A 60,948-nucleotide genomic window follows, 5' to 3' on the forward strand; every position below is an offset into this window, starting at 1 on the left:
TTCATTCTACAAAAACATGTCCTTTGTCTTTTTAAAATTAATAATCCTCTAAGTTGTATTACCTTGACATATAAACAATATTACCTTACTTTGTTGCTTCAGCAAACTTATACAATCTATCAACCCTATCTTTAAAGTTGTTATCAGTTCATTAAAGTTATTCCTTCTCTTAGAGGAAAAAACCGTGAAACCACTCAGAAAAACTTATTCCCCAACCAACCATTAACAAATGGCATCCCAATCATGCCAATTTCTTGCTAATCTCCGTTACAGGTACATACAAAGTGGGAAGTTAAAGTTAAGCGTAACAAGAATGTGGGAGTCAATTTCTTTGGAATAACAACGGCGTTTTAAGCCGAGACTTTTACTATTAGATGCACGGGTAATCAATCACATTAAATTTCAGATAATCTTTTAAAGAAATATTTTTTTTTTTCTTTATCCATAGGGAACTCACGTACATGCAAAATTGGCATTGGAAAACTTTAAAGCCTTTGATAAATTTGCAAAAGGAAAAGTGATAGAAGAAGGCAAAATCTACCTCATTCAACGCTTTGATGTGATGTTAGCAACAACCTATCGTCCGGTAGTTCATCCATTTGTGATTCATTTTAAGCCAGAAACATTAATAGAAGCAGTTGATGAAGAAGACACTGAAATTGCAAGGCACAAGTTCAATTTCACTGACTTCAAAAACCTTCAAGAAAGGTCTAAGCGAAAAACTCTTTTATCAGGTTATATATTACACCTTTAAACTTAAATATTTCTTCTAATTTATATTTTCACATTAAATTAAACATTCTTTTCACAAGAGAAATTAAATGCCAGAAGTTCTAATGTTCCTTTGACGTCAACACGTAGATGTTATTGGTGTATTAAAAAAAGTTGGCAAGCAAAAAGACAAATCAGGAACAAATTTACAAGAGATCGTGATCATGGATAAGAAGTGAGTTAAACATTGATATATTTAGTTAACAAATCAAATGTATTATTGTAACTTAATGAATTCTTCCAATTTTTTAGTGCCACCGAAATAACAATTGCTTTGTGGGGTGATATCGGCAAATCAATTCCAGAAGACATTATTACAAAACATAATGTAATCATTATAGCCACTTCGCTAAATGCAAAAGATTATCAAGGTAAATATACATTTATATTGTTGACAATTTATTCTGGTATCAAATATCAGTTAATATCAAATTTATTTTACAGCTGGAATTCCATCCAATAAAAAGGTGTTTTACTACATTTTTTTGTAGGCAAAATTACACTTTCATCTCTTAGCGGGACAAAAATCTATATCAACCTGGAAATTGACGTTGTTACGGAATACAAGCACAGGTGAATTATATATATATAAATAATTGGGTGCAATTTTTTTAACTTCAATTACTATGCATATTTATGCAAATGCAATTCATTTACATTTTTTTTCATTCCCATTATGATGTGCACTTTTCTTTGTTGGGTACAAACTAGCTTCCGAGATACATATATTTCCGTTGAAGTTGAGAGTCCCCCTGAAAATCTATCTAAAGAAGAACTACTTAGAAATAGAAGAGTTACCATAGCTAAATTAAAGGAGCTTGGAAGAGATGAATCACAAAATGGATCAAGCTATACTTGTGCTGCCATAGTAGACAAGGTATACAGTGTTAGTTGGTTCTACAATTGCTACAAACGTTGTAAGATAACTATCTCACAAAGTGACTCTGATAAACCCTGTTCCAAATGTAAGATGGAGACAGAAAAAAGATTGGTTAAATTAAACTAACGTCTTTGCACTGTTTGTCCTTTAAGTATCCAACAACATCCTTCAACACATTCTTATTTCAAAGTAGGTATAAACTTCGAATGTGTGTGAATGATTTCTCCGATATCACCACTTTTGTAAACTTTCAACAAGCATCTTTGAAACCTTGCTAATGAAGTCGGTTGAAGAGTTGGACATAATACAAAAGGCAAGTTAATTCACAATTTATCAATACATCTTTTGACTATAAGTTGAAACATGTCTTATACAAAATACTGACAAAATGGTCCCGATCAGACTTCAAAGAACTCCAAAAATTGAAGGAAAATCTTTCATATTCCAAGTTAAAATCAATGGTTTTGATTGCTAAGGACACTTTTGAATCATTTACCATCGACAAAGTTTACCACGAAGAAGCCGACTTAGATAGTCACGTAATTGAGGCGGTGAGGTTATGCTTTTATTTATTTATTATTTCTTTTCTTAAAGCAGTAATTGTTGTAAACACTTTAACCATGCTACATTTTTAACAAACATAGGGTTATAAGCTCTAACTGAAATGGTTGAAAAGATGCTTCCACCCGACAAGGACAACCACGAAATCCAAGTAGCAAAAAAAATTGAAAAGCACATAATACTTTCGGTAAATAAACAACAAACACATTTGTATGACATTATTTGAATATTCATTTCGTCTATTTGTTACCAAGAAGCTTTAACTACATCTACTTTTTGGTATCCTTTTGCAGCCTCTGACCATGTATCACTTCAAAAGTCACGTGTTATGTCTTTATCTTTAATTCCTCACAACTTCGCTTTGTCAAATGGAGAGCGAAATACTACTACGCGTACCTCCATCCGCCGCTAGGTCCATCTAATAAATGCTACTTGATTTTACTCTGTTCAAGTCATGTAGCTTTCGTGTGTAATAATAATATTTATGTACATATGTTTATTTTTTTTACTTGCTTTTCTTTGTGATCAACTCTAGCAACCTTTGTACATGACCTTCCTATCAATAAAATATACTAATTTAAATATTATTAAACATATAGGTTATCTACATTATGCCGCCATCTGAACTTTTTTTGTTCCAAATTCTTCGCAAACCATACTCAAAGATTTCAATTCATTTTTGCAGTTTTGGTTTGCTTTTTACCACCATTTCAATACAGTTTGGCGTCGATTTGAACTACCCAAATTTAATTCATCAACTATGAAAACCATTTAGATAAGTAACACTCCGACAACATGGGTTCCAAAATCCGACCATTCATCGTCGACCCACTAAACTAACGGTCGATCGATTACGTTTTTTCTAAATATTCTTGATCTTGGCGATGCGACATCATCAAGCAGCAATTGAACCTATACAAAATATTTTACTTTTATAAATCTAACAAGAAAGTCAATAAAAAAAAAAAAAAACTTCTGAGAGGTCAATCCATTTTGAGCATTAGTAATTCACCAACTGACATCATCATTGTTCCCATCCCAAACAACCCCATCTATAAAACTAAGTGACCGACGTTCCTAACTTCTGTTTAGTTCCAAGACACTTGAAATGCTTAGACAATCCCGCCCGATTAGAATGTACACGTTTCTTGGCGTGTTGAAGACTCTTCCATAGCCTTGCACTTCATGTGCTCCTCGGCAGCTTCACCCTTGCCTTTTTTCATAACAGGGGAAAAAAAATCCATCAAACCATTATATAGTTGTTTTACATCTCTCTCTCTGTCTCTTACTACTTTTTTTTTTTTAAACGCGTTTTTCTACTTTCGGGGTTATTTCAAAGCGTATTTTGAAAAAAATCATATTTATACAAAGCCTTGCATAACTCTTACACGAGACAATTACCATGACTAACTTAAAATAGCCCAATATAGCATAGTTAATAAAAAAATCATAATTAAAAAAAAAACAATTTAAACTATAGTTTTGCCATACCTCCTGCTCCTAGCCTTTTACACCTCCTTCAACTCAACCCCTTTCTCTCTTTGTGATATTATGATCACAAACAAAACTCTTTAACAACTTATTTTTTCTTATATATCCTTCCATTACCTTGAAGTTAAAATCGGGCCCATAATAATTTATCCTTTGACCCTTCTTTTTTAGCTCCTCCTTACTCATCATTGCGAAATAGTATTTGATCATATAAAATTTTACGGACTATTCAGACAAAAAAAAATTTATATATATTAGGAAAAAAAATTAAAACTATGACAAACTATTAAAGAACAAGAAGCGGATTTATGTATGTCTAAGGAAATTCGGACGTTTATTAAAGAATATATGTTTTTTTAAACTAACAAAAAGACAAAGCAAACCATAATGTTTTAAATAAATTAAATAAAAATCTACAAATCAACTTTATATACTAAAACGCCTATGATTGAGTTAAGTAGTTCGCCTTTACAAACCAAGTGACTAAATCCAATGAGTACAATAAACGAACAACAGTAACTTTGAATGTTGAATAAGTCCCAACTACCAAAACATTTAATGATATAAGACCCACCTCTGTTAGCTAAATTATCATCTAACACATTTTCAAACCCGCATTCCAATGTTGTCTGCTACATTTAAAAAAAAAAAAAAAAAAACCCATACAAAAGTCATGGCGATGGGCTCAAGAATTACATCATTGGTAAAGGGATCACTGTTTACGAAATAGTAAATAAAATCTACTTTAATTATAAGTGAAAACATTACGCATGTGCCCCTCAATAACAATTCATTCTAACATGCGTACTACTGTACTGTACTTTTAAAAAATATCAAACATGTATAGATACATACAAGTATGGACATGTGATAACTTTTAAAATACTATAAAAACTAAACTATAAAATTTGCCATATATCATTTCATTATCATACGAGCTTCTCGCTGTACTATAACAAGTTTTTTTCCCTTTATAAAAGATGCAGGAAGGATTTGATAAGTTTAAGGTTCTTTCATTTATGCAAACAAAAACCGAGTCCGGCAAAAAAAACAATTCCATAAATCCAAAGCATACTGCTGTGAGTTATAAAGAGTGTATGAAAAACCATGCTGCTTCAATTGGTGGATATGCTAATGATGGTTGTTGCCAATATATGCATATACCTTCACTTAGTACCACTGTTGTCAATGGAGATTTATCACTTAAATGTGCAGCCTGTGGGTGTCATCGGAATTTTCATCGAGAAGTTCTTGATCGGGTGAGGTTGATAAAAAGCGATTGTTAGATGAACTTTGGTAATCATATGAGCAAAGAAGTTTTCATCGATTGGTGGTTCTAGGAGTGTTAAGAGTAAGAGATTTAGAACAAAATTTACACAAGTTCAGTGAAAGCGGATGGCGTGTTTGCTAACAGATTAGGTTGGAAAACAAACAAAGCGTGATCTTTGTTGCCATTAGCCGAGGTTTTGTTTGAAAATTGGCATTGAGATAAATGTTTTCAAAGTGTGGCTTTATAATAACAAAAGCAAAAAGGTGAAGCAACACTAACACCTACCCCTCCACCTCTTATTGCAGTTGCAACATTAATATTTAACCTACTATGTTGATCTCTACTACTCTAAAAAATAAACGAAAACTTTTTGATTTTGTCTATTTGTTTTATATATTTTTTAAAGACTTCTCAATACTAAATATTGCAAATCGATCAAAAAGTTATATGATATGTATTTTTTTCCAACAAAAAAAATCCTACCCTAACCATTAACTCCATAAGTTTTCTTTTTTTTTTAAATAGTTTACCGATTAAGAAAACATTTACTACTGAGTTGTTCGAAAATCATATATTATTAGATGTTAACAACCGTCTTAATTGTACTTAGCTTGATGTAAACACTTTATACTTAAATTTTCTTTTAGTATTGTCAAACTTATCATGATTTAACTCCTTCTTCTATGTTTTATTGCTTTTTTTTTAATAAACACCCTTTTTCTCCTTATTCAATAACAGTTTTAAACCCGGTTGTTTTTTTTTTTTTTTTTTTTTTTTTTTTTTTTTTAAATTTAACATTTTTAAAATTTGATATTGTGTGCATTACACTTTAGCTAAAGTTAGTTTACTCTCATAATGGATTGTTTACTACTTCAAAATAAGCTATTTTTTGTATAGCATTATCAATAGCATTATAATACGTTGTGTTTGTTTTAATGCAGAAATGAAAACAAACAAATCAACCTCAATGAGCCTATTGCAAGCGCTTCTTCTATAACAATACCGTGCTTTAAAAAGAAGGTCAGTCAATAGACCCTTGCCTTTGTTTTCTTGCGTCTTCAAACATGTAACTCATTGTGCTCTCAAATTGCTTGATACATCTCACATGCATTATATTTACATAAAACGAAAAATGCAATTACAGTTAGTTCTATTTTTTTTAAAATTACATTTTGTTTTTTTTTTTTAATGAACTTACTGCCAGGAACTGCTACACAATATATAGTTCCAACATTGTCAATGAGAGACACTTAGCAAGATTTTTTAACTGTCCGTACGCCTCTACTTAACGTTGATGGCTTCCAAAGGCTGCAAAACCTTTGCCTTATTGTCAAGTTTGCAGAGTAAGTTTTGTTAACGATTCGATTCTGCGGCTTTGACAGCCAATTGCTCAAATCGATAGTAGCCAAACTTTTTTATCCATCTGTAAATTTGTTTTGTAATTTAAGAAAAATACGTGGCGTCGTTCTATTAAGTTTTTAAAGCTTTCTATAATGTTATTTTTTTATTTATGGTCAGACATCTACATGTTATTTCCTCAATCTGGAACATGCAAATACGTGCATTAGAATTAAATTAAAAAAAAAATGTACACATTGCTTGATTGAGATAACTGACAGTTACTGCAGAAATTAGTTTCTGTTCTGCACATTTGACGTGGCTTAAAACTAGATTATGAAAGTAACCTACTCTACCTACTTGACCCTTCAACTTTTCCTTTAGAGCCCACCTACGCTTCTACATATCAACTTAAAATTATTACAGAGTCCCCACATTTTTAATTATGTTTTAATATTTAATTATTTTTTTGCCACTATAAAGCACGCACGCTTATATTTTGATTCATACAATAATTATATTCCTCATCCAATCTCATTAGTCCTCCTCATCATAAACCTAACTTCTCAATGACTCCAAACCGTCGAGGAGAATCCCTCCCTCACCTCAATCCAAATAGATTTCTTCCCTGAAAATGCCTGCGAGAACCACGGTTGATCCCATGGAAGGGATCCATATCCTTCCGCGGGTGTATCAAGGCAATGTATGAGCGGCAAGGATTTATGCATGAACAGTTAACAGATTTACTGACAGCGTATTATAGTCTTTGATGAGCGGGGAACAATTTCTGGAAAACTACTCGCAATTTTTAGAAAACCACTCACAAATTTTGGAGAGTCAAAGACAAATTTTGAGCACCAAGGAGAGCTTCAACAACAAATTCTCCAACATATAGAACAACTTCACACTATTGTCACAACTTTTCTTCGACATCCTCCCCGTTATAATCGTCCGCCTGGGCCAGCATAATCTAATTATGCTTCAAATTAAAGGTCCTCAACTGTCTTCTCTAAGATTCGTATCAGTTGTGTAATATTGAAGTTATGGCGTTTTTTCGTTGTGTAAATTTATGTCTTTGAATCTTTTGTGTGTAATATCTATTATTATATCATAAGCAAATAAACACTTTTAATAAAGCGTTTCGTTGCCCTTAAAAAATACATATAATACTAACATTACACCTGACACGCAAAAAAACTTAAATAGTATAATCAATCTGACAACAGCACTCATTACCACAAACATCACAATTCACAACATGGGTAATTTTCTTTTTATTTGGTAACATTGGTTGGTTTGAAGCAGTAAATTGCAGCTCCTTACTAAAACATCCAACCAGTCATATTTAAGCCACATTTCAAAAACTTTACGACCCGATCCCAACACTTAACCAAATACATAATACCTCTGTAGCTTGCTTCCCTACATCTTCGATTAAGGTAAGGACAGATTTGAGCGTGTGGCCTTCTTGCTCACAAAATTGACAAATCTAGAAAAAAATTACCAAAAACAAATTTGGGTAAATTTATTTATACTTCATAATTGTTAAGTTTAACTATTGCGTAAAACAATATATATTCTTTTCAACACTATTGTGTTTTTTTAAATTTACTATTTCGCTATACTTCATAATTGTTTGGGTAAATTTGGGTAAAACAATATATATCATTTTTAAATATATATTTAACTAAGTTTGATTTTCTATATATTCTTTTCAATACTATGCATTTTTTTTTGTAAAGATACTATTTAGTTATACTTCATAATTGTTGGAATTGGCATCAAACTAACATATGATTAATTTATTTAACTTTTTTTTTTTTCTTAAACAACAATGTGACAACCATGTCCAACAGATTGGATGTTAAGGAAAATGAGATTGGAGATTCAATAAAAGTTATCTTTGTGAGCAGTAATTATTTGTGTTTTACTCCTTTTATGGAAAGTTGTTTTAGGTGGCTAGACCTAAACAAATGTATGTTTACTGTTTACCATATTACTGTTTTAAATTCAGTAAAGATATTAAACCATGTCATTACATTTTTTACCCAATATGTTTTGTTATTGAAATACTTACTTCTTCTGTGAGACACCTGTTCGCAATTTCCATTTTAATTACATTAATGCAACACATCGCAGTAATTATAACTACTATCAGTAAATCCAAAAAATTAATCCTCATTTAAAAAAGGTCTTCTTAACTTTTAAATAATGAACGTTTTATATAATCACATTCCCTTTAGAAAACGGATTGTGGTGGGAAGAAAACTTGAGACTCATTTGACGTCATTGGGTAAATGGATTGTTGTTAGTAATAATACAAAGGTACTATTTGAGGTAGTGATAGTACCCATATCTATATATTATTCTATACTATTTGAACACATCACTACTACTCTACTACTAAATACTCTGGCACCTTCAAAGTAATCAACCTTTTCAGTACTGCATGATGCCCTTACAAAGTGTTGGGAAAAAATTAGATGAGTGGGCGAATAAATCGACCACATAGTAATTTGCTTTTTTCTTTCCATTTATAACCTTTAGTTTAATAAGAGTAAAGTGCATATACAGAGGTCCTTTATATTTTTTTGAAGATGTTATTAAATGTACGCACCATTTTTTGCTGACGCAAACAAACAGTTTTTCACGCCTCTGTATAGTACAAATTAAACATGATTATGTGTTCCACCTACTTTATATTTTTAAAATTTGTTTCTCTTCCCACAATTATTTGCCAATTTCTCAAAAAACTTGCGTGTCCCCCATATGGACGAATATGTTAGGACGAATAGGTATGCCAACTGGTTTAGAGGAGTAGACACCGTTGTCCTTTTCTTTCTAGCTCCGCCGCATAGTATTTAACACATATGCATAGTCCAAATTAATCATGATTATGCATCCTACCTGCTTTACCTTTTTAGCCTTTTTGTTTGTTCTCATAGGTAACTGCTTACGTTTCAAAATAGTTGTGTACGACCCCATTAGAACGGATAGGTATGACCAACGCTTCTGGAGATGGAAGAGAGAATTTTACTACCAGACATATTGTCTCCTCACATTATTTGCCCCTTTCTACACATATAGAGCCAGCATATTGCCCATTACCTCCCCCAAATTTGACGCTCTTGAGTCATTATAATGTGTTCAACCCCACCATACCTAAAAAACAAACCCGGATTACATTTTAAGTTTCTTTAAATATCCCAACTATTATTTTCTTTCCTCTTCAAATACTTGACTTGGGCTTACTCCAGCGCAGCGAGAGTTTAATAGGAAAGGCCTTAAACTGGTTTATAAAGAGAAGAAAAAAGGATTGATGCTATACAATATTTGTCATCGTCAAACACTCCAGGTATCTACTAATTTGCATTTATTTTTATTTTCCTCTTTTGTTACTTAAATTGTAATGAATTCATTTCTGCAGGTTTGTTCCCTTCTTCCCTCCCTTTTGATACAGGCGGACGTCTATTTGAACTATCCAAGTTTCAATAAGCAACTTTGAAACCAACTTAGAAAGGTAAAGTAAAATAGAAAATTAGTTAGTTCAATTCCTTGCAGTTTGTGTTTCAAAAAAGTTTTTTTGTTTTTTTAAAATTGCACCTGACTATTATGTTAGGAAGGAAACTTTAGGCTCCTCTGTCGGAATTGAGTTAATGGATTGTTAGTACGGGTAAAACAAAGGTATTATCAAATCCATTAACATTACTCATAACTATATACTATTATATACTATTTACACACATGTTGCTAAACAGTTTGTTTGGTTTATCTAGAAATAGCATAAAATCACATGAAAAAAACATGAAAAAAAAATGGCGTAGTTGGTTTTATTGAACTACACCAATATCTTAGTGATCTTCCATCATTTATTTTTTTGTCAAGGAGACGTTTGTTTTAAAAAACAAAATCAGCTTTGAAGTAGTCTTAGAATGTAATTGTTTATTATACTGCAAAATATAATAATTCAATAGTCTGAGCAATTTTGCTAACAAGATTTTTTTTAAAAAAAATTAATTTAAAATTTGCCTCCTTGTATATAGTATTTAATTGTTGTATTTAAACAAAAAAAAATAGATTGTTTGCATATGCTTAATGCATTTGCTTTACAAGGAGATGGTAAAATTTAATTGTTTAATTTAACCTATATAACACAAATGTAGAATGGGTACTCTTCAATTGACGATCAAAATTTGCAAATGGAAAAAGATGTTACATATTATAAGTATTTGAACATCCCGTTAAATGAATCAAACTACATCAATCTTAAATTATAACAATTTTGTTTTGTTTTGTTTTGTTTTTTTTTGTTTTGTTTTTTTTTTAATCCCCAGTTGTGATAACTATGACTATTAAGGCTCTAAATAAACAGTATAAAAGGAAAACCTCATAACGGCTCCGATTGTTGCATTAAGGTCATGGAAGAGTATATATGAAAAATAAACTGTTTAGTAGTGTTCTTAGTCAACATAATATGAATAAGAGTTAAATGGTCTGAGTCCAAGGGTGTGTGAGAGATTAATACCAGCAACTATGTAAAACACTATAGTTGAAAGAGTAGTTTTTTTGGCCCCATGGCTTTTTAATATAGGCTATATTGGGCTATTTTATGTTAGTCCTGTTAATTATAAAGTTTAAGAGTTATGGTAGAAATTTTTTTACATAATTTTTTTAAAAATATGTTTGAAATTACCCCCGTAGAAAAAAACTTTTAAAAAAAAATTACAAAAGACAAATGGTTAGAGAAACCTAAAATAGCTATATAATTCTTTGATGTCTTTGTTTGTTTTTTTGTTTTTTTGTTTTTTTTTTGTTTTTTTTTTATTTGTTATTTGTTATGGGGAAAGGCACTGGAGAGACTATTGAGAAGCACATGAAGTGCAAGGCTATGGAAGAGTTGGTAGCACATGTTAAGTGCGTCCATGCTACCGGTTGGGATTGTCATTAGGAGAGATGTCACTTGAACCAAATAACGGTCGGGGAACAACCTTCATTTAGTTATGGAGTTGGAGTGTTGGGAAGGAAACAATAAGGATGTTATTTTGAGAATTCTTTGATGTTCAAAATGGGTTAACCTCTGTTTTTTTTTTTTTTTTTTTTAAATTTGATTTTTGATTTTTAATTTATTCAAGTTAAATGTTTCATATAGGTACAATTGCTCCTTGCTGATGTAGTACGTCAGTACCAAGAATATTTAGATGTGCAGAGTAGTCGGATTGTTACTTTAGTTGCTGACGATGACAGGCTTGCTATTGGAACCCATGTTGGTTGCAGTGTAAAGGAAGAAACTGAAGAAGCAATGACACATAAGGTTGAAGATACCAGTTTAGAAGAGACAAAGCTTCATATAGTTCAGTTAGAAAAAACTCTAACTCAGTATCATCTGTGTGTTGAAGAGCTAAAGGAAGATCAGATAACTCTAAAAGGTCTTATAGAGGCCCAAGAGTTTGATCTCCGTTGGGCTGATGGAGATCGCTTGCGAAGTAAAGAACATATCTATATGTTGGAAACAAGGATATGTAGCTTAGAGTCGGAAATAGTTCAGTTGAAGTTGTACGGGAAGCATATGGAGGAGCCTCCATAAGTCTTTCCCCCACTGATCGCATATGCCAAATTCAGTTTAAAATTATGTTCGTAGTTGGTATACCAAATATTGATGTATATGTTTTGTTACATATTTTAAATATCGTATGTATAAAAGTTTTGGCATTACTCTTAAACTTTACAATCAACATTCCTAACATAAAATAGCCCAATATAGCCTACTTAAAGAAGGGAAAAAAAACGCTTTGAGCTATAGTTTTCTCTATATCTCTTGCTCATAATCTCTTACACATCCTTCTACTCAGACCCTTTCTCTCTTTCTCATATTAAGATCGCTTAAAAAACAACTTAACAGTTAATCTTTCGTATATACCCTTCCATTACCTTAACGTAACCATCGGACCCATTACATGTTTTTCTTTTGCCCTTCTTCTTTAACTCCTTCTTAGTCATCCTTGCGAAATAGTATATCATCATATATAGTTATGAGAATTGTTATAAAAAAAAAAAAAAACAACAACAATGAAAACAACCACCAACTGTGAAAAACCAAAGAAGGAATATCTATATGTTTAAGAAAACTCGCAAGGTTCTTAAAGAATCTATGTGTTTTTAAAGTAAAAGAAAAGCAAAAAAAAACATAATTTTTTAAATAAATAATAAAAGCAAAAAAATAAATAATGAAATAAAATAAAAAACTAGAAAACAAATATATATACTCCATCGCATATGATTAAGTTGAGCAGTTCACCTTTGCAAACCGATTGACCCAATTAAATGGGTTCAATAACGGCATTACAGCTACTATGACCACTTTGTAAGACCCAGCTCTGTTACCCATAATATCTTCTGACACATTTCCAAACCCGAGTTCCAATGTTGTCTGCCACATTAAAAAAAAGTCAAAAAACATACTAAAGTCATTGCGATGGACTCGAGGATTACATCATTGTTAAAGTTAACCCCATGGGCAAAATAGTTTAAAAAATTACTACATTAATCATGAATGAAAACATTATGCATGGGTCCACTTCATGACAATTACTCTTTGCGTCCATACTACTGTATTGTTATTTTAAAAACATAAAACATATATTGAAACATACAAGTATGTACATGTCATTACTTTGAAAATACTATACAAACTCCACTATAAAATTTGTAAATATCATTTCATCATCATAAGAGCTTTTTTCGTTGTGTTAAAAAAGTCTCTTTTCTTTAGAAAATATGCAAGAAGGATTTGAAAACGTAAAGCGTGCTTTCATTTATGCAAAAAAAACTGAATCAAAAACAAAATAAATCATCCACAAATCCAAAGCAAACATTTGTGAGTTATAGAGAGTGTATGAAAAATCATGCTGCTTCAATTGGTGGATATGCTAATGATGGTTGTTGCCAATATGTGCATATGACTTCACACCAAAAAAATATAAAGAGATAACTGCTAAGAAAAGTTTTTTTTAGCCTTTTATAATACATTAAATAAAAAAATGTTCTTTATTTTTGCCCCTTGGATGAATATGTAGCTTTTTGACACGTCTCATGAAATATAGTTGAATCTGAACCGTCCAATTATATTATTATACTATGTGGATATATAACATACATTAGGTCAACCACCCTTAATATCCAACATCCCATCAGATTTACTCAAGTAAAGTTAACCTAAAGTCTTTCCTTTGAAAATTTTAAATTAAGTTTTGACACGAAATATTAAAAACGTGCCAACGCACTTAGACAAAAAAAAAAAGGGCCCCTTTGTCTCCAACTCACGGACTAACTTTTATATCTTCACCTTATATCTTTCCTTTCTTATTTCTTAAGAAAACGACTCAGATCAACAACAGTTTTCACCTCTCTCGCATCTCGTGGATTCCATCAACCAACCCCCGTCAGGTAATTCTTCTCTTAAAATTTTTATGCTTATTTTAATCCTTTTTTGCTTAAATATATTACCCTTCTGTTCCATTGTCTTCTTCATACATTTTCCATTTCAGATCATCATGACCTTCAATTTTTTTTTTGACTTAATAGTTGGCTGATTTGAAGGCTATATCTACAAAAAAAAAAAATAATAATAAAAAAAAACAGATATTGTGATTTAAAAAATAATTATTTTCATAAAGACCATAATAATACTAATTATTATAACAATAACAAATCAGATGACTTATTTGTTCCAGTTGTTTAATGTAATATCTTTTATGACATTCTGAAATCATCGTAATTAATATATTGAAACATGATGTCACCAATATAGATATCTATGGTATATCTTTGCCATGTTGAGCCATTTTAACAACACAAAATATATTTGATTTTCTATACATTCTTTTGAATACTATTTGGTTCTTTTTTTTAAAAGATAACCATATATAGTTGAAATATCTACAACTTCTTCTAATATATATCATGACAAAGTTATATATATTTGTAGTGGTCAACAAAAAAAAATAGTAAATCTTCGATTAAAAAAACAATTTTAGAGTTTTTTTTTTTAAAAAAAAAAACCTTCAATATATCTACCAATTTATTATCATTGACAGGGCTCAAATTGACAAACCAATGGGAAATATATTTAATTTGTTCCAACCACTTAATGTAATTCATTTTCTTACAATTCATACTGTTTATTATACAATGTTATTTACTGATTCTTTTATTTGTTATACTTCATAATTGTTTGTATTGTCATCAGACTGACATATGATTAATTTATTTAACATTGGGAATATTTTGTTTATCTTTAACAACAGTTTCAACCATGAGCACCACATTTGCTATTGATGAAAGCGAGATTGGAGATGCAGTCAAAGTTTTACTATTAACAGTTATTATTTGTGTTTTACTACTTCTATGGAAAGCGGCTTTGGGGGTCTAGACCTAAACAAATATATGTTAATTGTTTAACATATAAATGTTTTAAATTCAATAAATATATTTAACCATGTCATTGTATTTTGTAGTCAATATGTTTTGTTATTAAAATATTTACTTCTTTCGTAAGACCTCTGTTTACAATTTCCATATTAAATGCATTAATGGGACACATGTAAGTAATAATTACTGCAATCAGGGAATCCAAAGCATTTGTTATCATAAAAAAATAGTCTTCTTAAGTTTTAAATAATAAACTATATATGATCACATTTACTTTATAAAGTATTTTTAAACATCCACGTGCAGAGCACGTGCACTAATGCTAGTAGATTTAACCATCAAAAGGTCATATGATGTGCAGTTAAGGCCAAAGCAAGCCACAAGGTGCTGAGATTCCAAAGTGGCACCTTGACTGCAACTACTTTCATAAAAAAATACTAGCCAGTCAGTCCATCCTGCATAAGTTTTTGGACGTACAGTCGTACACCAATCCTTGTATGATATACCAATGCAAAGTGAAGTATAAAATACTAGATATAAACTGGAGAGTCTTTAGTCGCACCAAACCCTAGGCTGTATTTTTCTACTCAAGTCATCCCCCTCCCCCCTCCATGACACCATAACTCTGACATAAATTACAAGAATCCTACTGAAGCTTCCTTCAGCAGCGTCCCCGCAGATTCATTAAGTAAGTGAAATAGTTTTCGTAAGGCATACAAAGCAGATTATAAAATAATTTTACAAGTATTGTTGTTGCATCAAAGTGTGGGCACAGGCTTCCAATTATTTTATTTAATTGCATAGGGCACAAGCAACAACTAGTTTATGCATGAGGTACCTCTGTCAGCAATGGCTCATATATGCGAACTTATCTACAGAACATAAAACCTTATAATCAAACTCATAGTGTTTATTTCGAAAGAGACAGTTGCTATTGACCTTGAACAACCAGACCTACAACTTTTCTTGGTTAAGATACTACTCAAATGGTTCTTGGGCTTTGGATCATAAACATCTGATGGTTTTGACTTTATAGATTCGAACATCCATTGTAGCTACAGATATTACACTAAAATTTCACTTCAAATTTTGTTGTCATACGACAACACAAGTATCACTACGTAAAGAAATAACCAAGCATCCTGATATCACGCAAAAACAACTAAGAAACTAAAGTGCTGCAATTATTCACTTCCTAAAGAGCATTGACAAGTTCATTCAAATTTTATACATTGTACAAAGTTACCAAACTGGCATCATTAAGAAAACTTGTACCTTTGATTACAGTTTCAAGGAACTCCTCGACCTTCAAAACTTCACTCTATGTGCCAGATTAAAAGAACGAGATAAGCTCACTTGAGACAAATAATATGTTCAGATTACCTGTCATGACACAATGAAACAACTTACAACTAGGAATACTGAGGTAGACGATGAAGCGAGTTGTTAAATATATTTGAGGTAGACGATGAAGTGGAGTTGTTAAATAGATTTGAGCGTAACAAACCCAACTATTCTCGACAACTAACTAATTTGCGAGAATTCCCCCAAAATCTTATTCCCATTTCTCATGCAAATGGGTGCGACTTCGAGTACCGCCGAATGTGGTAGTCCTATTCACACGGGAATTCTAATTCACGCCGTTATTTTTACCAAACAACCCATGAGAATGGTAATACCCACTAAAATCAGTTAATGTGAGAATTCCTAGGGTTGCCAAACGTACCCTAAGTTCAATATAATGTATTCGTGTGGAGAAACATTAACGTGGAAAAAAAATAAACGTTAAAAAATATCATGTATTCGTGTGCAGAAAAGATCAACGCTAAAAAAACTATTAACATGTTCTCATTGTACTCATGTGGAGAAAAGATGAACATTAAAACATCAAAATTACATTATTTCTATAGCACTATCAAGTAATATAGATTTAGTAAAAGTTCATTCCACTCTTAAACTATCAAGACTAAATAGAATTTAACTAACTAAAATAGAGTTAAAGACATAATAAAACATAAAGCAACAAATATATACATTAACATAATAAAACATACCTCATACATACAAAACCGAGTACAAACAAGACTAACTCAATAAATAAAATGGTTTTTTAGGTCTTAGTCCTAATAATAGTTGGTTTATTAGGGTTTGATCCAGAAAAACTTGGATATTAGGGTTTAGTCCTACTTTTGGTTCTTGACTGCAAGTCAACTCAGTTGATTGTGGTCAATCTACTTGTATTTTCAAAATGGCAATACTACCTCTCATGTGAAACATCATGTAATTTTACTTTTAATAAATTAAATGAACACGTGTTGGATTTGAAATGTGTGACCGTCAGATTTGAAATATCGCGTTTCTTCGTGCATCTCGAGAATGTTAGGAGAAATAAGGAGGGAAAATTCCCACCACATATTCACTGCGTTGTTCTCTCTCTCTCTCACTCCAAACCCCTAGCAGTCTAGCACTGGACTTCTCTCTCACACTCATCCTCTTTCATTCATGAAAACACTAACTTTAATGATGGCCTAACTCTTCGTCTTCTCTCATTACGAAATCCAATATAATTATATCGTTTGAGTTGGTGATCGTCGTCATTTATGAAGTTTCATGAAGTGTTGTTGTAGATCGTTGTAGAATTGAGGTTATGAACTGATCATTGTTGATTTGAGATCATCTTTAGTTGTTGTTAGCCAAAAAAGGAAGGTTGTTGATTAAAGATTAGGTTTTTATACATTTCTAGTAAAAATTTCGTTTTTCATGAGTTTGAATATTTTTCATGAAAGTAGTCGCTTGTTCTGTTGGAAATATGGTGGCTTTTTCATGAGTTTGAATATCCTTTTGGAATCTCTTTGGTAAAATTTCAAACTGAAAGTAATTTTTCATGAGTTTGTTTGGTTGCGACTTTATCATTGCATGGTTTGGTGTAGTAAAAACATAGACTAAAAATCAAAAGTGAAACATGGACTAAAAACTAATTTTTTATTTTCTAGTAGGACTATTTTTTTTTATGAAGTATTAGTGATGGATTTGCTGATATTGTTTCAATGTAATTGTTTTGTTTTTTGTTTTATTTTGTTGTATGATATTCTATTTGTTTGGAAAAATATGGTAGCTAATTGAAATTGAAATATAAATTTGATATGCTATTTGTATGAAGTTGTGCATGTGAATTTTGTGTGCATTCACCTGAAATTGGTTTGAATTTTGTTTGAATGTAATTATAATTCAAATTTGTTTTTCATTATCAGATTTACTCCATATGTTGTTTGTATGTAGGTAGCCTTGTTAGTTGAGTACTATGGTCAGTCCTTTACTAGGTGTAAAAGAATTTGTCATTCATTATGGTGGTAAGTGGGGGAGAACTACCCCTGGAAGATTATGACTAGTGAATACAAGTGGGGTAAGCAAGAGTCTGTGAAGTATGATGGGGATGAGATTTGTTGGCTAGATTTGGAAAAGGATGTGCAAAAACTGGTTGGTGAAGGAGTTGAGTTTCAGATTGCAAGTTTGATTGAAGGGAACTTATGTAGGATAACAGAAGACAAACATTTGATGGATATGTGAGGTAAGTTTAAAACCAAAAAAAAAAAAAAAAACCCTATTTGTCTTCCCACCTCCATCAACTGCAGCAGCCAACATTACTGTTGATAACTCTCCACCACCACTTAAATCCACACCTAGAACACCAAAGAAGGCTATTTAAGTCTGTGAAAGTGTTAGAAGATCACCTAGATTATGTAATAGTAATCTAGTTCCCATTGAAGTTTCCACTCAAGAACAACCTAACCAAGTTCAATCTCAAAATCCTAAACCATTTGCCACTCAAAAACAAAAACCATATTCCACTCAAGAACAACCTAACCCAGTTCAATCTCAAAAATCTAAACCATTAGGCACTCAAAAACAAAACCATATTCTAAAACAATCTAGGCAGTTAAATCTAAAAAATCTAAACCATTTGCCACTCAAAACAAAAACCAGTTTCCACTAAAAAACCAATCACACCTTTAAGAAAGTCCAACATGCTTAACATATTGAAAACTAAACCACTTTTAAGTCTTAATGGAGAGCCAATGATCTTTGATATTTCTGATGATGAAGAAACTGCTGAGCCATAAGCAAGAGATGAGTTAACTGAGAATGTGGTTGAGGAGCACATTGGTGTTCAACCATCTAAGAATGATGTGCATTTGTCTCGACTAGATCCTATTGAGCCTGATGTGCACTTGTCTCAACTGGATCCTATTGAGCCTGATTTTTGTACTCATAATATTAATGACTTTCTAGATTAATTGAATGAATCTAATAATGATCATGGTGATGCTGTAATTTAATCATGGTGGAAGTAATACTGAAAAGGCTAGGTATGAGTATGGTCAAACATTTGGACCAGTTTTTGGTACTTGGATGGATGCAGGGTATGATAGCAGTTCACAAGAGAGTGATGATGAAGACTATTGTCCTACATATAGTGAGTACTATGATAATGAGTTAGGCAATGATATTGATGCAATGGTGGTTGATGATGAAATCAAGAATTTAGAAGAAGAATTTCAAGGCACTGTGTTGGGGAACTTCATGCAGGGAACAACTAATGTTTTTTAGGCTGAGGAGATGGCTAAGATTGCTGACCCAGTTGAAGCTTCTAAAAGGTTTGGCACATGTGAGTTGAAGCCTAAAATGACATGGGCTACTGTAGAGGAATGTAGATAGTTCTTCCAGACAATGGCAATTAAGCACAAGTTTAGTACACAATGAGTGAGAAATGACAGGGAGAGATACATTTTGGTATGCAAAGATCCTAGCTGTGAGTGGACAATAACACTACCCTTACTAGAAAAGACATGCACACTTTTATTATGAGAAAGTATAATGATGCACATACATGTGAAGCTGATGAGAATAACAAGTATACTCAGGCTAGAGCTCCATGGGTGACTCAAGCACTTGAAAATAAGATGAGAGATCATCCAGAATGCAGACCAATGGATATACAGAGAGAGATGCTTTATGACTATGGAGTTGATGTAACGCCCCAAAATCAAATAAAGATTACTGCTTGTTAATAAGGCGCTAGGCTCAATATTAATAATATAAAATTAACGATAAACCATCATATACATATTTTTTGACAAAAGAGAGTTTCCTTTATATTCTCAACATTTCATATACCTAAAACACTGTCATAACTTTGAAAAACAGAATAACCTAATATTCATATATCAATCCTATCAAGTTATATATATAACTTTACATAGTTTGAAAACCAAAACCTATCTATATACAACGCGAACCAAATATATACAACTCCATTAAAACATATACACAACACCTTCCAAAATATATTGGTAACATGCTAACCGATCCCTTACCTAGATCATTATTTCACATATATGCACAACCCTCCATGACATCATATATAAATTAAAGTCATGCAATACAAGCTGCAATTATTTATGTACAACCAAAAAGGAATCAATATAATATACAAAAATAGGAAGCCACTAATTGTAACCGATATTAAGGTCCTTAACAACCCATATGATTCCAAGGCGGCTCCTTTTAAAGGTTTTGCCTTGATTCTTTAGTATGTATTCACCTTATATCGATATGGAAAATGGCGTCCCTGTCCGTTTAAACCGATCAACATTAGATACAAAGTCAATATATAATAATCAACTTGAAAAGAAATTGAATACAAAAGACAAGATTGACGCGTACCTTTAGCTGCTTACAAAACTTACGTTTGCTTATTAAAATCATCGTAAGTGCATCGATTAACATAAACCCAAGAAAAGCATTAGACTTCAAGATAAATTAATCTTTCTATGCATAACATTTACACTTATATACTTTTCATGTCCAAACTAAATAACGGTAAAAGAATATAAAACATCCGGTTATTCAAAGGGTAGGGGTTTTCCTATGGAGGCGGTGAGCCGGGTGGCTGCCTCACGTGCAGGGATCAAGCCAATCGTAGTTCTCCTCTATATTGAGATGTAAAGATCTATAGGAATGGATTAAGTCATTCCGACAAGGAAAAGCGACATGGGTTCTCTACCCTTTGTTCTATCCATGCTTCTCTGCGACAACAATCCCGCGGTTCTACCGTAACCAAAACACAAATTGAAATTATAACTATCACGATTGTGGTGCGTCATAACATAAAATGAACATGCCAATAACGTTTTCTTATAAAAACGTTACAATTGTACCAAACAGCCGGGTTTAATGCTAACTCAAAAACAACACCGTACGTTATATACGTTATACGTTATTAATATAAAATTAATTAACACTATCATAACAACCCACTATACAGAAATGAAAACATTTAATCAATTTAATTGTACATAACTAATTAATTGTATATAAATAAATCTCATTGAATCAAGAATAAAAACTATAATTAAAAGTATACATGCAATTTAATGTATGCAATATGTAGAGAAAAAAAGGGATTTTTCTGCTCAATTGGTATCTGAAGACGGATCATGAATGTTTTAGCACGACCAGCTCGAAGATAAACCGATTGCTTCGGTCATTTTATTGTGGGATAAGTATATATAACGCGATTTTGGTTTTTGGTATAAAACAAAATCAGTTTTTGGAAAACCTAACTTTTCCAAAAAGAAAGAAAGAGAGAGAGATTAAGAGAAATTCTTAGTGAGTTGAGTGTTCATTCTTTGTGAGTGAATTGAGAGCTCTTGTAATCTGTTACTCTGGACTTCTAGTAAAGCTTGGATCTCGCCAGTGTGGACGTAGGCAAATTGCCGAACCACGATATATCCTTGTCTTGTGGTTGGTTCTCTTTTGCATTATTGTTTTACTTTATATGCTTGTTATTTGATATTGAGAAGTGTTGGGATATTGCTTGGAGGGTGTTGAAGTCTTGTCTAGTGTGAAGGATCGATCTTTGTGTAGGATTGATCCGTTTGTTGTGGGTAACGTTGTTTCCGCACTTATATATTCACAACACAATATATAATATTAAACTTTACTTACCTGACGCCTTTTAAACCACCAAAGATTCAGGAAGAACTTCCAATGTTCAGCTAGCTTCCTAGCTACCATATTTGTTGTATTTAAAGGACCCGCACTTTAACTTTTTCTCCGTTCATTAATTGGAGACTTGTGTTTGTCGGAAAATGTTCGATGGATGACTTGTTCGCCAATTGCTGACATTTTTCTTGTTCTTCTTTGACAGGTAAATTATGCTTGCTTTTAAATGCTTTAAACAACTGCAGAGATAAATTTGCCATGGCATCACTAGCGGATGACTCCATGAGTCTGTCGAGAGATATGGAAATGCGAGCGAGGCATCCCCTTGGATTTGTGAGCTATCAACTTGGCTAATTTTGCACCATGATCAGCATCCGAATTCTTGGATTTTGCACTCCCCACAACAAGCTTTACATTATCAGATTTCAAAGATTCTATATCATAGTCAACAAACTCAGACCACCAACCACCGACTCCCATATCATCGCTCATGTCTTCAAACTCTCTCCCCCCTTTCTCTCTCCTGTCGACCTCTTTTCTAAGTGTCCAGGCCCAAAAACCAAATACAAAAGACAAAAGCAAGCCCAATAAAATAAAACGGCCCCACATAATAACAAGCCCAGAAAACCACAACAATAGACAAAGCCCAAAACAATATAGCAAGCACGAAATAAATGGCGGGAACAATTGAATAGGCCCACTGTAAATGATACATAATCCAAATAGTAATATAGCTTAAAGTATTTGTGTAACTAACCAAATAAATTAAACAAGTAAATACTAATAATTAAACCATAAACATTGCCTGCCATGGCGATATTACCAAAATGTCCTTGAGAAAATTCCGTATTATTACAGTTGACATATCCTATTGGACTGCTTGGAATGCTAGGACATCGATGCTTGAAGTGATCAATAGAAATTATGAGGAAGGTTATAGACTAGTCCTAGAGATGTGTAGGCAGATTATGAAGTAGTCTAACCCAGGTAGCCTTGCCAAGCATTTTGTGAGCGCTAAGTCCAAATGTTTCATTGGTGTTGTTGTTGCATTCAAACTATCACTTGATGGATGGTTGAATGGTTGTAGACCATTGATTGGTCTGGATGGTTGTTTTCTAAAAGGTAAATATAGTGGTTGTTGTTTAACAGCTATTAGACTGGATGCAATGAATGGAATATTCCCTTTTGGTTTTATATATGCAAATGGGAAAATGGAGATACATGGAGGGCAGTTCTTGTGTGAGATGAAACCATATATTGACATGCATAAAGACAAGCTTACCTTCATCAGTGACAGACAAAAGGGACTAATAAGTGTTGTTGATGAATATTTGCCATATTCAAATCACATGTATATATGTCTTTGTTCTATGTATATGTTTGTCCATATTCAAATTTAAGTAATACTGACAATATGTGTATGTTATTTGTTACAGGTATTGCTTCAGACATATGTACAAGAACTTCAAAAAGGTTTTTAGTGGTGAATTATGGGAAAATCTAGCTTGGGAGGTAGCAAAAGCTTATAAGCAATAAGAACTCACAAGGATATTGGGTGTTATCAACAAAACTGACAGTAAAACTTTGGATTGGTTATACACTTAACCAAGGAGTTGTTCGGCTAGGGCACATTTTGACTGGATATCAAAGTGTGATGAGTTTACCAATAATTTCAGTGAAAGTTTCAATTCCTGGATATTGAAGATCAGAGATAAACCATTGGTCAATTTTCTGGATAAGTATATATAACCAGGATTTGTTGCAACTAGTTTATGGTAGAAGGGAATTGTCAATGTCATTGATGACTGGTGATGTAATCCCAAATGTGTTGTTCATGATAAAAAAATAGGGAGTTGAGATACAATTGGTATAAGATTAAAGGTGTATCAGATGTTCAGTATTTAGCAATCAACAGGAAGATTGGGACTAAGTACAATGTTGATATTGCCAAACTTGAATGCTCTTGTATTAAGTGGCAAATGTTATAAGTACCTTGTGTACATGTTGTTGCAGTCCTCAGGTCAAGGAGGCCCTCGTGGGCAAGGTAATTAAGTAATTTACTTAATTTCATATTGTTTTTAATTTAATTTTAGTTTGTTATTAATTCACTCCCAACCCTGTATTGTGATAAGCGTAAAATTGAATAATTTACCTCTGAAATGAGCGATGAAACTCAAAAGCATAAGTGAAACTAAACTTAATTACAGCGTTGTTATCAAAGATTTCTATACTCTCAATTCTATCGAAATAGAGTGGAGTAAAAAGTTCATTCCACTCTTAGTTCTTTAGCATTCAAGTTTCCTAGATTGACTAATATATTCAAAGTCTAATGAGAGCAATGGTGGGAATTATACTACGATGTGAATTAAAACTAGACGTAATATAAAGATTGTAACTTTATTAAATTTAACTAAACAATAATTGAATTCTAAATTAATGACTAAGAATTGAATAACAACAACTGAAATTAGATCTAACAATTTTAAATGACAAAATCGAAATGAACAAGAAATAACTATTTTATTTATCTAATAAATGCTATGATTCAAATAATTAATCTAAAACAATATATGAAACTAATTAATTTAACTAATTCAATTCAAAAACTAGATCTACAAGCTATTTTAATGGCTACTTTCTATCCTAGAATCTATAACTATATCTTTCTTAAGAGCTAAGTCTTGTTTTTGTAAAGGAGGAGACTAGATCCACAATTTCGTGCATGGGCTGAGGAGCCATGTTTTGGGCTGGAAAATCGAACCCAAAGCCCAATTTCTTCAGTCCACAGAGCCCGTTTCAGCTGGTTTTGACTTCAGCAAACTTTTTGTCCACTTTTGCTCCTCTGATTGGGTTAAGCCTTAGACCATTGGAAAGCTCTTTCCAAGCTGGTCGTTTTGACGTAAGGTAGGCCCAAATCCGAGGCCTAAGTCCAAAGATATGGTATTTAAAGTTACGCTAACTTGTAATCAAGTCAAATGTTGACTTTTTAGCTTTTGGAAAGGGATTCATAAAGGCTTTGTCTCCTTGAATCTTGGCCTTTATCATAAACTTCTTAGAAACCAACCCTTTGCTCCTTTTAAGCCAAAGTGGCGTATTTCTGCACATAATTGAGTTCCATGCCTGAAATACATAAAAGCACGTAATTAGCATAATTGAGTTCCATGCCTGAACTAGCAAGCCCGTTTATGAAAACTCGGAATAGCGTCCTTAAGTAGGTCCTCACATAAATGTCAAGACAAAAACCACTCTGATTTTTCCGCTCAAGTTTCGTTACTCCAGTGTGCAGTGGGCACAATTTACCTTACAAACTCAATGACACACAAGGAAGCCAAAGTCGATCAAACACATCTGCCACTTACTATCACACTAACCTATTCCTAATTGAGCTAGAGGTCTTTATTAGGTGTTGCGGGGATTAGGAGATGGTTTTAAGAAGGAAGGAAATGGATATTCAAAAAAGACAAGTCTGAGATAATAGAGGCTTTGTATTATGTAACAATAAAAACCCTTGTTCTTTACTTTTGCTTCTACACTTTGTTTCTATCCTTAGCGATATTTTTCTTTTTTCTTTGGTTTTTGACTCCTTTGATTCTATTTTTTTTTTGGAGTTCTAACTCTTTATTTTCTTTTATTTATTTATTTTTTATTTGGATGGAAACTTCACTTTCTTATCTGAAGTGACTAACGAATTCTTGATTTCAAAGGTTCTTCTCTTTTCTATTATTCATCTCTATTCTCAGACTTATTCAAAGAATTGGGTAGGTTGATTTTCTATTTATTTATTTATTTTGTTTTGTTTGTAACAGGGTAAAGGATTTGTGGTTTATGAAAGGCTAAAGAAAGGCTCAGAGGGATGACTGGCGGAAAATAATTCATAGGTTTGAATTTCTGGCTATATCAATCCAAAGAGGGCCTAAATTCTCTCTTAGGATATGGTATATTAATCAAGCAAGTGGACGTGTGATTTCTCTATCCGGATTTTACTTCTCCCTTGTGTCATTTCTCAAATGTTCACTCATATAAGGCTTTTAGGCTATATTCTCACAGGATTTGTAGAATAAGTACTCTAGCCTAGATTTTGAAACTCTTCGCCAACAATCATAGATACTCATGTAACATATTTATAGATAGATGCAAGGATTATTACCTACATATTAGCCTAAGTTTCTAAAACTATTCTAATGCAAAAGCTATGTGAGACTTCTAGATTATTGAGGCATAGAGAAAAGAAAACAATACCAATATTCCTAAATGAATAACATACTTTTTATTTAAATTTTTTAAAATTTTAAATTTTTTTTTAGCTAGAAAACAAGTGCATATTATACATATCTATATCCTAACAGATGTCTTAATTACATGTGTTTCTATGCCCCCCCCCAAACAAGAAGCATGCTTTGTCCTCAAAGTATTTTAAATAAAGAGGGTAGAAAATTTCATTGAAACGCGTGAAATTCCGGAACATCTACAAAACAAGGTTATAACATACTAATATATAAAAGAAATTTGATGCACCTCTATAAGAGTTCCACCCGTTATGAGGTTAAGGAGAAAAAGATTGCTTGGGACATAAGCAGACACTAACTGAAATTAACACTTACCTGCACTCCCGTTTAAACATTTTCCTCCTCATTTCCCTCTTCATCCTTAATAAAGAAATGAGGTTCCTTCGCATCCTACCATGCCATGGTAATTTGCCAGGCTTCACGCCACTTATCGTCAACTATAGCTAACCTGTCAAGCGCCACTTGGTCGGATGGGGTGTAAGACACAACCTGATGAGGTTGTATCCTCCACCCTTGCCAAGTCATTGCATAGAACGATAGAATAATACAATTGGTAGGTCTCACAATGTCGATCCCAACCCAATCCGTGAAACGGGCACAAAATATAGGGAATAAACATAGCATTATACGACAAATTAAAACAGGCATAAGAAGGTACTCATGCCTTTTGCCATGGGATAGGGATAAACTAGACATTAAGGTCTGGGGAATATCATAGAGTGTACGTCCCCCAGCTAAAGCAAAGAAAATATCACAAGTTTCGTCATTCACAGAAGAATAATGTCATTCCCCTCTAATGTTGAGCATAATCCAAAACATAACAGTGCCCACGTTCATAGACAAGCTACCAAGGGCGACATTATAATCCCCTTGGTCCTCTATCCTAAAGATTCCTACCCCGTAATGCTAATGCAAATCATCATAGTTATACATGTACATATTATCTACGAAATAGACCCATGAGTCTTGTATTTCGGCCGGCATAACAAGTCCAAGCACAAAGGCTATCAAGAACCTGGAAATTTCCATTTGTTCATCCCCGATGGTGATGGAAATGTTCTCCATCTGGCCTACAAAAGAACTTACAATTATCATAAAAATAAGATGTAAGTGCGGGAGAATAAAGTTCATCAGGACTTACCAATAGTGGCTCCTATCCTGCTAGAATGATCACTTTTATAAAACCACGCACCATAGGCGGTGTTTGGAATAAGTCTTGAAAGATTGCTTTCGGGGATGACTTTAGGAGTTGTCATCTCAAAACTACCTTACAGGACCGCCACAATTATCCTGGAACAATCAGAGAAAACTGGAAATTTTGGTGCCCAGGTCAAATTTCAAGCTATGCCTTGGATGGGCAAAGCAATTTGTTCTAAAAAAAGCGGTAGCTATTGGGATGGGCTTAGTGCCTAGGCCTTCTAGGGCAGTGCCTAGGCGGGCTAGGCGCTTAGCGGTTTTTTCCTAATATATATAGTAATATACACATATACTACAAGAAATAAAGAAAATCATTTACCATAATTCAAAAAAATAAACACAAACAAAAATATTTATTACAAAAATGTGTAATAGTTGAAGAATATTGACTTCATATAAAAACATACTCTTTGCTTCTGATGACATAATTTACATTAGACTTAAGTATTTTAAACTCATTTAAATCTTAAGCCTACCACGCCTTTATTTTTTTAGACATTTAATCATTTAAAAAAAAACTTGGTGGACCGCCTAGACCCGCCTTAGCCGCCTAATCGGTCCGCTTAGACCGCCCTAATCGGTTCACCGATTTTTCAAGGGCCTAGGCGGGTTAGGGATTTCTCAGCGCCCTAGACCGGGCTTAGCTCGGTAAGGTCCGTGCAAAGTAAACTCTGCAGTACCAGGGTGGATTTCTCAAGAGCTTCCGGGAGTGATAGGCGAAGTCGGCGCGAAGGAAAAATAAGGTAAAATGGGAGTGAAACATGAGAGATGAATGTGAGATGTAGTTGGGGTTGTGAGTGTAGAATGAATGCAATTTTTATAGGTTTTAAATTGCTAAAACGAATCGGAAAGTTGCCTAAAAGCTTTAAGGCAATTGAAAATAATAAGATATCCAAACCCGAAAATGGAAATAACTTATATTCTTAATTCTAAGGCAACCCTAATATCTTTTAGGTTGAATTTATGATAGAAACTGCCTAACTCATCGAGATTTCATCCTACCACAATATCTATTCATAGCGATGCCCATATCGGTCATATTCTCAACCCTCACTCCAAAACAAATTCTAAAATAGACGAACATATAAACGAATTATGTTAAGCTATTTAATACCACCCCAAACAATTCAAGAAGGTGGGCTTAATGATAACAACCACGCAAAATTCGAAGATAACCAAATTATATTAAATTTTAATTCAAACAACCTAAAACAACCAAATTCATATTTAATTACTTAACTAATATCCGACTAATAAAACAATAAAAACAACTAAATAACAACGAAACATAAAATTATTCAAAACACCTAGCCATGTCTTTGAAGAAGGGCCCGATCCATTGGTCATGGGATGAAGAACGGCCGATCCATTGCCTCTCGCCATGCCTCTCGGACTCATCTGAAGCGGAACCCTCCAAGAGTGGCACGTCGTCAGAAGAATCTTTACTCGGAACAAGCGTTGGCTTCCATCTCAATCTTTATTATCAGTATCTTGGGCTGGTGACTTTGATGGATATTCTCCATGTTAATCAATATATCTTCCTGACCCTTTTCGAGTATTCCAAAACTCGTGTTAAGGTTCGTTTGTTTATTTTGAACTATAATCTGTCTATCTCGTATATCTTCACAAATAGCTTAAATGAAACGCACGCTAGTATGCAACACTGACATGCGTTCTGAATAAGACGTACACCTTTCCAAGGCATCTTCATCCAACCATGTCATGTCCTCCTCTTCCTCATCCGAATCCACCACCCTATCCTCCGACAACATCCAAGTTTTTTGGATACACTATTTATAACTATTTTCATTTGCATGCAATTTCAACATTATCCGCTCAGTTATTGGTTTATTCCCCCAAGACAACATTATCTTCATAATTAAAACAAGAAATGGTGCGATACTCTTTCTAACTCCTCTAATCATATTTAGCAAAAACTCGAGGATATATAATTCATACCTCTTTTCTTACAATATCCAGAGAACGTGCAGACATGTAAACCCGATATCGCTCACTTTCTCCTTCCCAATGATGTTCTTACCAATCCACTGAGCTACAACCAGTTGGTTGGTTCGCAGAGATGACTGTCGAGCACAATAAGAAGTCGAATTATATTGACCCTCCATAAGGGTGTCGTTCATCAATGCAGGAACTCCAATTATCTTTGGGACTCCCCGCGACCGTGGCTTCTAGGTTTCGTCCAGGCGTAATGCCTAAAATTTTAGCCAATTTCGCTCTCGATAATTCTCTCCTAGTCCCAGCCACTTTCATGAACATTTTCTGACCGTCCAACTCTCTCTTCTTATATAACTGCTTGACCAAATCGGGGTGGTAGAATTCATGTGTCGAGTACCACAACCAATTCCAACCCCTCTTAATCATCTCGTCACCGTAAAACGACGCGAAGCGGTCGACCTTAAACGCTTGTTCCGGCAACAACCTTCGTTTTTTAGCCATGATATATTAGAACGATTAGGGGGTTTAACTGGACTGTGGGAATGGAGTTTGAGACTCCCTCACTAACAAAACAGTAGTGGTGGTGCGGCAGTTCCAAATTCCTTGAGGTTTTGGGTGTTTTTCGGTGGTGAGAATTTTTGGGATTGGTGGAGGAGTGTTTTGGAGAAGAATTGAATGTGGAATTGTATTGTGGGCGTGGGTATATTAAAGTTTATTTTTATTTTTGGCTAGGTTTTTGAATTTGGTAATGGCAGAAATGGAAAGAATCGCAATTCTGTTTGATTCGGAGGAAGGAGACGCACGTGCGTGCGTTGGGCCCAAGCCCAAATTGATTTTCCAATTTTTGTTGATTTTTTGCTCAATTTTAAACTAAAATTCCCGCTGTGTTACCAGTCCGATTTATGCGAATAAGATATGGAAATGATCAGGAGAGAATTTTCAATCTAATGATCCATAAAATACTCTATTCCGACCGTGGGTGACATATAAGAAGATGAAAAATACCTCAAAGTGCGTGCATGACGTAAGTTATGCGAACGAATGAAATCTAACTTAATAGAAAATGTTAATCCGAATCGTAATACAATTAAACGGTCTAACCAACACAACTAAAGAGTTGAACAATCTAGGATGGAACAAACACCCCACCCCCAAACAAATTTTAGACACAGAGTTGAGAAAATTTGTTTTTTAAAAGTGGGTCTTTTAAAGTCAGATTCCTGAGGCTTCTCAACTTACTATGGTTGTGATTTTAACGATTTTTAATTTTTTATGAATAAAAGTTAATATAAGAAAAACAAGAAAGCAATAAATGCATAATTCACACCATAGAAGAACATGACTCAAAAACTGAGAAAACATGCAAGAGTGGAAAACGTGAATTATGTTGACCGTGGACTTAGGATCCGGTACTTACAACCACACACTCCATAGGGAGGGCCCGGTTACTTGAATGGTGCACTTATCAGTATACGGAAGTGATAGGAAATACACCAGACAACCAAATGAGTTGTTTATAGTCAGATACGCGAGACTTTAACAAATAACTATATATATATATATATTAATACCTACGGGTTTCCATATATCAACAACCTAAAGAGTTGTGGGTCTTTCCAGAAATAAATAACATGGAATGCACCCCCAAACATAATCAGGCACCAAGATTTCCTACGGCGCAACCTAGTGGAATGAAAATGAAGTCTGATAGACCTAGAACGTAACCGAGCATGCACCTTCTTATTCATCTTTGAACGAGAGGTTGTCCAAGTGAATAAGTGTGAAAAAATGGATGGTTGTGGAAGATATGGTGGGTAAGGATAAGTATTAGAAGGAAAGAATGAGAATGTGGGTTTAGCACAAAACTCATTCATGGTGTAGGTAGAAACTGTCTCAATTCTGAAAATGTAGGTGTCATGTGCCTTTTCTTTGGGAATTATATCCGTATTAGGCGGATTTAGAAAATCATTAAGCACAGAAGAAATAAGAGGGTCAAGTGTAAACTCCAGGTTCTTTTGAAAAGGTGTAGGATGGGGTACATTAATGGAAGGGGAATGATGTGAGGTGGGTGAATGGTTATCAATAGGAGGGGACTCTCGAGGTGGCGGAGAAGAGTTGCAAAAGAGTTGAAGGAAATCTTCCTCAATTCCCTCCACGTCCAAGGAGTCCTTATTAAAGTTGGAACGTCCAAAGGAAAGGAATTTGTGCATCTGATTATTTGGAAACGTGGTTTTGACATAATCATGAGCTAAACTCTCGATCATACTAACCTCTCTATCGATATTGGTATCAGGAACTTGTGTGATCGGTTTAAATACATTGACCTTAGCGGAAAGATGCCCAAAAGATAAGGACATCGAACCATCGCGGCAATTTATAAGCGCGTTGGCAGTTGCCAAGGAGGAGCGCCCTAAAATGATCGGGACAACGTCGTTAGCGACTTATGTATCGAGGATAACAAAATCCGCAGGATAGTAGAAATCTTGAACCTTAACCAACACGTTTTCTACTACACCCTTAGGATACTTGATAGACCTATCAGCTAATTGCAACGTCATTGTTGTAGGTTGCATTTCTTGTATACCTATTTGTTTATATAAATAATAAGGGAGTAAGTTAACACTTGCCCCCAGGTCTAATAAAGCAGTGGTCGTGTGAGTATCTCTTAAGGTGCATTGTACAGTAAGACGACCAGGGTCCTTGTACTTAATTATTCCATTATGTTCTGATAAAGTTGGAACACATTCGATTGAGTGAGAAGCGTCTTTTGGAATATTTGTCCTACTCCTAGTAATGCACAACTCCTTAAGAAACTTAGCGTGGTGAGGTAATTTTTTAATTGCGTCGAGAAAGGGTAGGTTAATCGTTAGATTTTTGAAAACGTCCCTAATCTCGTCAAAGTTTGTATCTCTTTTTAACATAGCAAATGTATGGGAAAATGGTGGTTTCTTACTATGTTTAGCGTATGGTTCTACTGGATATCTAACATTTGCTTTTTGCTTCTTAGGTTGTGGTTTAACTGGTACCTCTACAGGGGTAGGATATTCAGTTTCTGTTTCGGTATCTAGTATAATATCTGGTGTAGGAACTCCTTGTGGGGTAACTATAGACATAGTTACTTTGTTATCCACCACTCTGAATCCGAGAGTGGTGATGGAATTTCTCTCTCCCACGTTTGCAATTTCATTACTAGTATTACCGTTTACTTCAAATGCTGTGTTTGGTGTTTTAGGATTAGGTATTGCTTGTCCTGGAAACACACCTTTGGGTTGTACTTTCTCTTGAGCTAACTGTTGTAAGAAAAATTGGATGGCTTGTAAAATTTGTTATTGAGATTGCATAAAGGTATCAAAACGATCAGGTTGTGGAGTAGTATTTGCTACTAGTTGTGTGATAGGAACTATGTCACGTTGAATATTTATGAATGGATTTTGGTAGTTATTATTTATCGGAATGATACCTCTATTAGCATTATAATTACTATTGTTATAATTATTATAATTATTTTGACCTTGTGCTTGACCTTGTCGTGGTTGAGCTTGGTTATAATTGTTTGTTTGCCTAACATTTGGGTTAAACAACCTTATGATTATTCTACCAACCGAAGTTGGGGTTTTGTCGCCAAGCTGCATTAAGTTCGCTATTAATGGAACAAACGTTATCTTGTTGTGATTGTTGTTGCTCATAAGCGAAAGGACAATAGGAGTCGGGATGTTCTAGACTCAAATAGAAATTACATGGATTGGAGTTAACATTCATGACGGGGATAGGCATTTGTTGAACAGAAATAGCCTCTACCTTTTTAGTTAGAGATTCGATTAAATTTTTAAGTTCCGGATCGGGTTTCATCTCAAACATACCGGCGGCCTTTCTTGTTGTAGAAGAACTAGCGTATGGAAGATATCGTCACTAACCCCCAGTTATTATTACGCTTAGTCTGATCTTCTAAAAATTTATAAGCTTCTCACTACACCAGATTTAAAAAGAAAAGACAAAGCTACCGACGCTTTTGTTTTGTCCTTTTGTGAGCACACCCACCACGTGTCGTTGAACTCCCCCTAAGCGTCGGATCACATTATCACAACCCATAGAAAAAGGGTAAAAAAAAAAAACCTGTTTCGTTCTCTCTCACCAAAATAATATTTGATCGATCCTCAAAATCACTCTCAAAATCACTGCTCTCAAAATCACTCTCAAAATCTTCATAATATTTGATCGATCCTCTCAAATCACTCTCTTCAGCAAATCTACAATCTCTTTATCAAATCTATAGTCTCTTTAGGTAATTTCAATTATTTCTTTATCAAATCTACAATCTCTTTATCAAATATAAGCGATTTCGTTTAGATTTTAACGTTTTTTAATCCATCAATGATTAATTCATATAATCTTTAAACATGTAATCAGATTCGAAATTAGTTAAACGAGTAGTATTGTAATCAGGTTGAAATTAGTGATTCATTGATTTGTCACCGGTGGTTTTCGTTTGGTGATTCATTGATATTGTTGAGTATTATTTGTTTTGAGTTTTCATGCCCATACTCATTTTTCACTTTTAATAGTTACTTAAATTGAAATTGATATTCTTCTATTTCGGATAAGCAAAGAATCTCGAATCAGTTGAAGAGCACATTAGTGGCCCTGAAGCATCATTTGTTTAAGATCTACTTAGGGAGATCTTGAAAACATACAAACTATTTTGTATATAGACCGCGGTAGGAACTGGAGTGTTTCTAGGTACTGAATCAATTTAACTTCTTGTCGATTGGATCGAGTTTCACGTGTTTTACATTCATTTTAAGGATCGATCGCATATATCGTTCTTCTCAGGTGTGTGGTAAAAGTTTAAGTTTAAGGGCGTGCTACAAAAGTTATGCACCGATCCACAATAATGCCGATATCGGTGACTTTGGCATCTAATAGAGTGTAGTTGTGCTAGGCGCCTATAGTTTGTTGGTCTCCTTGATGTCCTGTTCCAATCTTCCGTAGCTCTTCAAATGCATTCATGGCCTCTGTGTCAAATCCACCTGCAAACTGGAAGCACTTTAGTCCAAACATTTAGCATACATTCATCAACTAACGAGATGTTCAGAGACATCAAATCCTTATCCTTTACCAGCAAAGATTTCCACCATAATCAAGTCTCAATGACACGAGATTTGACGGGTTTGAGTCGTGTTTTTCTAGGTCAGTTGTCTAAGTTATGTTCTCTAGTACTCACTCTGTCTGGAATAGATACAAATTGTGAAGAAAAGGAAAATGATAACTTGATGATAATGTCAGTTCTACCTTACCGTAAATCAATTCAAATGTATGATTTGAATGTGAGACATTGTGCCTAGGGGCTTGAGCTAATTTAGGAGATAACTAAATCGTGGTTTTGTCTTTGTTAACTTATTGTTTGTAGGCGAGGGATCCAACATGCTCACAATCACATGGTGATTCTTCTAAAGGGATGGAATTATGTGAATTGATTAACATGCATCGAGAAGTTGTTGCCAAGGAAAGGGCAACAAGGGCAAATATCATTCTTGATGCAACTCTGGATACCCCAATGGACATTTACAACGTCTGTGCATGCCTTGTCATTGACTGCACTGAGCGCTTATTTGGATCCAAAAGAACATTCGGGGAGCTACACCTTCCTACAACAGTCAAATGGCCGAAGGATTTTACTCGTTTTTTTTAGGTACGGTATTCTATTTGTCTGTGTTATCATTTCTCTACTTCTTGTGTTTGTGTGTGTATGACTTGTCTTTATTTCTTGTGTGTGTGTATGACTTGTCTTTAGAAAAGTGCTGATTTTAGGATAAGTGTGATTTTAGGAAAAGTGTTGTTAGAGAAAACCATTTGTTGGAAGAGCTTGAATTGTGTCTTTGTCAGTTTCTATTGGTTATTTATGCCCGCAATTGAAGTCCTTCCGGTTGAACCATCGTGCATACTTGTTCTCAGTTTTTGATAGTGATGAAGAAATTGACCCACATTAAAATAACGAGGAGGCATTGGCTATTTGCATCTCTTTGGAAACACGATGAATAATATTGACTTGCAAGCTAAGCTAAGTCTTTAATGTGAGACTGTTATTCCTGCAAGTTTCTGAACTAAAACTGTTTGTTCTTTTTTCGATTTGATGCTCACTCTTTGTGCATCTTTGTTCCTAGTCTTTACTTCCATGAGTAAGTTCTCGACATCCATAAGTTAAACGGGGTTCATTCCTTGTTGTGTTAAAAGGAATGTTCACTATCAATATGGGTTTACGAGAGAGACATTGTAGTGATTGTTGCTTAGAACGTTTCTTTTCCCTTTAAAGATTTAACCACAATCTGAGTTACGTAAAATTGGTCTTCGGAAAGAACTATCCAAGACTTCAAAAAATCCCTTTAGACACTTCTATACCATATATCTAACATTCTTGTGTTTTTGTTTGTTAGGAAAATACTCAAGTTTTCCCATAATTTATAGGTGTCTACTTGAGCAATACCAACTTAATGTATATGACCATGTACGCCTCACATTTTTGTTGGAGTTGTTCCCTTAAGACCCGAAGTGAACTTTATTTGACACGTCCTCTTTATAGTAGGAACATTCTAAGAAGAGGTGTTTCGAGCTATCGCTTTGTTGGTTATATAGTTGGGAGCAATTACTGTTTAGCATTTTCCCTTTGATCGAATTATCTTGTGTAGGAAGATAGCCTGACATCATTTGCCATGTTGTGAATCCATGTTTAGGGAATAGAATGCATGCTCAGTAGTTGAAACTTGTGTTGTTATGCTAAGGAAAAAGCTCATGTTTTTTAAGGTATTTGTAGTTTCTACTGAACAAGAATTGATCTTGTAGCTCCTATCTCTAGAATATCTTGATGTTTAGTAAAAATCTGCTAAGAGATCGATTTTGATAAGTGATGGCATCATTTCAATTGTCTGTTAGTAGGATGTACTCAGTATATAATGCTGGTTTCTTTCTTAGCAAAAACCATACTTTCTAAGCTCAATTCTACTAACAAATACCTCACATTTGGTACTAAACAGTGCACAGTTGATAGTGTTGGTTTCTGAAACGATTGATTTTGATTTTGTTCCAGGGAGATGCTGATAGTGCAGTTGATAGGTTTTGGCAGAAAAAGAAGCTCGAAGTTGGACAGCAGTAAGATTCACCTATTGGAGGAGTGTCACTATTTTCTGTTTTGTTTCTATGGATGGAATATCCTCAACTTGAATATGTTATGAGAATCGGTGGTAGTGTTAGTAGGTTGTAAAAGTACTAAAAGAAGCTGCGATGGTTTGTTAGTAGGAGCTGAGTATGTAACTTCTTGATGGGAACCTAGCTTTAACTGTTGCTATTAGGCTGAGACGCTAAGTAGGCTATAAAATTGTTTCTATTAGCCATTTGATGATAGATGAGGACTGGGCTTTGTCTATTACTGCACACTTCAAAAGGCACAAGTATCGCTTTTATTCGATGCTATTAATGCTCTGAACTGTAGGGGCATTTTTTTGCCCTGATTCGGCCTTTTTTTAAAAATAAATGAAATAAAAAGACACTTGTCAAGTGTGGTAGAAAAAAAAAGACTGCAAAAAAAAAACGAGTCACCATACAACTCCCAAAAGTGTTTTTTTTTAGGAAAAACGACATCCAAAAGTGTCTTTTTTTAACAGATATGGTGTAGTGTCTGAGGCTCCTTTACTTAAGAAACTACCCCCATTCATTATGTCAAGGACTTCTTTATGGTGGTGTAGAAGTCCCTTGAAAAAGGCATGAACTAACGTGTCTTTCGCGAGGTTATGATGTGGACACTCTATAAGTAGATCGGTGAAGTGATTCCAAGCCTCTGAAAATGATTTATGAGGATTCTGTCGAAAGAAATGAATCTTGGAAAGCATTTCATCGGTCTTCAGTGGTGGGTAAAAATGTTCCATGAATAGTTGAACAAGTTTAGCCCACGAGTCCATGAGAATTAAAGCGCTTTGGGCGATTAACCAAGACGTCGCCTTATCAGCTAAGGTGAAGGGAAATACCCTTAGTTTAATTTGTTCAGCACCTACCGTAGGATGTGGAATGTAGTAAAGACTTGGTCAATCCTACGCATGTGCTGATAGGGCTTTCAATGGTCTAACCCATGAAAAACGGGTAACAAATTAAATATATTTGGGGGGATTCGGAAATCCCCCACTGGGTCTGATAGAACGATGCAAGATTTAAGGCTATCGTTCAAGGCTTTGTAAAAGTCAGAGAGAGGAGACTCTTTTTCTTCAGCCATTACTTCAGGTGGTGTGTGTGGTATGCTAGCTAGAGGTGTAGTGAGTGGTATACAAGAAAGACTTGTTTGTTGCCGTTGTCGGTTAATTACGTTAGGTGTTTTTCTTCGGCCCGACCTTAATCTCATGCAAGGCTAAAACCAATATTAATGAAACACAACAACACTCCAAACAATCCCCGATATGCTAGTATGAACCTCTAACGTAAGATGCGAGGGTGTGGAAGAAAAGAGTACACCGAAAGCCTCCTTGCTTCGCTTATGAATAGTGTCTTGTTTACGCGTGCTTTCGGTGTATATAACAAGTTAGAACACGAAAACTTTGAAGAAATGGAAGTTCAAACAAACCCCGTGGAAATCGGGCGGTTTCAAGAGGCGCTGGTGCGCTCGAATATGCCTAGGCAAGGCGCAGTGTGCTTTCGGGTAAAAGGTAAGATTCTAGGCGTGAGGGCGCAGGTGGTGCTCCAAGTTGGCCTTGGTAGGGCGCAGGTGGCGCTCAACCAAAGGGTGGGATTCCAGGCGTGTGGGCGCAGGGTGCGCTCCACTTTGGCTTGCCCAGGGCGCAGGTGCACTCTGAGTAATTTTTCGTGGAAACTTGCAAAGCTAAAACAGACAACCACAGTGAGAATCCAAACAAGGGTGGGTGGGTAAGGGACTTTGAAAAACTATCAAGTCTACATAAAACAATACTAAAGAGTACTAAGATGGCAGCGGGGCGCCATTTGATAAACGTAAAATTGAATAATTTACCTAGGAAATGAACGATGAAACTCAAAACGCAAGTGAAACTAAACTTAATTACGCGTTACTATCAAAGATTTATATACTCTCAATTCTATCGAAATAGAGTAGAGTAAAAAGTTCGTTCCACTTTTAGTTCTTTAGCATTCAAGTTTCCTAGATTGACTAATCTATTCAAAGTCTAATGAGAGCAATGGTGGGAATTATACTACGATGTGAATTAAAACTAGACGTAATATAAAGATTATAACTTTATTAAATTTAACTAAACAATAATTGAATACTAAATTAATGACTAAGAATTGAATAACAACAACTAAAATTAGATTTAACAATTTTAAATGACAAAATCGAAATGAACAAGAAATAACTATTTTATTTATTTAATCAATGAAGAACTATGATTCAAAGAATTAATCTAAAACAATGTATGAAACTAATTAATTTAATTAATTCAATTCAAAAACTAGATCTACAAGCTATTTTAATGGATACTTTATATCCTAGATTCTCTAACTATATCTTTCTTAAAAGCTAAGTCTTGTTTTTGTAAAGGAGGAGACCAGATCCACAATTTCGTGCATGGGCTGAGGAGCCATGTTTTGGGCCGAAAAATCGAGCCCAAAGCCCAATTTTTCAGTCCACAAAGCCCGTTTCAATTGGCTTTGACTTCAGCAGATTTTTCGTCCACTTTTGCTCCTCTGATTGAGCAAGGCTTGGACCATTGGAAAGTTCTTTCCGAGCCGGTCGTTTTAATGTAAGGTAGGCCAAAATCTGAGGCCTGAGTCCAAAGATATGGTTTCGGAAGTTCTGCTGACTTGTGCACTGTTTCTGCCCGTGTTGACTTTTCAATTTTTGACCGGGCTTCATAAAGGCTTTGTCTCCTTGAATCTTGGCCTTTATCACAGAACTTTTTAGCAACCAACTCTTTGCTCCTTTATATCGCCAAAGTGGCGCATTTCTGCACATAATTGAGTTCCATGTCTGAAATACATAAAAACACGTAATTAGCATCAACTCTTATTTATTACTCACATAATTGGTCTAAAAGTAGTATTATTAAGGGGTTAAAACTACAGTTTTGGGCTCTTATCATATTGTAGTAAATATTTTAGTGTGGAAGCATTTAGAGCAACATATGCAACTTATCTTTATCCAATTGATAGCATTGAGGATTGGCTAGAAATAGTAAGTCTATAATGTTTTAATTTAGTAACTTGAATCAACTTGTTTACTTTAGCTTGATAAGTTGTTTTTGTTGCTTACTTTTAACAGGATAACATAGAAGGGTTGGTTCTGCCTCCTGAAAACACTAGGAAGGCTGGAAGGCCAAAAAAGCAGAGAATTAGAGGGGAAGATGAACCACTTAAAACTCATAGAAAATGTGCAAAGTGTGGAACACCTGGTCATAATACCTTGACTTGTGATGCAAGAGAGAAAGGAGTTCATGGCAATAGAATTAAGCCTCAAGACCAAGGTAACTCTAAATATGTCAGTTATACATATAGTGGTTTTCATAAGTTATATATATATTAACTAATAAGTAATGATTTGAAGGTGCACAAGACCATAATGAAGCAACACCAGCAGCAGTAGTAGTAACACAAGAAGCACCAGCAGCAACACAAGCAGTACCAGTAGCACCTCCAATGCAACCAACACCAGATCTACTTGAACCAGCAAATAAGAGAGGTAGGAAAAGAAAGAATGCTCCATTGCAAGAAGAAACACCAACAACACCAACACAAGGAGGTCGAGGCAAAGCACCAGGACAAGATGAAGTTTAACATGATGTAGAACCAGCACAAGCACAAGGAGGTCGAGGCAGAGCACCATGACAAGATGAAGTTCAACATGATGTAGCACCAGTACAAGCACAAGGAGGCAGAGGGAGGAGCAGAAGGTCAAGAGGAGGAAGTGTACCACAAGTACCACAACCACCTCTAATCCAAGAAGCACCACCTATACAAGATGAAGGTGTTAGAGGAGGAAGTAGAAGGCCGAGAGGACCAACAGAAGGCACCACAGTGAGGACTAGGGGGTTTATATCGGCTGATATTTAGAGATGACAATGTACCAACACCTTCAACACCTCCAGTGAATTCAAGTTAGAGGTAGTTACATTTTGGGATTTTAGTTATAGTTACATTTTGGATATTTGGCATAATGTTGTTCAGTCATGCATGATATTTTGAGATTTGATGTACTTTTGGATTTATTTTTTGCTTGAAGTACTTTTGGATTTGTATGCTATATTGGTTTGATCTTGGTTGAAATTTGTCCTCTGGTTTAACTTCTTTTGAATGCTAAATTTGTCCTCTATTTTGTTTGGAATTTGTATGCTAAATTTGGATTTGTATGTTAAGAAACTTGTGACATAGTATCCTACTGACATATGAGATACATAAACACACAGACATTATTAGGACCAATACCTAAAAAACCCATACATAAACACACAAACACAACAAACTAACCTTATGGGTACCCCACAATGCAACAACACTCATGCCCACACACATCACAATTAATGACAAGTGTGACATTAATTCTTCTCAATGGGCAGAAGAAGCTGGTTCTCAACAGTAGTTAGTTGAACCTTATTGAAACATTCAACCCAATCACAACAGAGCCACAACTCATGTACTTTGCCATATTTATTTTCAGACTTGTGCAAATCCATAATGCCTCTACAGTTTTCCATATTGCATCTCTTTTTCAGGTATAGACACTTAGGAGCTATGTGGTTTTCTTGGTAACATAGCTGACATATCTGTAAAAAAAATGTTTACAAATGTTAGAATTTGATATAAGAAATAATATCATCTTCTACGACATAGTCCTTATTGTATTTGACAAATTTGACTGTAGTCCTACTTTACAGCCATTAGAGTTTTGAAGTAAGGTATTGTACCTATGGCGCCACAAAAGTGCTTATAGAGGCTCCACCCATATTTCCTTCCAAATTTTTTTGTGATATTTGCAAATGATGAATTTTTAGAGGCCACAAATTATTTTGGATGAATTGGGTCTCCAGTTTATGGCCGCTTCTCTATGGGTTTCTTATACAAAGAACCACCAACGGCTCTATTGTTTTGGCCTTTGATTTGATAGTTAGATTATGACATGTGGCAAACCAATTTGAGTGTTGTTCCAGTGATATTTTTACTTATTCACGTGATGTTGCACGCGAGGGGTAGTATTGCCATTTCAAAAATATAAGCAAATTGACCACATTCAACTGAATTGACTTGCAGTCAAGAACCAAAAGTAGGACTATAAACCCTAATATTCAAAAAAATTTAGACCAAACCCTAATAAACCAACTATTATTAGGACCCAGACCTAAATATCCCTAAATAAAACAGGACTACATAGATATAGCGCCCAACTAGACAGATCTAGATGATCTATAGACGTAGACTACATAGACATAGGCTCACCCCCTTTTGTTATAAGCATCGTCATCATTATGATGCTCATTATAATATTTCCATTCATCAAACTCCACAAAAGCATCTTTCATCCGCCCATACTTTAGATCTGCTACAAGTAAATGACATATCCTTGCTATTGTGTACATCTTTATGATGTGAATCTAAGCCCTTAAAAGTCTTCATTGCTTTCTCATTTTTGCACGCGTTGCATAGAAATGTGATTGTTTTTTTTTTATAGCTTTGGACCAATTTCCCATTTCCTCTAAGCCCTTGGTTTTTTATTAGAACAGTGAGTACGATTAAAAAAAATAGTGAATATGGCATGTCGGATAATGTTACATTAAGCCCATATTTTTGTGAAGTGAGGCATTCCCCTTTTATAGGAAGTGTCATGTACTGGGTGCCTTTACTCTGAAACTTCTTAAGTTGTATATCTTTAGACATTAACTGAGAGTGTCATGTATTTTTTCCATAAAAACCTCAACCACAGTGCTCATGGAAAGTTTATTTTTAGGCATTAACTAATAATACCACAATGCAACATGTGTAATATATTTGTTTTTTCTTTATCGTTATTTTCAATCCCAAAATCAGTAATATAATATTGTCTAGTTTTTTCTTTCTCAAACTTCTCCCAAACTTGTCGTGGAAATCATTCTTGCCCCTCCTAGTGATTGTTCTTCCTCCTCAAAATTTCGAACAACATCATGCCAAAATTGAAAACATCACTTTTATATGTTACTAGCTTCAAGGCAGTGCCGACCCTAACCTAACATTTTGGTGGCCTAAAGCAAGACAATAGAATGTGGCGCTATATGCGTTAATGTTATTATTATTTTTTAATTGTGTTATTCAATATAATCCAAGAGAGATAGAGAGCGAGTGAAGTAATTTTGTTATTTGACATAGGAGTTTTATTTTTTTTTTTTATATATAGATAAAAATGTAGATTTTTAATTGTGAGTTGGTTTAGTGTTTTTTTTTTTTTTTTAATTGTTTGTAACGAGTAGGGTATGTATTGCTTGGATTTTGATTACCAAATCATTGCCCAAAAAAATCTAGCCATTTTTAATATACCAATTATGCCAACAAAATAAATAATGGATTTCGAGACATTGGAGTGTACCAAAACATAAGACAATGCAATATTGTAAAATTATCAAATGTGAAAGAAGTTGTTGCACTAATCATTATCTCTCTTATTTATTGGGATCTTTAGGTTTTACATTACACACAACACAAGTAAATAAAACCACATCACTGACTTCAATGTTTTTATGTTTAAAGGCAGACTACCTCTAGCGTTACATAGTTAGTTACAAGTTGTTACACCGTTGCATAACATTTGCGATCGTTTTATAATAATCATTTCTCTATCTATCAAATTGTGTAACGTGTATCATACCAACTTAGGTTGTGTTTGATATGCCCTATTTGCCATAACATATGCAAATATTCTACACTATTCATTTGTTTGCAACTATTTGATAAGTTTTTCGGCCCATGGCAAATATTATTTGGATTTGCTATAAGTTGTGATTTACCACGATTTTGATGGCAAAATTTACTCTGGGGGAGCTATGTAAATTTTGCAGCGACAAATTTATACTGAAATTTGCCATAAAAAATAATCAATTTGCCACCAACAAAAAAAAAACCCGATATCATCTCTATAACAGGTTCGGTGGTATATATTCCCTTATCTTCTTCTCTACATAATCTCTACATCTCTATTTGATTGATTTGGAGAGATCGAATTACTTTTCATCGATTTGCACGACGACTCAGGTGCATACGTTCATCTCTCTCACTCTATCTCTCATTCTTTGTTTATTCTTTTTCTTTAATTTTACTGTTTTTTAGATCATTAGTTTAACATATTTTAGGTTTTATTTTAATTATTTTATAATTGATTAATAAATTGGAAGTTGTTTGACTAAATTCTCTGTGTTATTCTCAAAACTAATTTCATGCTCATTCAAGTAAGTTTGAAAATTTAGCAAGTTTTCATGCTCTCAATGTGGGATCTCAATATAGAACTCTCACCAAATTAAAAGTATCTAAAGTCAAATATTGAATGCCCAAATAATGTTTTATGCCTTTTTGTTCAATTTAATAAGTAATTGGGTAAGTCATCATATTTGGATTTATTGTAGTTGTTTTTGGTATGGTATAAAGCTATTTTTTTCTCTCGCTTGTATTAGTAATCTAGTTGGCATGTTTTTTATTAGGTTATGAATTTGGTTTCTTTACTGGTAAATTAACTTGTTGTCATTCTAGCTTTTTCTCATTCTATGTTTTTTTATTTGTCTTATGCATGATTGTCCATTTAATTAGGTAGAATGTCGACTGACGAAGATTGTAAATTAGCTGTGGTTACCATGATGCTAACAATCATGCAGACTATGATGTGGTACCATTGGTATAGGAGAAATAAGCGAAGGGTTATAGTTCCTAGGGCCCTCATTAGAAATTGAGATGCTCAGAGAAACATTGTTTTTACGCGAATGTTCAGGTGTAGTGACCGTATATGCTACGAACAGTTAAGAATTGAATGAGAATACTTACATTTGAACGTCTATGCACTCGATTGCAGGGTTATGGGTTAGTTGATAGTTGGTCCGTTAAGGTTGAAGAACAATTAGTCACAATTGGGCACGATTTAAAGAATCGGACTTTTGAGATTCAGTTTTTTAGATCAACTGAAACAATTAATCGGTATTTCCACCGAGTCTTAAATGCATTGCTTAGGCTACATAAAGATGAGGTACGACTTGCCACCATGGAAAACTCTCCAGCTGACTGTGGTGGAACACCTAAACCTTGGCACCATTTTTTACAGGTTTGTTAGCTATATATCTAATGCACATAATGTTAATTACTAATTCTTTTACTGATGATGTTATATTAATTAGGATGTTGTGGGTGCAATTGATGGCACCCACTTTGAAGCTTACGTACCATCTTAATATCAAGTTATGTATCGTAATCGAAAGGGTCAGGTTACTCATAATATCTTAGTGGCATGTACATTTGGTATGAGATTCACCAACGTACTTATTGGTTGGGAAAGTTTCGCCAATGATGGTCGTTTGCTGAGATGTGTAGTGAGTCAACCAGGGGACAAACTAACTGTACCACATGGTATGTATCTTTAAAACATTTCAAATCCAAACTGTTTTGGAGTATTATTAAAATTCAACAACAATTATTATAATTAATATTTTTACATAGGTAAGTATTATCTCGCCGATGTTGGGTTCCCGCTAGTTCCACACTTCCTTACACCATATCGTGTTGTAAGATATTATATTAGTGACCAACAACGTAATTTTAGATACAACGGTGCCCAAAATGCAAAAGAAATATATAACTTCCCTCATTCATCTTTGCGGAATGTTGTTGAAAGGACAATTGGTGTGTTGAATAAAATATTTGCGTGTCTTAGACACGCTCCACACCATGATGTTGAGACACAAGTTTGTGCATGTTGTGGGTTGTATGACTTTTTGTTTGATAATAATGATGAGGACTTTTTGTTGTGGGTTGCATAACTTTTTGCTAGATACAAATCATCAATCACAAACCATTTGGGTGCAAAGGAGGACCACTAGCAGAATATAGTGAAATTTTGGTTATGCTACTACAATACTATTTTGGTTTATGGACTTGCTTTTCTTGAAAACATAAAGAATGATTGGGTTAGGGTTAGTGTTAGTGTTAGTGTTGTCAAATCTATCAATAATTGTTGTGCTGATAAATTGTGTCAATGAAGCAAATGGAGTAAGCTTAATCCTAGTTTCCCTTAAATACAGATGAGATGATGTTCAGTTGTGAGACAGTTAAGTAGTGTTTGTCATTGGTTTATGTACTTATGTGTAGCAAGTTCTCACAACTCATGAATCTATGATTGAATCAAAAACACAAAATAAGAAGAGTTTGAAGTTAATAGAAGATTGAATAGAATTACAAAATGGTTATTTCAATGGAAATCACTTTAGAAACTCACATTGTCTTTGCTTTATGGTGTTTTTTTTTTCTTGTATTATTTTTTATCTATTACTAAAATGAGTGCCCGAGTACATCATACATGGGGTTGGATGCCTTCTTTAACCGATACTTATAACTCCACAAATAAACATTTATTTATTATTTCACTTGCATATGTTTTTAATGATTCTTAGTGAAGCTAAACTTCATTAAAGTGGAACTTGAAAGAATACGAAGAAGTTATTGGAGGTCTATCAGGGTGAAGCCATTTTTATGCAACGACAATGGTAGCACCACTTCAAATATTTGGATACTTGCCAATGAACAGATGAGTTTAAATGCGATGATTTTATGACATGTGAAATCTCAAAAATCATTTGATCTAGGGAAGAATAGTCTGAGGGAATTTAGTCCATCTTCACACATCCAACGTCTCTTCATGCAACACATGCACTGCAACATCTTCCCTCATTACATTACTGTAATGCTCACCAACTTGTATCCCATCCTGTGCAAACAACTCAACCAATGCAGGACTTCCCAAATCATCAAATGTCATTCAACCAAATTAGAGGGACCAAATCATCAAATGTCATTTTGGTATTTTGGTTTTTTTTTTTTTTAATTGTGGCAAGTCTTTTATACTCTTTTTTAGTGTGATATAGGTAAAACCATTTACAAATAAATAAATTTACAAATAAGAGTAGCTATAATTTTTAAATCTTAAATATTTTAAAAGTACAAAAAATGAAAATAATAATATATTTGCCGTGACAAATTTAGACAATCAAACAGTAGCAAATAGTTGCAAATTAGGGCAAATGATATTTACCACAGTATCATCGATATTTATTACATTATCACGAACAGTAACAAATTTATATTTGCCACAAATTATTTACAATTGTCACATAGCAAATGGTGACAAGATTTGCAAATGTGAAATATATAATTTGTCTACCAGGTATTGGGCCTGGCTGGACCCGGGTCCATATCCTCGAAGTTCCGCGATTATGAATCGGACTCTTGTTTTATCTTTCCTCTTTCCGTGTCCCTTCTTTTTTTTTTCTCTCTCTCTTTCTCTCTCCTTAAAAAGCCCTGTTTTTGGATAAAACTCCCGAAACCAAACTCATAACAACAACAACAAAAAAAAATTTCAGATTTATTTTCCCTCTCTTTTAAAATCCAGCTGTCAAAATTACAGGGTTTGTAATAAAATTCTAATATTGAATTGTAATGAAAGTATATTATTTTGATGTGTAATGTGTTTATTTGGTTGGTGTTGTATCAGAATATTTGATCGTAGAATGGACCCAGATGGAAAGAAGTTTGGAAGAGGTAGTATAATTTAATTTGATTTGAATGATGATTATATATTATATAGGGATTAAGTTATTTGAATCTTTCAGGGCCAAGGGAACTTACTGGTGCTGTGGATCTGATAAACCACTACAAGTTGTGGGCCCACCATGAGTTCTTCTGCAAGAAGTCACTTCATTTGTCAGTCTCTGATACACACTATCTCCACAGTGTGGTGGGAGATACTGAAATAAGGAAAGGAGAGGGGATGGAATTGGATCAGCTTGTTCAGAGTAGCATGTATTCCAGGGATACAAATGCTCATATACAGCCTTTTGATTTGGATACACTAAGAGAGGCCTTTCAGTTGAGAGAAACAACCCCTGTTGATCTGCCCTCTGTAAGAAATATACCTTGTCTGCTTTTGTTATAATTTTTCCACTTTTAAGTCTGAGAGTCTGATTATTTATGATCCACAGGCAGAGAAGGGGACTCCTACTATTGCAGGGAAATCAAAAAGTGAATCGAAAGACAAGGAGAAGAAGCATAAAAAACACAAGGACAAGGACAAGGAGCATAAGAAGCACAAACATCGTCATAAAGACAAGGACCGTAGCAAAGATAAAGACAAGGAGAAGAAAAAGGATAAGAGTGGGCATCATGATTCTGGTGCTGACCCCTCAAAGAAACACCACGACAAGGTTTGGACTTGTATTATTTTCTACGAGTTAAAACCTAAAGGTGAATTTGATAGTGATAATACCTTACAAATATCATATGTAAAAACAAAATAAAGCTGCAAAGGAAATTAGCAGCTCTAAGCGAGAGAGTAGACAGGCGAGACACTACGTGAAATAAAATTGGGGGCAAGACCAAAAGCAAATTGAAGAACTTAGGGAAAATGGAGCTGAATCATGGTGAAAATGCAATAAGCATCTAGAGGTACAGTGAGTTGGAGCTATTTTAGAAACAGAGGGAGAAGAGTGAAGCGGATATACCTGTGGGTAGAGAGAGAAGAAGGAAGTGAGATGTAAAGACGTTCCAAGCAAAAGAGGGAGGGTAGTAAAGTCTTGGCTAAATTTTGCTGCCTTTTGTTTTAGAATTTTGTTGTCGTAAACTAATATTGTTCCCTAATCCGGGGCAATTGGAGGACAGTGCCTCCCATTGAATGGGTGGGAAAAGAGCAATCTCAGCAAGTTATTAAATTTTAAAAAAGGAAGGGTGCTAACAATAGAATGTATATTTTAGTGAATATTATAGCATAACTTTTTTAGTCGTTACCAACATTTGAGTGAAAAACTATTTGCAACTGAAATTTTAAGGGATAGATAGGAATTTTCTAGTTGTAATACAGGGGTGAGAGTAGGGTACTTTTAGGTGACATACCTGTTCCGCATTTGACCATTGTTCGAAGAGGATAATGCATATGAAGTACAATAAATGGTTTGCCATTGTGGATGCTGTGTTTGGATATATTATCTTGAAAAAGTGGTTGGACTTGTTTATAATGTCAAACTACCTTTGGACTCATAAATACATCTTCTTGTTTATTAACTGTTTCAGAAGAGAAAGCATGATGGGAGTGAAGAACAAAGTGATCTGCACAAACACAAGAAAAGTAAGGTAACTAGAAAAAAGTATCTTTTGTTTACTCTATGGAGTTGCACCTCAGTTTCACTTAGTTATCCATAAATGGTTGACGTTTGCCATAATGTGTAAGTCATCTGCTCTTTGCAGGCGCTTTTTGTTTTTAGTTGACTAAGACAAATTTTCTTTTGTTCCTGATTCCAGCATAAAAGCTCAAAGATCAATGAGATAGGTGTGATAAAAGTTGCAGGATGATATTGTCTCCTGGAGTTGTCTATTTTTTGTGTTTCCCTTAAGGAGGAATTATTCTTTATGCGATGCATATTTGGGGTAAGCATTTTTACCTTCCCATACCTCTGCATGCTACTGCTTTAAGTAGAATTTTGTGCTTACAGATGCACCTTTTTACAGGTGGCAAGAGCTGTAGAATTTGCAAGACAATCTTTCTTGAGGAAGCAGCAACTGGTTCTCGTTTTAATTTAGATACAGTTAATTTCAGTTATATTGTTCTCAAGTTAATTAACGTTAATTGCATGGGCATGTGGAAACCTTTTTTTATTATTAACTTCTGGTGGTCTCTTTGTTTAGTAGAATTTTGAATAGATAAACTAACATTCTCTTTTTAGGAATTCGTACGTGAATTTGTTGAACTGACTGCGGGCTGCAACAAATCTGTAGAAAGCTAAAGATTCATCACATTAGGATAATTTCATTCCCCACATTATATGTCTAATGATTTCATTTTTTAGATCAACAGATCCTAAGATTCTGTCACTGTCTGGAGAAGTGCTTCACCTTATCTACTGTTCTGACTTTAACAGATTGTCAAGAAAAAAGAAAAAAAGGGCCTTGTGTTCTATGAACCATAACAAAAACCTATTTAGAGATAAACTTTGAAATCTGCACCTGCTCTATGTATTGACAACAACTGACACCACCTACCTTAAGGTTATTTGATTTTTATGAACGGAGAAACGAGGATTCTAGTTGGTGGAAAACTGTAATTTCAGGGTGGATGAATGATAATCAGAAGTGTTTTCCTGTGTAATTTATTATTATTGTTTATAGTTCTTAGGAGATGATAATGGTGCGAAGTGTAAAATGTTACCAAGGTTGAGTTGCAGCACAGTGCCTGCAGTCTGGCACAATGTAGACCATACTTGAAGTGCCTAGAGTGTGTGTACACTTTTTATGGTTTTTACGATTTTTTGAATGTTGTCAGGAGGTCAGAGCTCCCATACAAATGTTTTGGCACCCTTCTTGTCTGTGTTTGGATTGTACTGCAATCCCCAAATAGCGAAATATTATACCAATCTACACTAGTGAATTAATGTTTATCTTGGAGCATCCAATAGGATGTATTGAAGACTTGAACTACTATGGTTGTCACTTCCTGATAATTTATCATCATTAGAAGTCCAAAATGCTCTCGGTAAGCTGAAGGATACAGTTCAATGACTTCAGAGCTCCAGCTCATATTAGCAGTGGGAAATGTTCTAAAAGAAAGCTTACTCGAGAAGTATACATGATTCAATGCCCTCTGGTTATCGGGGATAACACAAGAGCGTAAGAGAACATCAACTTCGAAAGAACCAAAAAACAAATTACCTTCGCACGAAAATTGTCAATTTTCAAAAAAATTCAAACAATCAGTCATTTTGCACTAAAAGTTCACCATGCAAAATTCATTTTCATTTGTAACTTGTAACACGCTTTTGAAAGATCCTCTCACACAAACACCGTGTCTCAACTACTCAACTCCCAGCACCATAGAATACAAAACTGCACTTTTCAGTACTTGTAAAAAAGAGAGCGCAAAAACACTGAAAGAAGAAGAAGCATGACAGAAACAGATGCAATATACATACCAGAAGAATGGTCAATGGCTGCAGAGAAAATAGCTTATGACTCAATAACTTCACCACCTCCTATTGCTGTTATCTGTGGTCCTAAAAACAGTGGCAAGACTACTTTCTCTCGCCATCTTGTTACCACTCTTATACCAAGGTATATAACCCGTCTTTATTTTTTTGCTTAAAGTGTGTTTTTTTATCTTGTTTTGGTGCATTTGAAAAGGGGCTTTGATGTATTAATAAATCAAACACCTAAATCTAGGGTTTAAACCTTCAATTAGGAGACCAAATAAAATATAAACTATTAATTATTAATAATCCATGCTGATATGTTTCTACTTATTTGGTTGTTGGTTTGTTTGTTTGTAGATATGATAAAGTTGCTTACTTGGATACTGATGTTGGGCAACCAGAGTTTACTTCTCCTGGCTGTCTGTCTCTATGTGTTATTGACAAACAAGATCCAGGTAATTTTTTTTTTTTGTAAATTTGTTTTGTTAGTGAGGTAGCTTGGATTGTTTGGCTATGTATCTGACTAAATTTTATTGTTATCAGATGATTTGACAATTTTAACTCTGAAAGACCCAGAGAGGTACGTTTAACATGCCAAATTGTTACTACTATGGTTGTTGTTGGCATAATGCTACTGATGGTTTAGCAAGGTTTGATTAATTTTGTTATATAATGGGCTTTTAAGTCTTAGGAGTCTGTTCACGTCTTTATATGAATTTCGGTCTAATGATGGATGCCAAATTCAATCACAGCATTGTAGCTTTAGACACAACGTGTTTGATTTGAAATTTGAGTCGTCTTCCACCGATTCCTTAGTTGATGGAACTTTGCGTCTTAGTGTTTTTGGTTATGTCTTTTTGTGAGTACGTGTTGAAACAATTGTAATCTTAATAGTGGCATGCCCTTCCTTGTTAATGAATGTTAATGGCAAGTTGTAGACATGATTTTGGACGTCATTTCTTGTCAGTGGTTAGAAGAAAGTTGGTGACTTGTAGCAACAACAAATTATGCATACTTCTGTCTTTTCCTCATATTCTACTTACTCTACTTAATTTCTACACTTTTATCGATCATCTTACTGAAGGTATGTTATTGTGCTTCTTTCAGGTGGTTATTCTTTGGCGATGTATCGTCGAAAAGGGATCCAAAAACTTATTTGGATAGTATTTTTTCTCTTTACGATTATTTCCGCACCAAATACCACATGTCAAAGGAGAATGAGGATCAATATACTGGAAAACGAATGTTGCCTCTTGTTGTGAATACACCTGGGTGGGTGAAAGGTTCGTCTTCTCTCTGTATGCCAAGTCTATAGCAAATTGTGATTGATATTCCTGTAATTCTGACTATGGTTTTGATTGTAAAGATGCCTTATGCCAGTTCTCTCATTGTTTATTTTCTGCTAGGTGTTGGCTTTGACATATTGGTGGAGATGTTGAGATATATTTCCCCCACTCATGTGGTTCAGGTGCGCACCTCGTCTGAGACTAAGAATCTACCAACCCAGGCTTTTTGGTTAGATGAGGAACTCCAGGTGCTAGATAATCACATTAAAATCTATGCAGCACGTCAAGACTCCAGAAACCAATCGTAAGTCACATAATTTTCTGTGCATGCTCAGTTATTCTCATGTTACATGGTTTCCTTATTTCATATGACTCGTCAATAGGCTGTGACTAAGAAACATATCATGATGGGACATTTATAAAGCTGAAGTTCCTGATAGATTAAAGTATCTGTTGTTACATTCTTGTGAGGGTTAAGAACTTACGAAAGTTCAAATGAAATACTTTTTTGAAGAGTATAGTGAAAATTTGGGACATGGAACTTGGATGCAATGAGAGTGAAAGGAAAAAGGTGGCGGGGTCTACTATGATAAACATTGTCAAATTATGCTCGAAATGCATTGTTAGTAAAATTCAGTATCTTGTTTTTACAATTAAAATAAGAAAAAGAGAAAGCAATAGGAAGAAAAAAAGGAAGAAAATATGCTAGAATGTTGCTGAGGGTACATACTGTTCTAGGAAGAGGAACCAGGTCTGAAATGTTTAAACATGTCGAGTTTGCACAAAGTAAAGGATGGTGCCGATAGGGGTATCTACCAAGATTTTTATTTGCTTATATAGAAGATGTGCTGTATCGTGGGCTGCCGTTTAGAGGTAGGTAAGGAATATAGATTTAAGTTGCAACATGCAAGTAGGTTAGATAAGCTTGTTAGATATGGAAAGTTGTGGAAACCAATGGTATACTTGAAAGAAAATCATGTAAGCTCAGTCAAAGTTTCATTAATCTTGATTTAGGATTTACTGGAAAAGTTTGATCGGCAAAGATTGTGGAATAGCACAAACATATAGAAGCCGGATTAGCGAGTATAAGTACTTGCTAGTAAAAGAAAATTGTTGAACAAAATATTATGGGGATACACTTGAATAAATCTTCCCATCTAACAACTGCATTAGTCCAACCGGTGCCCCTAATATCACCCTTTATGGAAGACCACTCGAATATATGCCTGTGAGAGTCACTGTCTTGATAAGAAGGCCATAGACTGATTAAGTTTATCCGGACACCATATGTAAATTACAAACCGATGTACTTGTAAATGTTTCAGATATAATTGTTATTTCTTCACCATATTTCCACATTAGACTGATTATTTTATTCTTTTTCATGAGATTTTTGAAACTTTTGCGAATTCCTTTTTCTTATTTTGTTTTTCTGTTTTGCTTTGCAGAGTGTTAGTACAAAAAGATGCAAGGCTTTTGCGGGACCTACGTATAATTTCTTATTTTAGGCTATGTTTTCCAAGTGAGGTGGATTTCTCCTCATTCAAGGAACTTGCTCATGCTTTGGCTTCTCATCCACCTTATGAAGTTTCTTTATCAAGCGTCAAAGTCACACATCTTCATTGCCAGGTTGGTCAAATGCATTAAAAAGCACTATGTGGAATTTATTTTGCAAGACCCATAAACCTGCAAGTCTGTTTTCTACCATTTTATCTCAGTGCAGAACTGAAAAAGGATTCCCTTATTGAAATGGTTTTTTAAGTTTTGCTTATGGCATCGTGAATGGCTACGCTGTATACTTTGTGACAAATATTTTATATAGTTTCAAATGCTAATGTTATACACATCCTTGCACTAGGTTCCAAGCAATGAAGTTTTCCGTGGTTTAAATGCAACGATCGTTGGCCTGGCAATCAGTTCAGCAAAGCCAAGTGAATCTGAAAGTTGCACCCCTTGGTGTGTTGGTCTTGGTATGCCCCTTTCTTGAACACTCCTTGTGTGCCTGTAAACTATGACCCTCTGCTACTTTTCCCAGACAATTTGTCATGTGTCCCTTGTAAACTATACTGCTGTTAACTATTCTTTATGTCAAAAGCATATTTTTCAAATTGTTATTATGTAAATATCCAAAAGAATTACTGAGACACATACTCGCTTACCTACATCTAGTTGGCAGCATGTATCTTATATATCATTTTCTTGCTAAAACTATCTAGATAGTACATGTTGCACAGAAGTACTTAAGAAAGTTCACCTACACAGAGTGTATCCCTTTATTTCCTTCTCTTTGTCCCAGTTGTCCTTCTGCGCTTAATCTACAGCCCTATAAGAATCATCTTTAGCTGAGGAAATTCCTAAGTTCCAGCTATAGATTTTAGATGGCTATCACATGTGTACTAATAATTCAGCCATAATATAAATTCTTTGTATCAAGCTACTATACAATATACATTAAGTTACTCTACATTAGTTTTGTTTTCTTTTGGAGTTTGTATCATTTTCGTGCAGTGATATTTATACCTTTGTGGCAGGAATTGTGAGAGGTGTCGACCCTTCCAAAGATCTTCTCTATGTTCTGACACCTGTTCCACCGAGCATTCTGGAAAAAGTAGATCTGCTGCTTCAGGGATTTCTCCAAATTCCTATTGACTTGTTGAAGGTAAATGTTCCTTCAAGCTGATCTATTTTTGAGACTTCCTGTCAATGGAAAGTATATTTGTTCCCATAAAATTGTTACAGAAGTAGCTATCTAGTTGGTAATGATAGCTAGATACAACCCAACAAACATTTCAAATACAGGAGGTGATGTACAAAACAAAGAATCTGAGTTTCACATAAAGTCTTGAGATTTCCCTTACAAACCCATATGATTAATTAACTTCTATGAAGTAGGAGATGTGTCATGTTTGATCCGCCTTAATTATTGTCACGGGTGCCTTCTAATGATATTGTATCTTGATGTTTTTGGGTTCTTTTTACAAGGGGCCCATTGGTGAATGGTGAACTTGTAAGATCAATTAAAACTTAAAAGCTGGTTTTTATGAAGATCTCCTCCCCACCTTAGAGATTATCCTCACAAAAAATCAAGGGTTTGTTTTACCTGCAACCCCATTTGAAAAAAGAATTAGACTTTCCCCTCCCCCCCAGACTAACTCACCGTCTCAGTCAACGCATCTTGACCGTTATATCCGCGGTCAAAGTAGTGAAATGTCTTGAATACCCTTGTCGTTATAAACTACCAAAATAACCCTTGACTTTCTAATTCAAGACCCATTTTTATGTTTGAGAAATAAAGAAGAGGCACGTGCTGACATCTCGTCTTATTTAATCTAACGGCCACAAACACTTAATACATTGGACATGTGTCAACAAGAGGGGTATTGGTAGCAAGAAAAGACAATTAGAAAACAAATCTTAACTTAGCTCCCCCCCCCAATCACCATTACAATTGAATAATCTCCATTAATGTCTCCCAAGCTTAAGAAACACTAATACACATTCTTACAAGTCATTATGCATGGTTATTACTTGTAACCTTTGAAAATCTTGAACACCCACTACCATTTTACCCATATTAAAGTGTTACTTTTAATGATTTCAAACAAAATTGGTGCTTAATTAGTTGGGGAAGAGGAACTCAAGGCTTAGGGCTTAATTATCAATGAGTGATGTAGGCCGTTGGATGTGAGTAATTAGATATTGACACGTGTCATGTACATTCTCTAGTTTAAATTGGGTATTGCAAAACCAATGTCATTTTGGTAATTTTCAACAAAAAGGGTATTCAAGACATTTCAACTGCCTTGACCGTGATGGCGAGTGAGTCTTTGGGGGTAGTTTAATTCTTTTTTCAAATGTGGGTGTAGGTCTAAAAACCCCAAAAATCAATTCGCTATACATTTTCTAACCATGTCGAAGACTTGGGGCTGCTAGATAAATCGAAAAATTGTGAACAAGTTTTGACAATATTAGATACATACAAACTACCCTAATCTGTTAGGAATATATAAAGCTATTTATTTTATGTCAGCATATATATGATCTTGTACCTTCTGATTAGTTAATTAGGGAAAGACATAGTTTGATAATCTTAAGTAACTAAATATCAACATTTCTGTTGTTGTTTCTTCAGCAGAAAGATTGACCATATATATGTGTGCTCTCAGGTACAGGGGTGCAGATCACCTTACATCTCTGCCAATGTACTGTCTACAAACTAGAATAGTGATCAAGATATACTGGAGGTTGTGCCGAGATTTGAAGATCTCTTTTGAAGACGACCCGTAGTAATGGGTAGGATAGTTCAAGGTTCAGAGCTGCATCGAAAGTTTTAGGTAGTGTTTATTTCTTCAAGTGTTCAGCATCAAAAGCGCACCACCCTATTGCTGAATGATTTAGCAAACTCCCTTTTCATTCAGCAAAAAGCCAAAAAGCGATCAGCGTGAGTTTCTTGCTGAATAGTCGTCTTCTTATTGTTGACTACCTATTGAAAACCACAAATTCAGAGTTCGAAATTTGTATTCTCTCACTCTAACCAAACACTAGAATCAGCAACCAACATTCAGAAGATTGAGTACACCCTTATTAACTATTGGTATATGAATCTGAAAAGGCTTATTTCCATGGTTTAATTTGCTCGAAATCTTAAAAGTTGCAATGCAGAACTTGGTTGGAATTTTCTGCTTGGTATTGTATATAGTTAAATATTAGCTGCGACTCTATTAGGTCGACACAGTCATATTCTGGAGGGTTGTGTTTGAATTTGATTGCACTCTTTGAATTTTTAATGAATGGGCATGTTGGCTGACTGACTGTGCTTAAGATGGTGTAGAACAAACATCTTTTTCAGGATGGCGTTGCAGTAAAGCTCTTCTCTGAAGTCTGAATCATCTTCTTTATTATAGAGGTCAACTGCAGCGCCAGTACCTCTCCTGAATCGTAGAGCTATTGAGTATTGCCATCAATAATGGCATTACACAAGACTCGAAAGACCAAAACAAGAGTGAAACTACATAGCCATTAAGTTGTATAGGAACAGATTAGATTACTCATTTTCCGATCCAAACTTATTTTCTGAAAATTTTCACCGAGTATTAGAGAGTTGGTCTATGTTCAAGGGTGCTCGTCCATCCCAAGGTTTGTGGCGCATGAGCATGCCAACTTTAACAGCTCAATCTGACACTTTTTCCCTGGATTAAAAAAACAACTCAATCTTACTGCATGCACTAAGTTTTTGAAGAAGGAAGATAGCTGATCCACCTAATTCAAAGCTTGTAGAAGCTGAATTACTGCCATCCTTATTTGGAAGAAAACATCTGGACAGACATTTAAAGTTTTGATACTCCGAATTAGAGGTATTTTAATGCGCATGCGTTTGCACCATATGAAGATGATCAAGAACAATCAGCTAGACGGCTATAAGATTTGATTGAATGGTTGACTCTAGTTGATCTATGAAACTTCAAGTTAACGCATTTGACTACCGAGAATGGCTAAAGAAGCAAATCTTGTCCACGTTTGCAGAAGTTTTATGTTGTTGTTTGGTGGGGAGAGAAGGGATGCCTGATGAACCGTTATTTAAGGTAATGGTCCACACAACAGCAACTAATTTCTATTTATAACCAAAAGACAACAATACCCATTGTTAGATTTGAAAAAAACAAGAAGAAAATCTCTCCTTCCATCCTCCTTTCTGCCTGTTTCTCATCCTTCACATAGAGGTTCTGATCCTGGTTTGGTTTTCTGCACCAGCCTTGATCATCCTCTTTTCTTTGTACGTTATAGTATTAGCTATGTACATTTATTGATTCCTATATCACGAAAAAGTGTTCATTTGGACATATATAGTCTGTAGTTACTATTGTATATGTGGTGTAATTTTGTTGTTGAGTGTTAATAATGGCGAAGAAATCGTTCAAGCAATGTGTTGAAGATAGGTTCGGTACAACCTCATACTTCTTGATATATGTTATTCTCGAATGGATATTGATTAGCATTCTGTTTATTGATGGTCTACTTGCTTTTGCTGCCAATGAATTCGCTCGTTTTTTTGAGTTGAAATTTCCATGCTTGCTTTGCACGAGGATCGATCATGTTCTAGTTCGCAGGAACCCAGATTTTTATTACAATGACTCAATCTGCGAGGGACATAGAAAGGATGTGTCGTCGCTGGCCTACTGTCACGTTCATCAAAGACTATCTGATATTCGACGGATGTGTGAAGGGTGTCTCCTTTCTTTTGCTACAGAGAATAAGTCAAACCGTGAAACATATAGATCTCTAGTGGGAATTTTAGGAGCTGATCTGGAGTGTTCGGTTGAGGATGATCACAAAATTCATTTGAGATTGCCTGCTGAAAGGAAGAAGGATCAGGTACTAGTTGAAAAGAGCAGCATTCATAGGTGTTCTTGTTGTGGGGAGCCTTTGCGTATTAAAACGTCATTTCTGAAGCCGCTGAGCATTCAGAGTCAGGCATCTAATGGTGGTGTTCCAAAAGCTCCTGCCCCTTCTCCCCGACTACTGGCTCCAACCAAAAATGAGGAATCACGTGGTGTTGATCCACTGCCCCACGTTCGATACACAGAGCTTAAATTTTTGCCCGATACAGAATCAGAGATTCCTGAAGATGATGACAGGACAGGTGAGATACTTTGATTTTATCTAATTTTGAGTAAAATATTGAAGGTTTACTGGTTTGTGCCACTTATTATACATTCTTCATGTTTTTAATTGATTTGCTATCAGGCAAGGAAGACACCAAAGCTGTTATGGAGCCATTGCTGACAGAAAGTCAGGAACATGGTGAAGAGGCCTGCAAGACGCCTAGTTACGTTAGAGCAAATAGACTTTTGAACTTCGTATTGACAGATTCTGCTACAGCCAGCCCAAGGGATCTTGAAAGACCTTTCCGGAAGCTGCTTCCTGAAAAATCAGAGGGGAGCTCAGATGCTTTGGAGCTCAATACTTCAAGTGAATCTGATGGTGATATCATTCTGTATCACTTGAAGAAACAGGTTCGTCTGGATCGCAAGTCTCTGATAGCTTTGTACATGGAATTGGATGAAGAAAGAAGTGCTTCTGCAATAGCTGCAAACCAGGCTATGGCAATGATCACACGTTTACAAGCTGAGAAGGCAGCAATGCAGATGGAGGCCTTGCAGTATCAGAGAATGATGGAGGAGCAGGCAGAGTATGATCAGGAAGCCGTTCAAGTTATGAAGGGTCTGCTTGCCAAGAGAGATGAGGAAATCAAGGTGCTGGAGGGAGAAGTGAAAGTTTACAAACAAAGGCTGGGTGATGAGGCATTTGACATTGAAGGTTGCAAGGCACAAGCGGACGATGATTACCACAAATTTAAATACATATCACAGACATCCTTTAGTCAGATATCTGAATGTGGTAGCCTTCCTGCTAACTTAAACTATGAAGTGGAGGATTTCAAGCGTAGTTCTGATCAAACTGGACCATCAGAGGGAGACAATTGTTTAGGAATTGCTGAAGACCCATTGCGAGATCACGAAAGTGAGAGATTATATATTCTGGAGCGATTGAGAGTGTTGAAGAAAATTCACTCTGCAAAAATTGGAGCTCATTCTGAGCTGCAGAGCTCTGACATATCTAATCTGGAAGAGGAATGCAGAGGTAATACTTTGGAATTGCAAATTTTCTAGCTGTTGTTTCCTTTTTCTTGCGAGTCATTAAACTTGCAGCTTTTCTTGATAGTAGGAGATGGGGGTAACACCGTCTTAACTCTAGAAATATCCAACCTCAGTAAGAGATTGGAGGCTATTGAAAAGGATAGAGAGTTGTTAAAGCATGCTTTTCAGTCACTACAGAAAGGCGACGAAGGAACACAGCTACTCAAGGAGATAGCGCAGCAACTGAGGGAGCTTCGGCGTGTGGAAAAAATAAGAGTGGAGAAGGATGTTGAAGGAACAGAAGTTATCAAGGAGAGAGAGAGTTCCTAAAGCATGCAACTTCTCCAGATAGCTGGAGCATTGGCATGTTAAAAAATGACGGTTTAATCCATTTGATTGTGATTACTTGACAAAATCAGTTTAATTTTCTTTTTGTTAATTGTTGGCATTTAGTTTTATCGCAGAATGAAAAGTTAAAAGGGTTTAAGCAGGCAAACAATTTTAATCATGTACTCATTAGTTGGAACTTGGAACACTAAAAAATTTGACGGGTAACATTCCGTCAGATGAGGTTTCTGACTTGGAGGATTTGACGGAATTGTAAGTTATAGTGGCCTACAATATCTTCTTTCTCATTAAATTAATTCTTTCCCAAATGTTAACTTTGTTAGGTGGTTGCTAGTAACTCCTTGTTTAGCCAATACCTGACCTGAGTAACCTTATCAGTCTAAGTACTCTGTAAGTGTGTTACACTCTTACACTTAAATGTGTATCTAGAAGAGTTTAATTCTCCTAAGTTAATTTTTCTTGATTACTAAATCTGCAGGCATCTAGAGAGTAGAGAACAATAGTCTCAATGGCCCTTTGCGGCTTTGCCTTCTTACTTGTAGGGCTGGTCATCTAGTGAGTCGAGTCGAGTCGAGCACGTGTGTCTCTCGAGTCGAGCTCAAATTTTTTCGAGCCGAGCTCGAGTTGGCTCATCAAGTATCCGAGTAGCTCTCGATTCTGGATCTTGACGGTTTAGAGCTATATGTTCGAACTCCATCACAAGTTTTCAATATTGATTTGATTTGTTTTGTGCATAAGTTTGAATTCGAACATATTCTAGATATAAGTGAGCAAAAATAGATATATAATACTTACTAAATATCAAAATAATATGCGGAGACAATCTCATGATATATGACAATGAACACATTATAAGGTGAACACATTATTGTTGCAATCAATATGTGATAAGCTATTATAATTCAACACACTATTATAACAATTATCCCGTGTTTTAACAAAATTATCTAAAATCTGAGTAGTTTTCGAGTAGCTCATGAGCTACTTGATTTCGAGCTCGAGCTGTAAAATGTGCTCATATTTTTAAATGAGCGAGCTCGAGCCCAGCCCAAAACGAGTCGAGCACCGAGTTGCTCACGAGCATCGAGCCTGATGACCAGAGTTACTTGGGTGACTTACCAAGCTTACAAGAATTGTACGTCATACAATAAACTATGTATCTGTTGGGGATTACACCAATACCAATCGGTTCCCCACTACACAGATAACTTGTATGAACACACTTCAACTCCGGACAAAATCTAAATATCAACTACAACCTATACTAACATGCCCAACTCACTAAACAACTATCAACAACATATAATAATGTAAAGCGGTTA

General features: G+C 34.8%; 2 protein-coding genes and 1 long non-coding RNA gene across 7 annotated transcripts; all 3 read left to right on the plus strand.

Moving 5' to 3' along the window:
- Nucleotides 1-9,373: 9,373 nt before the first annotated feature.
- On the plus strand, nucleotides 9,374-12,023 carry LOC147502610 (uncharacterized). 2 transcript variants are annotated; one of them, XR_015220027.1, is made up of 4 exons: nucleotides 9,374-9,666; nucleotides 9,739-9,831; nucleotides 11,159-11,390; nucleotides 11,461-12,023. It is a non-coding gene; the product is annotated as an uncharacterized LOC147502610 (long non-coding RNA). The 2 variants fall into 2 exon arrangements; XR_015220028.1 differs by lacking the exon at nucleotides 11,461-12,023 and having other exon boundaries at nucleotides 9,377-9,666; nucleotides 9,739-9,995; nucleotides 11,159-11,254.
- Nucleotides 12,024-46,652: 34,629 nt separating this feature from the next.
- On the plus strand, nucleotides 46,653-56,272 carry LOC147502611 (Pre-mRNA cleavage complex II protein family). Of its 3 annotated transcripts, XM_086607436.1 has the most exons (10): nucleotides 48,755-48,820; nucleotides 48,902-50,497; nucleotides 50,713-50,810; nucleotides 50,899-50,935; nucleotides 51,463-51,638; nucleotides 51,762-51,945; nucleotides 53,090-53,270; nucleotides 53,500-53,611; nucleotides 54,173-54,300; nucleotides 55,808-56,272. In XM_086607436.1, the coding sequence occupies exons 2-10, from the start codon at nucleotides 50,331-50,333 to the stop codon at nucleotides 55,859-55,861; spliced, it is 1,137 nt and encodes a 378-aa protein (XP_086463562.1). In that variant the 5' UTR covers nucleotides 48,755-48,820; nucleotides 48,902-50,330; the 3' UTR covers nucleotides 55,862-56,272. The 3 variants fall into 3 exon arrangements, 1 of the variants encoding a protein (XP_086463562.1); XR_015221763.1 differs by lacking the exons at nucleotides 50,713-50,810; nucleotides 50,899-50,935; nucleotides 51,463-51,638; ... (3 more) ...; nucleotides 54,173-54,300; nucleotides 55,808-56,272 and adding exons at nucleotides 46,653-46,809; nucleotides 46,896-46,942; nucleotides 47,014-47,303; nucleotides 47,383-47,604; nucleotides 48,467-48,526 and having other exon boundaries at nucleotides 48,695-48,820; nucleotides 48,902-49,538; XR_015221764.1 differs by lacking the exons at nucleotides 50,713-50,810; nucleotides 50,899-50,935; nucleotides 51,463-51,638; ... (3 more) ...; nucleotides 54,173-54,300; nucleotides 55,808-56,272 and adding exons at nucleotides 46,656-46,942; nucleotides 47,014-47,303; nucleotides 47,383-47,604; nucleotides 48,467-48,526 and having other exon boundaries at nucleotides 48,695-48,820; nucleotides 48,902-49,538.
- Nucleotides 56,273-57,305: 1,033 nt separating this feature from the next.
- Nucleotides 57,306-59,774, plus strand: LOC147502612 (myosin-binding protein, putative (Protein of unknown function, DUF593)). 2 transcript variants are annotated; one of them, XM_086607434.1, is made up of 3 exons: nucleotides 57,306-58,281; nucleotides 58,386-59,282; nucleotides 59,364-59,774. In XM_086607434.1, exons 1-3 carry the CDS (start codon nucleotides 57,540-57,542, stop codon nucleotides 59,606-59,608), a joined length of 1,884 nt encoding a protein of 627 aa, XP_086463560.1. In that variant the 5' UTR covers nucleotides 57,306-57,539; the 3' UTR covers nucleotides 59,609-59,774. The 2 variants fall into 2 exon arrangements, with proteins under 2 accessions (XP_086463560.1, XP_086463561.1); XM_086607435.1 differs by having other exon boundaries at nucleotides 59,367-59,774.
- Nucleotides 59,775-60,948: the final 1,174 nt, after the last annotated feature.

The sequence above is a fragment of the Coptis chinensis genome, chromosome 4, assembly GCF_015680905.1.
Source record: "Coptis chinensis isolate HL-2020 chromosome 4, ASM1568090v1, whole genome shotgun sequence".
Taxonomy (NCBI): Eukaryota; Viridiplantae; Streptophyta; class Magnoliopsida; order Ranunculales; family Ranunculaceae; genus Coptis; species Coptis chinensis.

What these genes read in the sequence shown, in the direction of transcription:
- LOC147502611 (XM_086607436.1), top strand. Translation starts at nt 50,331, where the DNA reads ATGACAGAAACAGATGCAATATACATACCAGAAGAATGGTCAATGGCT. An exon ending in GTTACCACTCTTATACCAAG is followed by an intron (nt 50,498 to 50,712) that starts GTATATAACCCG and finishes GTTTGTTTGTAG; the next exon opens with ATATGATAAAGTTGCTTACT. An exon ending in ACTCTGAAAGACCCAGAGAG is followed by an intron (nt 50,936 to 51,462) that starts GTACGTTTAACA and finishes TGCTTCTTTCAG; the next exon opens with GTGGTTATTCTTTGGCGATG.
- LOC147502612 (XM_086607434.1), top strand. Translation starts at nt 57,540, where the DNA reads ATGGCGAAGAAATCGTTCAAGCAATGTGTTGAAGATAGGTTCGGTACA. An exon ending in TGAAGATGATGACAGGACAG is followed by an intron (nt 58,282 to 58,385) that starts GTGAGATACTTT and finishes ATTTGCTATCAG; the next exon opens with GCAAGGAAGACACCAAAGCT. An exon ending in TCTGGAAGAGGAATGCAGAG is followed by an intron (nt 59,283 to 59,363) that starts GTAATACTTTGG and finishes TTTTCTTGATAG; the next exon opens with TAGGAGATGGGGGTAACACC.